Genomic DNA, 72,089 nt, shown 5'->3' with positions numbered 1-72,089 from the left:
CTGTGTGTGTTATAGGGTTTCCTATAGTGTCTCTCTGCTTCTCTACCTCAGGAATGTCTCTGAAGCCTGAGGATGACCTTGGGTGACCTCCATGCAATGGGGCAGAAGGATTGAATAACAGTCTTGTCCTTCAGGGACTGAGACTGAGTTCTAGTTTCCAGGGTGTAAATCAGCTAAGTTATTTGCCCTTTCCTTACTTCTGTTTTTCTATATCTCATGCTTCCTGCTCTCTGTTGTTTGGGATAACTCCCACCCAAAAGGTTAGCAAATTGCACAGTGTGGGAAAACTGTTCCCATTGGACTGATGTCACTTCAGACACCAGTCAAAAGTCCAGGGGTCCTTAGGACCACCCCCATTTGCAGCTGGTTACAAATGTGGGGGCTTTTCCACAGTCACCCTCAGGCTTGGCAATTCATTAGAATGACACACTGAACTCTGGTGATTTGGACTGAATGTTTGTGTCCCTCCAAATCCTTCTGTCAAAATCCTAATCTTCAATGTGATGGTATCAGTTGGTGAAGATTTTGGAGGAGGCACATCTCGAGGGTGTAGTCTGATGAGTGGGATTCATGCTTTTATAGAAGAGACCCCAGAGAGCTCTCTAGATCTTTTTCTATCATTGAGGACACAGCAGAGATTGGCAGTCTGCCATCCAGAAGGCGGTTCTCTGACCATGTTGACACCTTGATCTCAGACTTCTAACTTCCAGAACCAAATTTCTGTTTTTTAGAAGCCACTCAGTCTATGGTAATTTGTAAAAGAGTCCAAACTGGCTAACACATCAGGAAAGAACTCTACATATAATTTTAGTTTAACTATAATAAAAAGATACAAGTTAAAAGTAGCCAAAGGAAGAAATGCATAGGGCAAATTTTGTGAGGATCCAAACACAAAAATTCCATCATCCTCAGAACATCAACATGTAGCAACACACATGGAGTACTGCTGACCTGGGAGACTCACCTTTAATATGCAGATTCTTTGTGGTTATAGGTATGACATATTTTTCATGTGGCTGATCTCTCCTTCTCAGCTTTAGCCCCCAAGTCTCTGAATGTTAGAACTAATGAGGCGTGTCTCAAAGCTTCTATGATAAATCACAATGTTAGGTTGTTCAGTGGCCAAATTCTCCAGGAAAACAAAGACGCCCCTGTCAGGAATGATATTCCAGGGGCTTACAGATCACCCCAGTAGCTGAAGACATAGACTAGACTGCTCTTTAGGTTATGGTTAATTCTTCACACCTCCTGCATATGTTATCTTTACCCAAGTACGTATCCCAGGAAAACAAACTAAGACATATGCCATCCTAGCTACAAAGAAAGCTGAGAAGTGTAATATCTTCTTACCTGACTGCATCATCTTCCACACAAAGCAGGAGTAAAAGGAGAATGGACAACCAGCTACATTTTGCAGCAGGAGATGAGTAGACAATTTGTCTTTCAGCTTCTGTAGGTATTCTTTTTCTTTGTGTCTTTCTTGTTCCAAATTTTTGTGTGTGATGCTATATTTTCTTCCATCTTGGTCTAGACTAATATTTTCTGTAAAGCTAGTCATCTGGATCATCATCAACTTCAAATTTTGGTTGACTAATTGAGTTTCTATCATAATGTTTTAGAGACAGTTGCCAGACCTGAAACACCCTTTAAATCATGGGCTGTTGATGATTTATGAAACAATAAGGTATAGCTGGCGACTGATGAAACAATGTATGATTATGCATCAGACCATTACTACTCTATATGGGGAAAGGGAAGTTTTTCTTTTGGATAAGTGCTAACAATCCCTGACCATTCCCTGTCACAGCCCAGATCAACCATTTCTTTCTTCATATAAATTTCACAGATTTCATTGCTTATGTCCATGTGTCACAGAACTTATTTCCTTTTGGGATTTCTTTCACCTTGGTAATTGAATGCAGAGTACTCTGTGACTCTCCATTTTGCACCCTATTTCCAACTTGGCCATTTAGACTTCCCAAAATGTACCAAGTTTTTGTTTCATCATCTTTCCCCTCCAGCTTTACTGAGGTATACATGGCAAAGTTTATATATATTTGAAATGTACATCTTGATATTTTGACACAAGTATTCATTGTAAAATGATCACCACAATCAAACTCATTGACATATCCGTCACTTTATATGATTACAATTTTCCTTTTTCTGCCTCCTTAGCAAATTTCTAATATACAATATAGTATTTTAACAATAGACACCATATTGTACATTAGTCTCTGATTTTCCAGGGTCTCAGGGCACCCTTTGTCTAATTTGCTAATAACTCTTTAGCAACTGATCCTGATCCTGGTTTCTGAAGGTACTCGGACCTTCCCTTTATAGAAGGTCTCCTCCTTTACGTGGAGTCTTTGCTGGGAAGACTCGGGTCATCCCACATCGACTCCAGGTTAATTTTTTCTCTTCTTTCAGGATGGATGTAAAATATCATATTTGAAAAATATTTCTTCTTCTCTTTTTGTTTTCCGTTTCTTTCTGCTTTACTTAACAATACATTTTCTGACAGATCATTAGTCTGTCTGGTGTAATTTTCATGTGAAACTTGTTTTCTCATGTAACTAGCATGGCCTATTTAGATTCATGTGGTGGTTCCCATCATTTGTCCTCAATCTACTTACTTAAACACTTCTGGTAACAGCTTATCTTCCTGATTCAAAGGGCTCTTGGACTCCCTTCAACTTCTCATTGAATTCCTATGGTTTAAAGTTATTTTTCTAGATTAAAATGATTGATGCCCTTTCATAAGTGAATTGTTTAGGTTTTTGGATCAATCTACATTCTAGTTTTTCTATCTTAAGTAGGGAGAGATATAGAAAATATTTCTGGAAGTTTCCTTACCTTATGCAAGAAAGAGATGGATTTGGAATGAAGAGGGTAACTAATGTTACAAACATAAGTCATAATCACATAAGAAATAAGTGTTTTCAAATACTAGAGAATGTAACTAATATGGAACTATTAAGTAGGAAGTATAGCCAGAGTCACAAGGGATTTTACAAAATAGTGCATTTATTTTACATTCATGCTTATACAGTAATTGGAACAGAACATATGAAAAGTTTCTTTGTAAATAATTTAGGGAAGTCATTTAAGTGAAAGGAAAATAATGAACTTCAATTTTAATATTGATTATCTACAAAACGGAGGTTTTCTAGTCTTTAAGAACACATCTGAAATATATTTCAAGCAACTAAATACTTTATGAAGTCTGTACATACTTTTTAATATTTTAAATAATCTCAATAAAATATGGAAAGTCTGAGACATATTTCTCAAACTCTATTCAGGAGGAAATTAGTTCCAAGAGATGTTACCATATTCCTTGCATCTTAAGAACTTACCTATTGAAAAGCATTGGCCTAAGACGTGAATGTGTTCCCAACTTTAGAAACATTACACAATGGTCAAATATCCCTACCTGATGCTCTGATGTGCTGATTTTAAAAACTTGGGTCCAGCCTAGAAGAACTTTTTCTTCATCACTTTTAGAGCTTATTTTATTTTATTTTTAATTTATTTTTTATTTTCAGCATAACAGTATTCATCATTTTTGCACCACACCCAGTGCTCCATGTAATCTGTGCCCTCTATAATACCCACCACCTGGTACCCTGACCTCCCACCCCCCGCCCCTTCAAAACCCTCAGATTGTTTTTCAGAGTCCATAGTCTCTCATGGTTCACCTCCCCTTCCAATTTCCCTCAACTCCCTTCTCCTCTCTAACTCCCCATGTCCTCTAGGCTATTTGTTATGCTCCACAAATAAGTGAAACCACCTCCTTGTTTCTCAGGCTATAGATCAGGGGGTTCAAAATGGGTATCACAATGCCATAAAAGAGAGGACACTTTCATATTCCCCTAGGTATTGTTAGCCTGAGGCTGCAAGTACATGTGTGATAGGGTTTTACAGGAACTAATTACTGCTATCAGGTGGGAGGCACATGTGGTGAAGGCTTTTTTCTTTCCTGCAGCAGAAGACATCTTCAGGATGGCAGCCATGATATACATGTAAGAAAAGATGACAACCAACACAGTGAACATCAAGTTAAATCCTACAAAGACAAGGAGCATGATGTTGATGTCAATGTTAGAGTATGAAAAAGCGAGAATTGGGGGGGGACTTCAAAGAAAAAGTAATTGATGGTATTGGATTTGCAGAAGTACAGTGAAAATGTAAAACCTGTATGCACAGAAGTATTTATTGAACCCATGACATATGAACCAGCTACCAATTGGGGGCAGGCTCTTTGGGACATGATTGTGAGATAGTGAAGTGGGTTACAGAAGGCTACATAATGGTCCACTGCCATAGCAACCAGGACATAGCAGTCACTGAGTGCAAATGTTGCATAAAACAATCATTGTATTACACAGCCCTCAAATGATATAGACTTATTTTCTAATACGAAGTTTTGCAGCTTCTTGGAAGTGGTAACAGAGGAATAACAAATATCAACAAAGGCCAAATGTTGTAGGAAAAAGTACATAGATGTTTGAAATCTGGAATCTGTCTTGATGAGTAGGATCATTCCACAGTAGTCACACAGATGACCAGAAATACAATGAAGAGGATGTATCAAAACTTGTATAGGGCACCAAATCCCAGAAGAAAGAATTCAGTCACTTCAGTGCTATTTTCTTTTGTCATGGCTACTGAAGTCTAGAAAGGACCAAGAAGAAGATGACCAAGAACAGAAAGAGAATCTTTGCAACTTCTTAAAATAAGTTTCTTATATTTCAGCCACCTGTTTTTAAGTTCACTTCTTATGGCAAACACTCACAAAAAAGATATATTGTTTTCTATATTTCTACTACTGCCCTGATAAGTAATCACCACATAAAAAGTGATATGTGAGCCATGGATTCATTTTCAAAGATGAAGATCTCATAGAAGATACACTTCTAATATGTGTGATTTTAAGAAACATATATTAACACATGTTTCCACTGTATTAAACAGGTATCCCTATTTGCTGGCAACAATATTCAAATATGATTTAACCTTTTCTTTACTTGCAGGTTTTTCTCAGCCATTTATCCATCTAATCCTGGTCAAGCTCCTGAAATTAGAAGCATGAATTAGAGAAATTTTCTGAGGTCTGGTCATGGTTTACACATGTTTGACTTCAGAATGTCTTTCTACAACTATCCTTAGCATACAACTCCCATCTTTTCATGCCAGAAAGTCCTCTCATTTTATATATGTACACACATGCATATACATGTGCATATATAGAAGGAAGGACAACAGAATCACTCATGTTTTAATGCCAAAAATGGTTCCCTTGGATCTAATCATCATGGAGCAACTTGAAAAAATCTGGATGATAGGAAATTCTACAAATTAACTGTCTTAGACACTTAAAAAATATCAATTTCATAAAAAGCAGACAAATATAATACAAAGCAGGAGACGGTTCTAGATTTAATAAGAGTGGGAAGACATTGCAACTAAATTCAATATACAATCCTTAACTGGCTCCTGGATCTGCAAATACAACATCTGCTAAAGATATTGCGAGGAAAGTGGGGGAAATTATAATAGTGAATATATATAATGTAATTTCATCAATATCAAATTTCTTTGGTGGGAACAGGTGGTTATAATAGAGATTTTCTTTGTTTGCAAAAGGGACATGCCAGATATCTCTCATCTGTCCATTTGTCTGAGTAGAGATAAAGCAAAAGGGAAAGAAAAATAATTGGTTAATGTAGGTGAAGTGCATCCCAGTGCTCACTGAACCATCATTTTAACTATTATGAAGGTTTTACATCTATATGTAAGAAGTTAATGAAAAACATCGATAAAACACTGTCGTACAAAAACAAATGGAGAGAGTTTACCACCAAATGTTGCGCACTAAATATGCTTGTAAGGACTGTTGCTCAGAAGAGGGTTATATGATCCTTAAAAAAGTTTCAGAAACAAGAAGAAATGGGGAGCTTAGAAATTGGTAAACAGGTCAAAAAATAAGAGTAAATAGAGGTAGCATAAAATATTAATAATATTTTCCATTGAGAAAAGGTCAAGAAACTGAAAAATCTTCTGATACTGATAGATTAGAGGGTTCATTAGATGTACGCTCTAAAATTCTTAAAACTTTTTTTAAAAAAAATATTTAATTTATTTATTTGACAGAGAGAGAGATCACAAGTAGGCAGAGAGGCAGGCAGAGAGAAAGGGGAAGCAGGCTCCTTCCTCACTGCCCAGAGATCCCGATGTGGGGCTCCAGCCCAGGGCTCCATGACCCTGAGATCATGACCTGAGCCGAAGGCAGAGACAACCTATTGAGCCACTCACGTGTCCTAGGCCTACATTTCTCTACCCGAATTTTAAAATCATAATGCTGAGGAAAGTGCTTCTTGACTAATTACAGTAAGATATAATACTGGTGCTTCTATGGTATTGGTGATATTTTATATTCATAGATATCTGGTGATTACCTGTGTTTGTTGTATATTCTGTATGTCTTGTTTTAATTATTAAGTATGTCTTGTATATGTTTTACACACCCTAAGTTGCCTTTCAAGTGCAGTTTATAGGAATACTGAACTAACTCTCAGCAAGTCAAAATGCTGCCAGTTTTTTTTTTTTTAATTAAAGCCACACTTCCTTTACACGACATTAGAGAAATGAGACTATTACCATTTTAAGGGTTAAAAGAGGTCAGTCCAAAGGAAAAATCCAACATCTCAGGTGTTGAAAACAATGGTCAGAGATTTTGGATCTAAATTGGTAAGCAAATTACATCCAGTCCTCAAGTTCAATTTTTATGTTGGTTCTCTGTGACAAAAGTTAAAGTTAATAGTGTTCAAAGGAGATACAAACCATATGCTGTTTGACTTTAGTTCAGCAAACTAATCTCATTGTATCACAGGATATAGAAAACTTCCCTAAAATAAGTGGCTTTACAATTGGTTCTAGAACTGTATTTGGGATTATATAAGAAAGAGACATGTATGGCCAGGGAAAGCAGCTCCAAGCAGAGGAAGTATTTGAACAAATGCATGGTGATGTTGGCCCACAAGCTAAAGGAAAGACACAATAGGGAGTCCATTATATACAAATAAGGAGTGTTGCTCTAATTAGGAATAATTTCTATATTAAATGACTATGGAATTTTTATGTGCATCTTTCAAAGATATTTTCCCTCCCAATATTATTGACATAAAATTGAATGTAATATTGTAGATGTTTAAGATGTCATTGTGAGGATTTGATACACATGTATATTGCAAAATAATAGTTAACATATCCTTCACCTCACATTATTATCATGTTGTTGTTATGGTGAGAATATTTAAAATCTACTCTTACAACAACTCTCACAATACAGTATTGTTAACTAGAATCACCACACTGTACATCAGATCCCTGGAACTTATTCCTTTTCTAACTGAAAATTTGTTCCCTTTGACCAACATGTCCCCATTCCCTCCATCCTCTGGCCCCCAGCAACTACTGCTCTACTCGAAGATATTCTTAAATAAAGTTAAGTTGTATGTAGATCCAACTTGTTCCATTCCCACAGTGTTAGCTGGTAACCAAGACGAACTCTTTTAGCTTCAAAACTTTTACTGTGCATTGACAGTATTCAAGTGTTTTAGGAACTGAATGTCAAAAATGCTCCCAGCTCACTCCATCAGTACATCTTGCTACTCTGTTTCAACTTTTGATCTTCCGGAGTCTGCAAAGAACCAGAGATAAAATTCCTGGTATATTCCTCTGACTTCTCGGCTTGGATTTTCCTTCGGGATACTGGGTCCAAGGGTCTGCTTAGAAAAACACTTGCTATAAGGTGATATTTTTGCTTTTGCTACAAATGGGGGAGGGCAGTTTTTTTGAGGGCTGTTGGATTAAGATCTATTCCCATAAGAATCTCAAACACTGGGGGCTGAGTTGAGGGCATAGTGTTGAACTTCTCAGCTGAGACCATTAAAGTTTTTCTTTTTTCAAGTTTCTGTCCTTTAGGGAATTTGCATCTTGTTTACTCCTATGAGTTTGGGGACCATCTGTTCCAACCTGGGGCCAATCTTGGTTTTGGAAATCCGCTTTTGCCTGCTGGATCTTTCTACTCTAAACTTTAGTTTCTCTGTGTATAAAATAGGAAGATGTGGTTCCCTCAGAGGGAGCCACATCTGTGTTGTGTTGGAAGAGCAAGTAAGGGAATGCATATGCATATATCTTGAACAACAAAGGACTTGGCCACGAGAGAGGTTATCAGGATTATCATTGCTAGAAGTCTTCTCCTAATCAAAGTGCCCCTTCTTCTCATTGCAGTGCCTGTTATCATTGTCATTTACCTTGCTGACTCTCTGGGATGTTGCACAGACAGGCAAGTTCCTCAGTGGAAGCTCTGTCTGCAACCTCAGTGAAGCCATTCACATGCCCTTCTAACTTGATTATCTCCATGCCTCATTTCATTAGTCCCGTGGCATCATTAAAAGAAAGTTCACAGGCGTTATCCTATAGTTCTAGACCATCACTTCAGAGAGCTCTTTAGGACTCTTCCCTGAGTGCAAGTGCCTAATGAGTGATTCTGCAGAGTTGAAATTCTTCTCTTCCAGAGATAGAGGTCCTGGCAGGAACTGTGACTGAAGAGCAATAGGTTGTTCTAAATTCCTGCTTTTTTTGCCTCTTCTTCTCATATTTGGTGTCCAGTGGTTATCATGCCATATTAAGAGTCTGTCTCTCCAAACCACAAGAGACTCTTAATCTCACAAAACAAACTGAGGGTTGCTGGAGTGCAGGGAGGTGGATAGGGAGAGGGTGGATGGGTTATGGACACTGGAGAGGGTATGTGCTATAGTGAGTTCTGTGAAGTGTCTAAGCCTAATGGTTTGCAGACCTGTACCCCTGGGGCAAATAATACATTATATGTTAATTAAAAAAAAGAGGCTGTCTCTCTTGGTCTTCTTCCTAGGAAAATGGATGAAGTGATAGGGCTGGCTGGCATAGGGATTTAAAGCATGAACTCTCAGAGTCAGTTGGCCTGGGTCCAAATCCTGACTTTCTCCCTAACTGGGTAAACATGAGCAAATTACCTAACCTCTTGGAGAATTTGGACTTCAGGTTTCATGGATTTAAGGATGGAATCATGCATTCAGTAATTTAATCCGTGTTTATTGAAGTGCTCAATAAATTTGAATCTGTTGCCTGGTTACCTACTAAGTAACAGACCTTGTTCTAGTCGTCCTTTGATGGAACAAATGCCGACTGGGCTAGAAGGATAATCCAGAATAACACATGAATGGGTGTGAATGAAAGAGGCATACTCTCTGGTGGGGAAATCTGCCCCTTCTACTTTATGGTGGTGACTACTGAGAGCACCAAACCAACACTGGTAATACTAATAAAACGTATTTAGTGTTGGCCATTAGGAAACATTGGGCTCAAAGATTTTACACGGATTGTCTTGTTGAGTCTGTGCACAACCTTATGGCATAAGCACTGTTATTATCTGCATTTTATAGATAAAGGAACTACCTCTCAGAGATGGGAAGTGAGTCAGCCATGACTGCAGGGGTAGTACAATATGCATATGGAATTCAAGTAAGTCACTTTGAATCCAGAATTTAAGATCTAAGTCACCAGGTCTGAGCCAGAACCAAAGTTGAAAAAGAAACCGAATAGCAAAATCCTGTCTTTTTGAGGAAAAACATAAATTCAGTGATTTTATGTGAAATGTGCAATGTCGATGCAATAGATATTATTACACTTGTCATATGGGAGGCCTTGCACTAGGCACCAGGATCACATAGGAAATAGGAACATATGGATATGATTTTCATGGAAGTTGCATCCTAGTGTGTGTGCAGAGCAGAGTAAGCACAGAGAAACCCATTAAAGGGCAAGACAATTTCCAACATGGGTAAGTGCTTTAAGCAAAATAAAATGCTGGATAATCCATGGAATAAACACATGAATGGGTGTGGAGTGATGGTGTCTGATAAGAGGTCCCACCTTAGTCTGGAGAGGCCTCCTTATAGAGATGAAAGGGAAAACCAAAACCACCTGTGGGAAAGTATAGTGCACAATCCTTAAAGTGGGAACTGGAATGAACCTGGTCTATTGGTGTGTTCCAAGGGCAAGAAAGTGAGCTGGAAGGACTGAAGGGGACATGTTACACATGGGGTCAGAAACCTGGGCAAATGCCTTATGACACAGAGCCTTCAGGAGTTTGAATGTTATCCTGGTGTGATAAGGAGTCATCATAGTAGAGTTTCATTGTGGGAGAAGTGACATTAGACATATTGCTTTGGACAGATTATTCCTGCTGTTGATTAGACTTAGATAAGAGCAAGAATAGAAGTTGGAAGATCTTTGATGAGGCTCATGCCATCTTTCTTTTGAAAGATAACAGGGGCTTGAATTAGAATAGTATAAGGGATATGGAGACAATGATATTTAGTTGCATTGTTTTGAAGAGGTAGTTTACAGGAAAATTGCTTTTGGTTTGAATTTAGGTAGGGAAAGAGAGAGAAAACCAAGTTGGGCTTTTAGATGCTTGTTCTGATCAACTGTGTGAATGATGGGGCCATTTAACTGGGAAGGAGAAGACAGAAGAAGTAGGTCAAAATAAAGTACAGATAAAGCAGATAAGACATTGCCACAAAACAAACCCTCAGTTTAACTGACACATAAAATGGAGTTCAAAAAGCTTTGTGAGAGGCTTGGTCAAAACTGAAAATGGTGAAAAGCTAACAGCAATCCAGAGGGGTCTAAGGAGATAAAGGCTGGATTCCTTCTGCCTCATTATAGAACTTCTCACAGAGTAAATGATCCCTGGAGCACTCCTTAGGGGCAGAGGCAAGGGGTCATCCAGCAGTTTGGTGCAAAAGCAAACAGAATCCAAACAACCAGGGTTCCCCTACCTGCTGATCCTTGAGTTGTTTAAACTAAGGAAGGCCAGTTAGAGTCCATTACGTTGAGGTCAGCTGAGTCCTTCCTAGCCTCCTGCAGACATGAACAGGTACCCCACAATGAGTCTAGCAGCTTTGAGAGAAGAGTAGCTCTTGGGATTAAGATCTATTCCCATAAGAATCTCAAACAGTGGGGGCTGAGTTGAGTGCATGGCATTGAACTTCTCAGCTGGCACCATTAAAATTTATTTTTCCCCCAAGTTTCTATCCTTTAGGGGAATTTACATCTTGTTTACTCTGATGAGTTTGAGGACCATCTCCAAATATCTTTCTTTCTGACAGTCTAGCTTGTTATTAAGGCTGCATAAGTAAGGCACATTGATACTTGTCACTTGAAACACTTACCTGTTTCTCATAGCTCCATCCAGCTCCATGTACAAAGAATGTGAGGCTCACCTGGACGGAGACCTGGCTCTGATTAATTCTGGTCACCTTCTTTGTGTCAGCTGGTAGTAGGCTTTGGCCCTCAATTCCATAAATACCTTTGGATAGGGGCATTTCCTAGGCTTATAATATCATCATGATCATTTAAGATGTTCTATGAACAGGGAAAGGTAAGATTTAGAATGATACCAGCTTTATGGGGTTGAAAAATTTCCAAAATGATTGATGCCTCATGGTTCCTATATGGCTAAGGGATTTTGTTACAAAAGATGGAAGAACTCAATTTATTCAATCATTCAACAGATATTCACTGAGTACCTGATTTGATTCTGGTACATTCTGGGCTCTGATGGTCTCACAGTGAGCAAGAGATAAGTTTTGGACTCTTGCTTGTCAGGAAGTTTACATTCTGGTAGGTGAAAGATATGAAATACTATTGAAAATTATTAGTAAAAATTTTGAGGGCATGTGAGGACCTGCAGGTACATGATAATCCCTCTGGGTATGAAAATTACTAGAACCAGATGAGAATTTAGCTACCTTCCTGTCTCCCTCCCTAGCTTAATTTAGCATGCGAGAAATCCAAGGCAGAGAGGTCAGAGCACAGTAGACATTGTTGCCAGTGCAGTGGGAATGTGTTCTTAGTCCAGTGCCTAGCAGTACTTGGCTATGGAGATAGGCATCCTGGGTTCAAGTTCTGCCTCCACTACCTATCACCTGTGTGGCCATGGGCAATTTACTCAACTTCTCTGTGCTTCTGTTTCCTCTCCTATAAAATGAGGATAATAGCATCAATATTTTGGTGAGGATATTTGTAAGTGACTGACACAGAGTAAGTGCTAAGTACCTGTTAGCTGGTATTAGAATAATTAATATTGCCTGAGCTTCCCAATAATCTACAGCAAAGTGCCTGTGGGGGAGGACAGTGGGGACTGCTTTCCTTCCAGCTCAGCCACAGGAGCAGCACGTTCAGGGCCAGGTAGCGGGGGCTGGTGGGGATGCCATTCTCCAGCAGGAGTCGTCCAAGTCTGCATATGTACTCTGGATAGAAAGACGAGCCCTCAAATGGGAAGGTAAGATTCCTAGATGTGGGGAAAAGGGAGGCCGATTCTGCTGCCTAGACTCCGTTTGCCTCCAGCTTTTCCAACCTCTTTTCCCTGTGGAGGCCCTCCTGCGAGGTCTTCTGGAGCCTGGCAGCCCCTTCCCACACTGCTCACCCCCTAACACCTCTGCCCCGTTCTCTGCAATCCCCGAATTCCCTTCTCCCTCTCGCCTCCTCCCTTCCCTCAGGGGCCTTTTCCCCCACAAGGCTGCACCCCTCCAGCCAGTTTCTCTCCCTGCTGTTGTCATCTATCCCGGCTTCTCCTTGCTCCCCCTCCACATTACCTGCCTTGACTCCTCAACCTGTAGCGTGACAAAGGCAGCTCCTGCATAGATACCCAGCGACACCCTTGTAACCCCTCGCTCCTGCTATTTTTGACAGCCCTGGACTGTCTTAATTTTATCCTTCTTTTTAATTCATATGACTCTTGGCTTCTTTATAAAATTGTCAACTCCTTGAGGGCAGAACAATGGCGTGCCCGCATTCTATGTGCCTGCAGCCTGCCTTAACCACAGCACAGGGTCTCCATAGTTCCTTGCTGGGTCCTCTGAAGTGGGCATCAGAATCCTTTTGCAAAAAGTGCTGTCCTGGATAGTGTTGGTGGCTTGGCACCAGGAAATTGCATCCTCTGCAGGACCACTGGGAGATGTGGTGGATGGCTTGAGGTGGAGAAAAGGAGTCCCCAAAAGGAATCCCCAAAGAAGGACTATCTACTGAGTACCCCCTCTGGGCCCGCACCAGAAGACACATAGGCCCAAATCACTGCTCTCAAGGAACTCATGTTATTTCCCCATTCTCCTTCCACTTTATAAATGACAAAGACACACTTAAATTCATTTACTCATTTAGGATGCACTCTTCCAGGTTTCTGTATTAAAAGCTATATTCTAGGGGCGCCTGGGTGGCTCAGTGGGTTAAGGCCTCTGCCTTCAGCTCAGGTCATGATCTCAGGGTCCTGGGATCGAGCCCCACATCGGGCTCTCTGCTCAGCAGGGAGCCTGCTTCCTCCTCTCTCTCTGCCTTCCTCTGTGCCTACCTGTGATCTCTGTCAAATAAATAAAATCTTAAAAAACAAAACAAACAAAACAAAACACCCCCCTATATTCTAGTGAGATGAGGTGACCAAGAAAGAAGACAATTTCAGATGGCATACATGTTATAAAGGAAAGAAAACAGGTTAGTTTAGGGAATGATAGGCAATGGTGGTAGGGGAGGGCACATGGATTAGGGGAGATTCCAGGGAGGTAGGACATCAAGTTCAAGGTCGCTGCTGAGAGAGAGAGGAGGAGAGGAGGCAAGGAGAACACTCAGGAGGCTAGTACCATGGCTCCTGCAAGGTGACCAGTGACAGGCCTGGTTCTGATACTTTAACATACGTTGTATTTTTAAAGCCCCAATACACGGGTCATTTGTGAATAAAAGAGGTAATCCTAGGAAGGGGCAAACTCATGATCACATGGTTAATTAGTAGGTGTGCAACTTCTATTTTATTTTATTTTTTAATGATTTCGCTTATTTATTTGAGAGAGAGAGAGTGAGAGAGAGCGAGCAGGGGGGAGAGGGAGAAGGAGAAGCAGGCTCCCCATTGAGCAGGACACCCGATGCCTGGCTCAATCCTATCCCATGACCCTCGGATCATGACTGGAGCCAAAGGCAGATCCTCAACAAACTGAGCCACCCAGGTGCCCCTAGAATGCATAATTTTTAAGAGAACCTTCTTTTGGGGGCTGTGGCCATGCACCACTCTAGCTAAAAACTCCCCGTTGGGCTTAGACAGCCTCAAACACTCTCTCTTTAGCTCTGCCTAGTCCTGCCCCCAATAAATCATGCATCGTAACACGAATTCTTTTAATGTAAATCAGTGTTTGCATTTACAGTGAGAAGGAGACCCAAACTGCTCTTGTGCCACCTTTTCCAGTTGTTTGAACAGAGTTCCAAGTTACAGGTGTTAATAATTTCAGCTACTTGTTTTTTGGGTCACGCTGGATAGGCAGCACTAGTGCAGTGACAGGTGGATTCTGGGCAGCAGTTACCAGGAATGTTTTGAATGCTTGTCTGAAGCATAAAGATTATTGACTGTTTTCATCACCAGGTAGGGACGTTTTGTGGATTTGATGGTTGTTCTTAATTGGGAGATTTTTTGTCGGTCACATGGAAATGGTGAAGCTCAATTCACCTGAAGCCTAGAGTTTAAACCCTATTTTGGGTAGAATATTTGTCTTTGGCAAATAAACTACTTCCTCAGCACATCGGAAAGGGCTTAAGAGGTATGGAAAATTACTACCCACCCACCGGCTCACCCACTTCCATTCTGGGACAAATGGAGGTGTGTGTCTTGGTAGAAGGAGTGGGGCATCAGGGAGGGGGAGTTGGTAGGACTTCGGGTAGAGGGGAGTGGCTATTTCCTGACTGATACAGAAGTGTCTCTATCTTTTAATACATGATACACCTGCGGGGACTGTTTCCTGTTTCTTTCTGCAGAACTAGTAGTGAAATTCAGACATCTTCCTTGAAGTGGTGTAGACAAGAATTCTGGTGTAAACCAGAACTGATATGCTGGGACACCCTGATAGTCTGTGACCTTGATCCCTTCATCTCTCAGTTTAGCTGTGTGGGACCTGGAGCACAGAGTTTCCTGATGGGTTCTCCTACACGATGAGCGTCCTATACCATTCACCCTTGTGTTTCATATAAACATTGCAATTTTATGTCTGTGCCATTATAGAAAAATTTTTGGGTGGTATGCAAATATAAAATCCTTATCTGTGCTTTTTATGAATGATGGCAAACTTGCAAACATTAGCCAAGCCTTCCTTTTAGAATATAGTGCAACATATTTAGGGCACATTCTTCAAGCTGGATATTTTATGTTTTTCTAGAGATGAACCGAACTCAGCTTTGCAAATGGAAAAAATGTCAATGAAATACAATGGGCTTTCCTCTCTGATGCCTTCTCTCAGTATTAGACTTCTTTTCTAGCCTCTGACATTCCCTTATATATCCTGCAAGGACTGAGCTAATACTTTCTTTTCTTTTTTCTTTTTTCTTTTTTTCTTTAGGCTGGTCCATTCCCCACCCCCCCACCGCCCCATCTTGACTGAAAGTGTCCTTAAAATGCTCTATCACAGCAAGTCTCTCCCTCTACTCTCTTTTTCGGTGAGCTCTCTGGGGAGTGTGCTTAAGTCAGTATCTTTTGCCCTTACTTCCCTTCCAGGTTTTGCAAGGGCGTTTTCTCCAATGACCTGCTAGCCAACCCCACTCCGATTTTCTTTCAGTACCGTAAGCTCAAGGTGTTTAAGAGCAACCCTTCCCTTTTGCTCCATCTTCTACTTTTTGCCCCTTGGTTAATCTCACCACGTACAATGTGAACTTTGGATTGTCTTTGGGCTTCCCTAATGTATAATAATGTGCCATATTCCATGGTTTTGGGTCTCTACAACCTGTCTTATTTATTCCTTTCCATTTCATTATTTATCCCACCAGCCAAATTTAGGTTCTCATGATCTCTCACCCAGTTATTGAATTAGTCATCTTGCTGGTCTCCCCTCCTCCATGCCACTCATCTTCCAGTCTTCTCTTTATGTGGTTCCAGAAGGGTCCTTCAAGATCCCAGTTCCAATTACACTGCTCTTCAGCTCAAAGATTCCCTGTGGATCCATGTAGTGTACTAAACCAAGCAGAGGTTTTCCAACCTGGCATTTTAGATTTTTTTTTTTTCAGTGAGGACTCAGTGTAACTTTCCAGGCTTATGCACCATAGCTCTAACGAACTAATTTATTAAGACACTTACTGAGCACCCACGCAATGCCAAACAGTGGGCTGGATTGGTAATAAAATGATGAGTGATAGCTCCCATGGCATTTTCAGTGTGGTGGATATACAGACAGGGATAAGTTTTATCAGTGTGGTGAACAGGGCGTTGGAGCTTATCAAGGGAGACTTAATCTGGTTAGTGAAGCCTAGAAAGATGTCCCAGAGAAAACAATGTTTGTACAAATAATAGAAAATTATGTTTGAATGCTGCTGAAAAGCCAACGCGAAATAGACTTATGAAGAAATGAAGTTGAAATGGAAGTGAAGAGAGAACTTGGCACACTATTCTATAATCTCACTGGGCTCCCATTCTATTCTTTGGGCAGTAGCTTGTTCCTGCTGTTAGGGCCAATTTAATGTTAAAACCTGTTTAACTATTAGGGCCTGCTTAGCCAGAGTGACTCCATATTGCCTAGGTAGTCATATCGCTGTTTACATCCACAGACTTCATTCCGGGAATAAACGCCCTAGTAGTTCCTGGTATCGGTTCCGGGTATCAATTCCGGGAGTAAACGCCTTAACAATAGAAGCCACATACCTTGGGTCTGTGGCTATGCCCTATAAAACCAGGCTGTGAGATCGGGATGGGGTTGCTCTCTTCGGAGGGAGCCCTGGACGGTCAGTCTGACTTCTAATGCTTGTCATAGAATAAGGCTTTGCATAACTTTCACTTTGTCTCAGTCTCATTCCTTTGATAACGGACCCTAACACCTGCCTCAGGGCCCTTGTACTTACTTCTGATTATCCTGCTTATCAGGATCTCATGGCAGGCTCCTTCACATTCTTCTCACACTCAATTTCCCCTGACATCCTGTTTATCATTCTCTTACATAACACCCAGTTTATATTCATACATAATCTTGCTTTTTCTTCCACTTACTTGTTTATTGACATTCTTCTCCAGCAGAATGTAAAGTCCAAGAGACCAGGGTCCAGCCTCTCTCATTCACATCACCTGCCCAATGCCTGACACATGGTAGGGGTTTAATAACTGTTGCTAAATGAAAGAGGATGATGTAGATAAATGTGTAACTAAGTGAAAAACAGTGAAAGATAAATGTATGTCCAATGTTTATTCTGTTTTGGCTTAATTTTCCAGAAAGTTAACAATGTTATTTTTCTCTTATAGCAAAATTCCCTTAAAATTCCTTGCAAGATGAAGCTGCTCCACAATTTTCACCAATTCTTTATGGAAGAAGAGAAATATACTTTTGTGGTGTGCCTAATCTGGGCTTATTTTTAAAAGTAAGGGCCATCTGTACCCCAATGTTTATAGCAGCAATGGCCACGGTCGCCAAACTATGGAAAGAACCAAGATGCCCTTCAACAGACGAATGGATGAGGAAGATGTGGTCCATATACACTATGGAGTATTATGCCTCCATCAGAAAGGATGAATACCCAACTTTTGTAGCAACATGGACGGGACTGGAAGAGAGTATGCTGAGTGAAATCAGTGAAGCAGAGAGAGTCAATTATCATATGGTTTCACTTATTTGTGGATCATAACAAATATCATGGAGGACAAGGGGTGTTAGAGAGGAGAAGGGAGTTGGGGTAAATTGGAAGGGGAGGTGAATTTCGAGAGACTATGGACTCTAAAAAACAATCTGAGGGGGTTGAAGTGGCGGGGGCTGGGAGGTTGGGGTACCAGGTGGTGGGTATTATAGAGGGCACAGATTGCATGAAGCACTGGGTGTGGTGAAAAAATAATGAATACTGTTTTTCTGAAAATAAATAAATTGAAAAAAAAATAAAAAAGTTTAAAAAAAAGTAAGCTTCTTTAGATTTACTTTGGAGCACATACAAAAATCAGATGGATTAAATGGACAGATAGGTGGATGGATAGGTGTGAAATGAAATGAGTTTTCTAAAGTGTTACTGTTCAATTTAGGTGATGGCTACTCAGATGTTCACTGTAAAATTCTCTCAACATTGATGTCTGCTTGCAAACTTCCACAAATCCTGCAAGGAGAGAAAAAGTCCCTGAGTATATTCTTGTCATCAAAAGGGTTTAAATTCAATGCCCTATACCTCCTGCATCTTTAAGGTTGATGACTAGCATGGGAATAGTCAAGAAAGTCCTTTATAATATACTGATGAAGTAACAAACGGTACACTTGTATTGGGTATGATTTCCAACAATGACAGTTGTGCCTTCACATGGTTAACCAGGAGTCTGGATAAATAGAACCCCTGGCTCTCTTCTATCTCACCAGCCTGAGATCTGGATGCTGGTCCCAGGAGATTTAAGATTAAGGGCCAGAGGTGGAAGGTGACTCATGGGTGTTACTTGTTGCCACAAGAGAAATCATTTTCTCACTTGTGACTCATAAGCTTATTTGGAGAAAGGTGTTCCTGTCATTATGAAAACAATTTAGTGTCTTTCGATCCTGTGGGTCTGTGTGACTCTATGGCCTCTCTTGCTTTTGGTAGGTCTCTGATGGGAGGAACCTCCTTATAACAAAATAACAATAATGAGCATGTGAATGGGTGTTCTCAGCTTATGAAACTATTACCTTACTCGTTTGTCCCAACCATACTATGATGCATGTAGACCAGGTAACAGTAGGAACCACACCTATTTCACAGACTGAGGTATGAAGTGTATAAATGACCTGGCCAATTTATTGTAGGGTGTTACAGAGCTGTAATTAGAATCTAGGTTCTGTTATAGGGGACTTCTATTCCAGTCACCCTTACTTAATGCGCAATGGAAAAGGCACGCAGGTTCTTACTGCATCATTTTACCAAGAGGAATGAGGCTTTAGAGGAAATACGGTTTCGGGGAAGGCCACATGAAAATAGCCACAGGGAAGATGAATTTTTTTTGACTGAATTCATGTTATATCACCACAAAACCTCAAATACATTTCTTCATCCTGTTCCTATAGGTTAAAGCAGTGCCTGTCATTTCTGAAAACTTAGATCTTAGCTTGACTACTCCCAAGTGATATTTCTCTGAGCAGGATACCCTTTTAGGATTGGTGAGTAGCTGTCAGTCAACAGGAATCCTTTCTGAGCTGGTGCTTTGCCTGTCATGCTGCTCTAGCCTTCCCTTGCCTGGGGTGCCTGTTCCTGCGGAGGTGAAAAGCTAACTCCCTTGATGCTTATTCCATCAGCTCCTGGCAAGCTATTGGAGATATTCCAGAAATGCCAACTGCTCATATCTATTAATGTCACATAATTCTCCTTTGAATTTCTTGGCATGGAAATTAATGAGCGTTGAGTATGGAGTCAGATATCGCTGAGTCTGAAACTGCTCCACCACTTCCTAACTGTGACATCAGGCAAGTTGTTTGGCCTACTTAAGCCCCAAGTTTTTCACCTATAAAATGGGATTAATTATAGGACTTGTGCCATGGTGCTATTATGAGAATTAAATGGAATAATGCCATGAAGGGTGTAGCTCAGTACTTATTACTTGGTAGATGTTCTCCAGTTTTGATAAGCATTCTAATAATTCAGAATTGGATATAGAAGTGCCTTTCATATATTTGACAAAATTTACCCTTTGATCTAAGCTACATTCACGTACTTTTTTTTCTTCCTTCCCTCCTCTCTCCCTACCTCCCCTCCTTCCACACATCTTTATTGTGGGTCTCTAACATGTCAGGAAGTTCTGACTCATGGATATTGCAAGCATGGGTAGAAGAGAAAAAAATTAAGATATCACACAAAAGAATGTAAAATTTTACCTGTAGTGATGGCTACAGAGCATATCACAATAGGCATTGACTTTGTGGGGAGGTTGCCCTGAGATCAGCAGTTTAGTGGCACATAACCAGGTGAGAAGGGAGGGCAGGAGGGTGATAGAGATGTTCAGACACTGTGTTCAGGAGCAAAAACCCTGTGGCAGAGGGAAAGTGATTACTAGAAGAAACCATGGGGTCTGAAGCAGAGGGAGCAAAGACCAGAGTGGCATAAGGTTGGGTAGGGTGCATGGGGATGGCTAATGTAAGCAAAGTCTTTTGGAAGTCCTGGGGTTTGGTCTTTATTTCAAGAGCAATGAGAATCCACTGAAGAGTTTTAAGTAGGGCTGTGACTTAATTCTCAGGATTGATTGATTGATTTATATTTATTTTTTTCTTTTTAAAATTTAAATTGAATTAGCCAACAATATTGCATCATTAGGTTCAGATGTAGAGTTCAGTAATTCATCAGTTGTGTATAATACCAAGTGCTCATCACATCATGTGCCCTCCATCATGCCCATCACCCAATTACCCATCCCCCCTCCTAGCACCCCCTCCAGTTACCCTCATTTGTTTCCTATAGTTAAGATTCTCTCATGGTTTTTCTCCCTCTCTGATGACTTCCCAATCAGTTTTCCAACCTTTTCCCTATCATCCTCTGTGCTTTTTCTTGTGTTCCACATATGAGTGAAACCATATGATAATTGTCTTTCTCTGACTTGTTTTGCTCAGCATAATACCCTCCAGTTCTACCCACATCAAATTAAATGTTAAATATTCATCCTTTCTGATGGCTGAGTAATATTCCATTTTATATATGAATTGCATCTTCCTTTTTTTTAAAAAAATTATTTGACAGAGAGAATTTAACTTCTTTGCCAATTTGAATGTCTTTTGCTTCTTTTTGTTGTCTGATTGCTGAGACTAGGACTTCTAGCACTATGTTGAGCAACAGCAATGCAAATGGGCATCCCTGTCACATTCCTGACCTTAGGGGAAAAGCTCTCAGTTTTTCCCAGTTGAGAATGATATTTGCTGTGGGCTTTTTCATATATTGCTTTTTTTCATATATGGCTTTTATGATATTGGAATATGTTCCCTCTATCCCTACACTGTGAGAAGTTTTAATCAAGAAAGGATGCTGTCTTTTGTCAAATGGTTTCTATGCATCAATTGAGGGGATCATATGGTTTTTGTTCTTTCTATTATTAATGTGATGAATCATGTTGATTAATTTGTGAAGTTGAACCAACCTTGCATCCCAGGAATACACCCCACTTTGTCATTGTGAATAATCTTTTCAATGTACTGTTGGATCCTATTGGCTAGTATCTTGGTGAGAATTTTTGCATCCATGTTCCTGAGACATATTCATCTGCAATTTTCCTTTTTGTTGGAGTCTTTGTATGGCTTTGGGATCAAGGTAATGTGGATTCATAGAACGAGTTTGGAAATCTTCCTTCTAGTTCTGTTTTTTTAAACAGCTTCAGAAGACAAGGTATTAGTTATTTAAATGTTTGGTAGAATTCTCCTGGGAAGCCATCGGGCCCTGGACTCTTGTTTCTTGGGAGGTTTTTGATTACTGCTTCAATTTCTTTGTCTATTATGTATTTGTTCAGGTTTTCAATTTCTTCCTGTTTCTGTTTTGATAGTTTATAAGTTTCTAGGAATGCATCCATTTCTTCCAGATCACCTAAGTTGTTGGCATATAGTTTCTCATAATATAATCTTATAATTGTATTTTCTTAGTGTTGGATGTGATCTCTTCTCTTTCATTCACAATTTTATTAATTTGGGTCCTTTCTCTTCTTTTTGATAAGTCTAGCTATGGGTTTATTGATCTTATTAATTCTTTCAAAGAGCCAACTTCAAGTTTCATTGATCTGTTCCACTGTTCTTTTGGTTTCTATTTCATTGATTTCTTCTCTAATCTTTATTATTTCTCTTCTCCTGCTTGGTTTGGGCTTTGTTTGCTGTTCTTTCTTCAGTTCCTTTAGGTATAAGGTTAGCTTGTGTATTTGAGACTTTTCTAATTTCTTGAGAAAGGTTTGAACTGCTATGCACTTCCCTCTTAAGACTGATTTTGCTGCACCCCAAGGGTTTTGAATAGTTGTGTCTTTATTTTCATCTGTTTCCATGAATTTTTAAAACTTTAATTTCCTGGTTGACCCATTCATCCTTTTAGTAGGATGCTCTTTAACCTCCAAAGACTTGAGTTCCTTCCAAATTTCTTCTTGTGATTGATTTCAAGTTTCAGTGTATAGTGGTCTGAAAATATGCAGAGAATGGTGTCAATCTTTGGTACCAGTCAAGACCTGATTTGTGACCCAGTATGTGATCTATTCTGGAGAAAGTTCCATGTGCACTGGAGAAGAATATGTATTCTGTTGCTTTAGGATGGAATGCTCTATATATCTCTGTGAAGTCCATCTGGTCCATTGGGTCATTCACAGCCCTGTTGCTCTTCTGCTATGTCCATTGCTGGTGAATGGGGTGTTAAATCCCCTACTATAACTGTATTATTATAATGTGATACTTTAACTTTGCTATTAATTATTTTATATAATTGGCTACTCCCAACTTAGGAGCATAAATAGTTATAGTTGTTAGATTTTCTTGTTGGATAATCCCTTTAAGTATGATATAGTGTCCCTCTTTATCCCTTACTACAGTCTTTGCTTTAAAAGCTGATTTTTCTGGTATAAGGGTTGCTACCTCAGCTTTCTTTTGATGTCCATTACCATGGTAAATTGTCCTTCACCCCTCACTTCCAATCTGGGTGTGTCTTTGGGTCTAAAGTGTGTCTCTTGTAGACAGCATATGGATGGGTCTTGCTTTTTTGTTCAATATATTACCCTGTGTCTTCTGATTGTAACATTTAGCCTATTTACATTCAGAGTAACTATTGAAATATATGAATTTGGTGCCATTGTAATATTCCTTGTGTGTCTCTTTGCTTATAGGATCCATGTTAATATTTCTTGCAGGGCTGGTTTAGTGATCACAAATTCTTTTAGTTTCTGTTTCTCCTGGAAGTGCTTTATCTTTCCTTCCATTCTGAATGATGGCCTTGATTGATAAAGTTTTGTTAGTTGCAATTTTTCTCATTTAATACTCTGAATATGTCATGCCAGCACTTTCTGGCCTACCAGGTCTCTGTGGATAGGTCTGGTTGCCAGTCTAATGTACCTGTCCTTGTACATTAAGAACCTCTTGTCTTGAGCTGCTTTCAGGATTTTCTCTTTATCTGTGAAATTTGCAAGCTTCACTATTATACGTTCGATGTTGATCTATTTTCATTGATTTTTGAGGGGGGTTATTTGTGTCTCTTGGACTTGAATGACTGTTTCCTTCCCCAGTTCTTAGTTTTGATTTGCTCAAATATTCCTTCTGTCCTGCTCTTTTTTTTTCTTCCTAGGGGACCCCAATAATTTAAATAGATTTTGCTTTATGGTATTGCTGATTTCTCAAAGCCTCCCCCATGGTATTAATTGTTTTCCTCTCTTTTTCCTTGGCTTCCTTTCTTTCCGTCCTTGTGTGTTCTACACTGTGGACTCTCTTCTGCCTCATTTATCCTTGTTGTTAAAGCATCCATTTTGGACTTCATCTCAGTTAAAGAATTTTTAATTTTAGCCTGATTAGATTTTATTTCTGCACTGAGATTCTCTAGTGTCATTTATCCTTTTTTATCCCCCAAGCTCAGCTAGTAGCATTATAATCCTCATTCTGCATTTATATATTATATATATAGCATATATATAATAAGACCTATTCTAGATCTTATATTTTACTTATGTTTATATTGATTAGGTCTATGGCAGGAAAGTATTACTCCTGGTTCTTTCTTTTGTTGTGACTTTCTCCTTCTAGTCATTTTGTTCAGAGAAGAATAGATGATGAGAGAGCAAAATAAAAAAGTATCAACCACGGGGTGCCTGAATGGCTCAGAGGGTTAAAGCCTCTGCCTTTGGCTCAGGTCATGGTCCCATGGTCCTGGGATTCAGCCCTGCATCAGGCTCTCTGCCCTATAGGTAGTCTGCTTTCCTTCCTCTATCTGCCTGCATCTCTGCCTACTTCTGATCTCTGTCTGTCAAATAAATAAATAAAATTTTAAAAAAAGAAAGTATCAACCACAACCCTAGCAAAATACACACTAGGGAAATCTGAAGAGGTTGGAAACCAAAAAAGAAAAGAAAAAAAAAAAGGGAAAATAGAGAAAATATAATCTCCCAGGTGGACAAAACAGGTCAATCCACTTGGTCCTGGGTGTATTTTGGTACGTTTGTTAGAAGACATTAAGTTCCAAAATTATATCATTGATTCTTCTCCTACCCACTTAAGCCCCCCGAAAAAAGATATCTATACAAAAATAAAATTGAGTACCATGACAGAAAGCCAAAAATGAAGAATATATCTATAAAATGTAAGTGTAAAAATGAAAATTAAAAAAAAGACCTAAAAACAAAGAGTTGGTAAAATAAGAAATTAGTTGAAAAGGAGAAAGAAGAAAACAGAAACAGAAACAGAAAATTTGAAACTGAAAGAATAAAATCTCAGGAGAATAAAACCTCCAATTCTATATATTATTTTCCCTAGCACAGGAGTTTTTCAGTTCTGTGTGTTCCCTAGAGTTGGTATTTGCCTGAGATCCTGGGGTCTTCTGGGGGAGGAGCCTGTTGCACTGATTCTCAGGTGTCTTTGCCTTGGTGGAGTTTCACCACCCTTTGCCAGGAGGCAGGGCTCAGTGTAAGCTCCTTTACGTAGCTTTTGTCCCCTGAAACATTTTCCCACTGGTTTAGAGGATGAAGATAAAAGTAAAAATGGGAGTACCTGGGGGCTCAGTCAGTTGAGTGTCTGCCTTTGGCTCAGATTGTGATCTTGGGGTCCTGGGATTGAACCCCATGTTAGGCTCTGCGCTCAATGGGGAGACTGCTTCTCCCTCTCCCTCTGTGATTTCTTTCACTCTTGTTCTCTCTTAAATGAATAAAATCTTTAAAAATAAATGAAATCTTTCAAAAAAGAAAAAGTAAAAATAACAGGGCCCTGCTCTCCAATCCTGGAGCTGAATGATCTCTGCCCTTATTCTATGGTGCTCCTTCAGGGAAAAGCAGTCAATCTCTTTTGTGTGTGCCAGACTCTGTAGACTCCTTTGGTGCACACCCACACCAGTCCTCCCAGGGAAAGGCAGTGGGGTCTCACCACAGCCCAGCCACTTCCTGTGCCCCTGCTTGGGGAGCGGTTGCTGCATCTCAAACAACCTATAATGGTTGTTTCTTGCTGGACCCCTGCTTAGAGAGCCATTCATGGTTTATGGCAACACCTGGTTGAGAGGCCATTCCAGGGCTTGCTAACTGTAGCTGGCTTCCCTGCTCCAATGCTTGGGAGCTCTGTTGCACTCAGGCACTCCTGTTCTTTCTGTGACCCTGGGAATCCTGAGATCCCCACCACACTATCCTACCTGGTATTCTGCCCCACTTTGCCACCTGAGCACCTTTCAGATAAGGACACCCTCGGTAGAACAGATTTTTAAGTTCTGATTTTGTGCTTTGCTGCTGTATCACTTTCCAGGGCTGGCTTATGGAGGTTCCTTCTCCCTTGAGGTTTACCTTCCAATATATCCCTTCAGATTCATGTCTCTGTATCTCCTACCTTGCAAAAAGTGGTCGTTTTTCTATTTATAGAATTGCAGCATGTTTTCCTTAGATCACAGATTGAATTCATAGGTGTTCAGAATGATTTGATAGATATCTAGCTCAATTCAAGGGACCAGATGAAATGTGGGTCCCCTAATCTTCTGTCATTTTCCCTCCTCTTATTATATTTATTATTATTATTATTTTTTTTTTTGAGAGAGAGAGGGGGGGTTAGGGTCAGAGGGTGAGAGTGTGAAGCTTGATGCAGACTCAATCTCAGGACCCTGAGATCATGACCTGAGCCTAAACTGAGAGTTGGCTGTTCAACTGATTGCTCCTCCCAGAGCCACTTTCAAGAGTCATTTGGTTTAAAGAGACAGAAGTCTGGTCCATCTTCATTCATGTCGCCATGGAGTAGAGCCCTACATTCTGGAGAACAGCAATAAAATGCCCTGAGTACTTCCATCTAGATTCTAACCCAGTGCTAAGTGGTCTGGGAAGATGTGAACATTATAGGGCTTGGTTCTCCTTCTCTAGGAGGCTTATGATAGAAGTAATACAATAAAAGAAGTAATAAAATGCCTCCTCAAGTAAAAATACCAGTCATCACAGGGTGAGGGAGAGAAATCAGTTGAGATAGTTTGTTCAAGAAAATGACTGTTACACTGAGATAATATCCACAAAGCAGGTTAAAATTGACTCCATCATAAATTTGTATTCTTTAGCAAATTTCTTGAACTGATTTCATGTGTTTCCCCTAGATAATGTGTCTCAATCTCCCAGATTTGTCCAGGCCCATAATAACCAACTTCATTTGGGCAACTGCCAAGTGAACTAGTTTCAACATTGATGGAGGGATGTCTCTGAGGTAGTGAGTCTGTTTAGAAAGAGGTCTGGTTGCTATTTCAAGAGACAAGGAGAAGAAAGAGTACTGGAGCATCTCTGGGAGTTGGGCCAGATACAGCAGAGAAAACCAACCACTGTACCCCAGAACCACTTACAACCCTGACTTCAGGCAGGAGAAATCATGTGTAGTTCCACTAGCATGTGCAATGTGGGTTCTTGCCACATCAATTCAGGGCTTATATCAAAAAGAATCATGAAGTCAGCAAAGCCTTTCTTCCTTTCTATCCTCTGTCCAACTTCCCTGTTTGCTATCATTAGCATCTCTATGTTTCTTCCACCTGAGTAGTTCTTGCTTTCTGAGCTTTGACATACATGAGTAACTCCTGTGGACCTTTGAGTAACCTCATGTATTGTTCTTCATTGTCCTTCTTGTACCACTCTGGCTTCTGCTCCTAATGCTTTAGCACCAGGGGCTTCTTTCAAGTCATCACACTTCCTTTTGCCTTAGGGTCTTTGCTCTGGAACCCAGGAACTTAATTAAGATACAAAGAAAAAGAGTGTTTTATAGGGTTTGAAGAAGGGGAATGGAATACTTACTGGTAGCATTTCAGACAACAGATAACCCATAATGCTGACTTGCTTGGAGCTTCAGGTCGAAATTTATGCTGTTTGTTTTCCCTCCCCACAGCTAGGGTCATCTCTAACATGACCCCACCAATGAATGAGCAAAAGCCCAGATGCTCGACATCAGTATGGTGCTGAGAGTGTCCCCTACCCTAATCCTTCTAGCATTGAAACTTTCTTGTCCTAACATGTGCTTAATTTAATGCTCAGCTTGAAAAATGCTTTGACACAGCCTGATGTCTATAGTACACAAAACAAGTCTCTTTTCTTCATCAGAGTTACCTAATAACAAGGTGTAGTAATTCTTCTTTGGTGGGTAGGGATTAGATAAATCAATCAAATGATCAGGGACAGTTTATACTTTAGCATAAGACCAATAGTTTTCAAACATGGAATCTTAACCTCCTTAATCAATGGCTATTGGGCCTTGATGTAGGGAACTCCTTTAAGAGATTTTATAATTTAGAAGCAAAATTTATATACATAACAATTACACCTATGTAGGTACAATAATGAAAAACCAAAGTGAAGATGAAAACATTTAAGGAGGCTTTAATATTAATTAGACTTATTTTTTAAAGGAAAAGAGGCTCTGGGTCACCTGAGTGGCTCAGTGGGTTAAAGCCTCTGCCTTCAGCTCAGGTTATGATCTCAGGGTCCTGGGATCGAGCCCCACATCAGGCTCTCTGCTCAGCAGGGAGCCAGCTTCCCGCTCTCTCTCTGCCTGCATCTCTGCCTACTTGTGATCTCTGTCAAATAAATAAATAAAATCTTAAAAAAAAAAAAGAAAAAGAGACTCACACATTTAAGTAAGGAATAAGCAAAGATTTGTATTCTGGCAGAAATTTCCTAAATACACCATTCTCTTCTAGGAACAACTGAAGTGTTTCCTGAAGTGCCCATCAGAGGTCTCTCCTTTGGCCCATTTCTTCCTATACCCACCTCATCAGTAAAATTTTCTCTGATTCTTGTGCTTATGCCCCAATGATGGAGATGATCCAATCGGTAGGACCAAGTTCAAGATTCTATTGAAGAAATAAAAGAATTTGACTCCCATTTCCCTTTTGTCACCTTAACCACCTTGTGTTTCCATTGCTTTGCATTTGCAGAGAAAATCTTCAGGGAAGGGGTTATCATGTATCCTTGGAATTCACTCTCCTGGCACCCTCAGTTATGCCAGAGGCACCAGCAGGTAAGCAGGAAAGATCTCTTGTACATTCATTAACCTCCTTCAGAGATACCCCTACATGTGTATTAAGGCTGATGCTCTTCTTCATGTTTCATAGTAAGCATCCCTCCAGAGGGCTGCAGATTTCTTCAATGCCCTGCAGGAGAAACAGACAAAATCATCAGTAGGTGAGACTTTAATGGAAAAAGAGCTGCTCCATATAACATATGCTCTTTCATTTGATTCACAGCAATGTTGTCACTTCCAGCAATATCTGATGGATGTTTTTTTCTGTTGCCCAGAAAAAGGAGTCAAATACACTGCATTGTTTTTTTAGCAGATGAGTTCACCTTTCCTCTAAGGAGGAAATTGAGTTTATATTTCATTTTATTCTCCTTTGTACCCCAAAAATCAATTGCTCTTTTTTCTAGTATTCAAAATAAAGTCTCTGAGTCTCTATAAGTTAAAGCATATCCCTTTATATGAACCCATCCTATATCTACCCACCTATCGTATTTTACAACGTGAAAGATACTTTTTTAGGCTTGGGGAATGTAGCAATGAGTAGGAGAGACATGAGTCCCATCTACATGGGATTCCTGGTCTAGGTTGGGAGACATACATTAAATAATATATTAGCCACGATGTTATTTAGTCACGATTGTGATAAAAGTCACAAGTGAAGAGAAGCAGGTGCTGTAAGTGCAGATGAAGGGTTTGGTCCTGGAGGTGAGAGGAGATTGAGATGAAGAAAAAGCATTTATAAGCCTTGGAAAGTGGATGGAAATTGAGAAGGTGATGTGAGGGGGAGGTGGTGGGCTGGAAGAACATTCTTTTTTTTTGTTTTTAAAGATTTTATTTATTTATTTGACAGACAGAGATCACAAGTAGGCAGAGAGGCAGGCAGAGAGAGAGAGAGGGAAGCAGGCTCCCTGCCAAGCAGAGAGCCCGATTCAGGGCTCGATCCCAGGACCCTGAGATCATGACCTGAGCCGAAGGCAGCGGCTTAACCCACTGAGCCACCCAGGCGCCCCTGGAAGAACATTCTAAGCAAAGAAAAGGTGGGAAAGGACAGGAAATGGTAAGGGGCAGGGAGTTTTGTAGCAACTGAAGAGAAGCCAGATATCCGGAAGGCAGAAGAGAGAAATGGGAATGGTAGGGAGTCTGAAACGGGAGCACTGTCCAGAGGTCAGATCAGGCCAGGCCTGGCCTTGTTGGCTTAATTCAAAACACCGGTATTTTCTTTTTCTTCTAATTGTAAAAGTAAGAGAAACTTATTACATCCAGATCATGGGCTTTTAGTGTTTTGTAGGAGGATGTGAATATACCAAGATGAGTACAGATGTTCAGTTCCAGCAGACATCTCTGCTCTTGGTCAGTTACCGTTCTCCGATCCACACATTTATGTTCTTGGACCCTGTAGGCATCTAAGTTCATAACTCTGGGCAAGATGATTGGAGAGTCCCCCACACCCCCGGCATATAAATTATAAAGCATGATAAGGCTCTTGAAGAAATACAGGGGCCAATAACACACAATTCTGGTCTTAAGAACCTTGAAATTTAGGAGGGCAGCAAGGCATTTTCACAAAGAATTAATTACCTAGAAGGAAGTAGGTACACAGTAAGAATTATTTACTATCATTGCATTGTTGACGTTGTTCCCTGAAGGTTCTCATGTCCCTTTAATAAATAGTTGTTGAATAAATGATTCACAAGGCAGTGACAGTCTGGAGACCAGCAGTGATAGGAACTGTGAGCTGAAAGACTCTGTAATTACCTGATAATATCTCCAAATGCTTCCAGCATGGGCTTACTCACATATGGCAATCCATGTTTGGCACACAGTGACCTCACCAGGGGTGCCACCTTGTGATAATTATGGCGTGGCATTGTGGGAAACAGACTAGAGATACAGAGACAGGAGATATAAAACTTAGATCAAAAGAGCAACCTGAAGAAGTTTCCTTCCTCCTATTACTAGATAAAACTCTATTAGCAAGGCAGACACAACCTTGACATTGCATAGTACTCCTGTTCCAGGAAGTTCAAAACTCTTGTCAAAACACTTTAATCTAGGGGGTGCCTGGGCCTTCGGCTCAGGTCATGATCTCAGGGTCCTGGGATCGAGCCCCACATCAGGCTCTCTGCTTGGCGGGGAGCCTGCTTCCCCCTCTCTCTTTGCCTGCCTCTCTGCCTACTTGTGGATCTCTGTGAAATAAATAAATAAAATCTTTAAAAACAACAACAACAACAACAACAACAACAACAACAACAACAAAAAACTCGAATCTTATCTCTTAATCTTCTGCAAACCCTGTGGGTGCAAATGTTTGGGAAGACCTAAGAGAACTACCTCTACCAAATATATTTATTTTTAGCCAGGTCAAATGAAAGTAGAGGGCTTTCTACCATCTTGAAATACCTACAGAGTTGGAGATAACCACCCCTCCACCATTCTGTCTCTCTCTATATATACGTTTAACTCCTGCACAATTAATATGTTGAGTATTCAGTAAGTTGTAGTCAAGGTATGTGGAAAAAATTTCTAGGATAGGAATAAGAAGTGAGGAGAAATGGATTTTATCCAAGGCTTTCACTAATCAATCAGGTGAAATTCTTGGCTTTTAACCTTTTCTTGGATAAAATATGAATAATAATCTTTGCTGTTTTGATGAGATTTTAAAGATTTTATTTATTTATTTATTTGAGAATGAGAGAGAGAGAGAGAGAGAGAGAGAGCATGGGAGGGCAGAGGCAGAGAGAGAGAGAGAGAGAGAGAGAGAGAGGAGGAGAGAATCTGCCCCTGACTCTGGGCTGAGAGTGGAGCCCAGTGTGGCACTTGATCCCATGACACTGAGATCATGACCTGAGCCAAATCAGGAGTCAGATGCCTAAGTGACTGAGCCATCCAGGTGCCCCTTGCTGAGAATTTTTTATTTTATTTTATTTTTTAAAAAGATTTTATTTATTGTTTGACAGAGAGAGAGAGAGAGAGAGAGAGAGAGAGCACACACAGCAGGGGGAGAAGCAGGCAGAGGGGTGGGAGAAGCAGGCTCACAAAGCAGGGAGCCCAATGTGGAGCTCAATTCTGGGACTCTGGGATCATGACCCGAACCAAAGGCAGACACATAATGACTGAGCCACCCAGGTGTCCCCCTTGCTGAGATTGTAAGGGACTAACAGGAGAAGAAGGATGAGAAAATTCCACGAGTACATATTTTTCCTTCCTCTGATTATCAGATACAGCTTAGGGAAAAAGGGTGTGGAAAGTCTCTTCTTTGAATATTCTGGAGAGACTGACTTTCAAAGTACTCTCATTTTCTCTTTCTTTAGTGTACATCCTCCTAACTGCCTGTTGGTAAAGTATTTCCAGATATCATTTGGAAATTGCAGCAGGAATTGGATTTCATTGTTGATTATTTTGTAACCTCAGCTCTAATGATATAGATTGATATTAATATGAAATCTTAATTAAGTTTCAACACAACTTGGTTACACAAGTATTATGATTTTTTCTTGGGTATTGCCAACAAACCACATGCAAGACAAAACAAAACCAATCACCAATTCCTAAGTCTTTGGGAATCTAGAAACTGAGTCTTTGGTATTTTTTTCAAGAACTTCAATTTCTCACAATTGTTACACTTTGTTTTCTTTTTTTCCCTTCCTTACCATTCATGTTTTAGAAAGAAAGCAGCCTTTAAAGAATTCTGGTTCATTTTTTTCTCTCTGAAATCTTGACTGTAGGGCTCTGCTCTGGAATGTTTGCAGGGGGCTATTCGAAGTGACAGCCCTTGCCTTTTACCATGGATTGTTTTTATTACTCACTGGTGTTCGATTTGGAAGTTCAGGTGCCCAGTGAACCAGTCATTGAAAAAGGACTGTTCAGTATTACAGGTGGCCAAGACCTGCAAAGAAAAATCTTACATTAGATGTAAAGTGAGCCCAAGTGTCAAATAAAATACTTATTCCTTTAATAATTCAATTGTTCAACAAGTACCTATTTAGTGTAAGAAACTATGAGGAATGAAAAGGATACACAGTGTGTTGTTTCAAAGAACTTATGATTTTAAAAAGTAATAAAACATTTTGCTAAGAAGTTTATACAAGGCAATAGATACAAAGAAGTATGTGGGGCCTGAGGGGCTAAATCATCATCAGCTTTTGGATATAGATGACTAAGTTGTCATGAATGAAGACTCTGGCAGAGGGAAATGGGACTGTAGGAATTTGGTAGAGATTATAGGTGTTAGAATACCTTTTCTATAGGGCACACTTGGAGGACTTCTAGATGGGGAGTAAGGCATTCAATTGTTTTAACCATAGGTTCTGGGCATAGAAGTGCATTTCAGTGTAAGTAGTTTCCTTTGTAATCTATGTATTCTATGAACTTAAAACCTTTATCCTAGGAAGGATTCAAGGGGTTCTCTAGACTGCCAAGATTAAGAACTCTTATAAATGTCATTTTATTCAATGTCTTTCTAAGGTTTAATTCTAGTTGGGGTTGTTGCCATTTTGAGTGTTATTTTTGTGGTTCGATGTCAGTATTTCTCAAAGTATGCGTTTAGCACACCTTGGGATTCTCTAGGATCCTTTCAGGCGATCTGTAAAGTCAAAACCATTTCCAGAATACTTCTAAGATAGAATTTGCCTTTTTCATTTTCAAAGTCTCATTCTTGTACTGTGGAGTTTTTTTTCCCCCCAGAAGCTTCTAAATATGGGATGACATCATCAGTCTGATGTTTAACGTGTATTGATGAGTTTTATTTTCATTATTTTAAAGTTAATTAATAAATAAATGTTTTAAAATTATGTTTTAATTTTAAATATAGTAAATATCAGTGGATATAACCTACATAAACAAAAGTTCTTTGACGTTCTCAGTAACTCCTGAGTATAAGATGGTTTTGTGGCTGGGGCGCCTGGGTGGCTCAGTGGGTTAAGATGGTTTTGTGGCCAAAAAGTTTGAGAATCAATACTCTATGCTCTAATTGAAGGTCCACTTAATTTGGAAATGAGCTTGGGGACCAAAGTGTTATAATGACAGAATTCTCCAGTTAATCATGGCATAGAGAGTGGAAAGCTTAGGAGGTTGAGATATTCTGCACTGATCATAGCCCTGTTAATCATTAACAGCGTGCTCAGAGATCATGCCAGGTCTCCTCTCTGGACCCTTCTATTTATACACTGAAATGAGGTGAATTCCAGGGTCCTTCTAGGTGTAAAAATTCATTTTGTAATTCTAGGAATGCAGATTCTTTTGAAAGACTGTGTCATCTGGGGGAGGGGTCAGTAAACTTTCTATAAGATGCAAGACAAATATTTTAATTCTCTGTCACACTCAGTTTCACTATTGTAGCATGAAGGCAGGCATAGATCATATGTAAATGTATAAGCATGGCTGTATTCCAATAAAATTTTTTTTATAAAAATAGGCCATGGGCTGTATTTGGCCCTTAGACTATAGTTTCCTGACCCTTGGTTTAGAGAAAAGGCTTTGAAATCAGACTGCCTAATGTTTAAAACTTGCTTTCTACCACGGACTAGTTGTGTGATCTTATACAGTTACTCAGTTTCTTCATGCCTTAATTTTATCATCTGTGGAGTAGTAATAATCATAGCATCTGTGTCATGTAGTTACATGCAAAGCAGTGGACAGTGCCTGGCCCCTAGTAAGCATTCCATAAATATAAATTATTATTATTTGAGGAAACCAGACTCTAAATCATGGCCTCAAGGATCTTCTCCTAGGAACTTCACATTACCTGGGTGCTGAACCAGTCCCGGTTCTCCTCTCTGCTCATTTTCATTGGTATATGGCTCATTTGGGTAACATATGTCATCCAGGCACTTTCAAGAAACCTTTCAGAGAATAAAAGGAGGAGGTGATGACTCCTTGGGGTGTTTCAGTTCCTATCACTGGGCTCGTACAACTGCTGGCAGATCTGGTTGAGCATTAGAGGAAATGAAAGGGAAGGAGAGATTCCAATAAAATGGTGGTCCTTTGTTTCCCTCTTTGGAAGCTCTTTGTATATAGAGATGACACACTAGGCTATGATCACTTGACCAGACTTGCAGCCCAATGTATGGGAGCAGTGACCCCAAAGTTCACTGCAGCATTGGCCCAAGGATCAAAAGATACCTAGGATATGCAAAGTGAGTGAAATTTTGGCTTTGTCATCAGAGAGAACTGGATTCAAGTTCTGGTTTGGCACTGCCACTGGCCCTTACCTGCTCTGTAACCTTGACAAATGATTTAATCTCCCTGAGCTTCAGCTCTCTTAGCAGAAAAATGATGGTGCTCTCTACATTACAGGAATGTGCAAGGATTACATCAAATAGGATAATGCAGATAAATCCTTTATCCAAGTGCCTGATGCATAGTAGCTGTCAATATCCTCATTATTATGTAGGGTTTAGAATAATAATGTAAAAGAATGGGTGAGGAATAAATTGTAAAGTTGAAGAGAACTCTTTAGTCATTTTGGTTTTGGGAAAATCTCTTGTCTTAAAATAACTATTAAAAATTCCTGTCCTTCCATTATGGAAGGATTTTGGTGTCCAGCTGGATTGCAATTCAAAAGAACTTGGGGGTCAGATGGAACTCTGTAATTGGGAATTAAACATGTGGAAAGAAAAGGGCAAGATTAGGTAAATCTTTTTCTAAGGAACTTTTCTTATTCAATCAATTCAACTTCAAAAAAAATATTTTCATGGAAATATGTCAGTTACAGAGAATGGGGCCTGTTGTCCCAATCTTCTGATAATCCCAAACAGCTCAGATAAGGAACATAAGAGGATCATTTAGGTTGCAGGAATAAAATATTCTTGCTTTCTTACTTGACCCCATATATGAGCAGTATGGTTCCGAAGATTCCATAGAAAGGGCCTAACATAATGAAATGGCGGATGTAAAAGCTGCTGATCCAGGCAATGTCCTGCAGAGAGAATGACTGACAGTTAAATGCCCTGGAAACAATTTCATTTCCCCTTCACCGGGCTAAGGCTAAGTCTTATGCCTTTTTAGTCAAGGAAGCCACATCTGAAGGGACTAAGCATTTTCATATCCCCCTTTCTATCTTATCTAGCTTTAGAGGATAAGTCAAGTTACTCACTTCCCAACACCTTTGGAAGTACATCAATTGTATGGATTTTATGTTGAAATACAGAGGCACGAAGAGGGGGATCCCAACTGAAAAAGAACAACAGCAAAAAAATATGGTAAGTAAATGAGTAGAATATGACCCCAGTGCAAGACAGCAGGAGTCTACCTTCTTAACATGTCACTTCTGGAACCTTGCCCCTGAGAAGCAATGCAAAGTGGAGAACCACAGCCACATCCTGGGCTCCATGGGGCTCTTTGAGTCTCTGAGGCTGAAACAAGGATTTAGTTCAAGCTCTCTCAAGAAGACTAAGGAAGCTTTGAAGATTTGCATCATTCTTGATAGAGACATCCTAGAAAATCTTCTATTCTGAACTCTCATGCTTTCTCAAGGTACATGGAATCCTTCAGTTTACCACAATCATTGGGATTGGGCCCTGTCACAATATGTCAAGGTGGTAGAAATAAAGAAGCAATATTCATTTTCTGACCAGATGGTTATTTACCTTCTTCTCCCCCAGGAGCAGTGAGGCTGCCTAGAGTACAGTCTGATGGAGTCTCTCTGAGTTTTGACAACTCTGTCTTTGATCAGACTTTAGTTAAAGCCTTCTTTGTTGACTAGATCTCACCATTGGCTTCTAGACTCTCAAATACAAACGTTTAGTACAAATGATTTTTTAAAAAAATTTTAAAATTTATTTATTTTCAGCATAACAGTATCATTATTTTTTCACCACACCCAGTGCTCCATGCAATCCGTGCCCTCTATAATACCGACCACCTGGTACCCCGACCTCCCACCCCCTCGCCACTTCAAACCCCTCAGATTATTTTTCAGAGTCCATAGTCTCTCACGATTCACCTCCCCTTCCAATTTACCCCAACCCTCTCTAACTCCCCATGTACAAATGATTTTGTCTATACCTCACACTGAGAGACTTGAACATCAGGAGCAGAGTTTCTTACTTTTTTTTTTTTTTTTTGGAGCAGAGTTTCTAACAGTGCAAGGCCACACCTTTGGGATGATCCCAGACCCTTATGGTTATGGTTCTGCCTGAGAAAGTTCAGTACCACCAAAAGAATTTACTGTTTGTTCAAGCCAAAGCTGATTATAGGCATCAGACCTTCCTTTTCTTAGAGTATATCTGTTAGAAAACTTACAATTATAAAATCCTTTCTCTGTCTCTTTGAAACAGATTTCCTACAACCCAGAAAAGTCTTTCTCAAGGACCTGGGAGTCATACCTTTAAATATAATTGTCCAGGATAGGCCCTGTCTCCCAGTATCTCTGTAGGGAGGGGGAAGTGGGACCCTAAGCACCAGGACCCTAAGCAGATACAGATGGCCTAATCACACTGACCAACTTTCTCTCCTCTCAATTCCTCTTGGTAATTTCCTTTAGCACACATTTCCCAGTGGTGGAAGGGGGCAGCAGTGGGAATTGACATTTTTGGTTAATATTGGTTGACCAAAAAGCCAATAGACATTTTTGTCTATGTCCTATTGGGGAAACATTACTTCTGGTAGAGAACCACTGATCTACAGGAAATGTTTGGAACCTTCCATGATTTTGTCTTATTTCTCAAATGTGTAATGAGCATATTTTGGGGTTCTATGAAAACTTTCTTTGTTAACTGCCATGAATTTGATTTTGGTTAAGAACAAATAATTTTTAATTCTCTCAAAGAACAAGCTCCCAGTTTTGTTATCTGTTTTTTTTTTTAATTTCTATATCATTGATTTCTGGTTTAATCTTTATTATTTCTCTTCTCCGGCTGAATTTAGGTTTTATTTGATGTTCTTTTTCCAGTTCCTTCAGATGTAAGGTTAGGTTGTGTATTTGAGATCTTTCTTGTTTGTTGAAAAAGGCTTGTATTGCTATATACTTCCATCTTAGGACCATCTTTGCTGTATCCCAAAGGTTCTGAACTGTTACATTTTCATTTTTATTTGTTTCCATGTATTTTTTAAAATTCATCTTTAATTTTCTGTTTGACCCCTTCATTCTTTAGTAAGATGCTCTTTAACTTCCATGTATTTGTGTTCCTTCTAATTTTTTTCTGGTGATTGAAATCAAGAAATCGATCCCCTTTACAATTGCACCAAAACACATAAGATACCTAGGAATAAACCTAACCGAAGAAACAAAGAATATGTACTCTGAAAACTACAGAACACCTATGAAAGAAATTGAAGAAGACACAAAGAAATGGAAAAAACATCCCATGCTCATGGATTGGAAGAACAAATATTATTAAAATGTCCGTGCTTCCCAGAGAAATCTGTACATTCAACACAATCCCTACGAAACACCATTGACATTTTTCACAGAGTTGGAATGAATAGTCCTAAAGTTTGTATGGAATCAGAAAAGATCCTGAGTCACTAGGGGAATGTTGGAATAGAAAACCAAAGCTGAAGACATCACAATTCTGGACTTCAAGCTCTATTACAAAGCTATAATTAAGAAAGTATGGTACTGGCACAAAAACAGACAAATAGATCATAGAACAGAATAGAGAACCCTGAAGTGGACCTCACCTCTATGGTCAACTAATCTTTGACAAAGCAGGAAAGAATATCCAATGGAAAAAGGACAGCCTCTCCAATAAATGGTGTTGGGAAAATTGGACAGCCATATACTATGCAGAAGAATGAAACTAGATGACTTTCTTACAGCAAACACAAGAATAAACTGAAAATGGGTGAAATATCTAAATATGAGACAGGAATCCATCAAAATCTTAGAAAAGAACATAGGTAGCAACTTCTTCGACCTTGGCTATAGCAGCTTCTTGCTAGACATGTCTCCAAAGGAAAGGAAACAAGACAAAAATGAACTATTGGGACTTAATCGAAATAAAATATTTTGGCATATCAAAGGAAGTAGTCAACAAAACTAGAAAGCAACGTACAGAATGGGAGAAGATATTTGCAAATGACATATCAGATAAAGGGCTAGCATCAAAGATCCATAAAGAACTTATCAAACTCAATGCCCAAAAAACCAAACAATCCAATTAAGAAATTGGCAGAAAACATGAACAGATATTTCTCCAAAGAAGACATCCAAATGGCCAACAGACCCATGAAAAAATGCTCCATATTCCTTGGCATCAGGGAAATACAAATCAAAACTGCAATGAGATACCACCTCACACTAGTCAGAATGGCTAAAATTAACAAGACAGGAAACAGCAGATGTTGGCAAGGATGTGGAGAAAGGGTAACCCTATTATACTGTTGGTGGGAATGCAAGCTGATACAGCCACTCTGGAAAACAGTATGAAGTTTCCCCAAGAAATTAGAAATAGATCTAGTTATGACCCAGCAATTGCACTACTATGTATTTACCTCAAAGATAAAAATGTAGTGATCCAAAGGGGCACCTGTACCCCAATGTTTACAGCAGCAATGTCCACAATGGCCAAATTATGGAAAAAGCCCAGATGTCCATCAACAGATAAATGGACAAAGAAGATATGATATAGATGAGAATATTACTCAGCTATCAAAAAGAATGAACTCCTGCAATTTACAATGACATTGGTGGAACTAGAAGTATTGTGCTAAGTTAAATAAGTCAGTCAGAGAAAGACAACTACTATATGATTTCATTTATATGTAGAATTGAATAAACAAAACAGATGAACATAGGGGAAGGGAAGAAAAAATACAATAAAATGAAAATTGGGAGGGAAGCAAACCAGAAGAGACACTGAACTCTAGGAAAAAAACTGAAGGTTGCTGGAGGGGAGGTGGTGGGTGGAAGGGATATTTGGGTGATGGGCATTAAGGAAGGTACTTGATGTAATAAGAATTGGGTCTTATATGCAACTGATGAATCACTAAATTCTAACTCTGAGACTTAAAAAAAATTCAAAGCATTTTGCTTATGATTTTTTATTAGTATCAGAATTATTTAGTTATTGTCTTTCAAGCCTGAATCCACATTCATATCTAATAATATATATATGCATATACACATATGTATGTATATATATATATATATATTTGTATGTACCTGTGATTTTTGCTTATATTGGGTGCAGCTATCATAAAGGATTTCCAGTGACTTGTGTTTATAAAGTGGGAGTTCAAACATTTGCAGGATTAGTGAGCTTCAAAAGTTGAATAGACATGCCAACCATTCTCCACTGAGAAACTGGACAAAGTACTATGTCTTCAGAGTTATGCTTTTCTTGAATGCTTTTTGATGTTGATGACACTAGCTTAGAAATTAAAAACCCTTTATCTTACAAAATACACTTTGAATGAGGGAAGGTTTTAAGCATCTTTACAGTTGATTGTTTCAAATATTGGCTTTATGTAAAAAAATAAGCATACTAATTTTAGGCTGTTTCTAGTAGAATAGTTTAAATATTCTACTACTAAATAAATTTTGTTGCTTGGACCATTTTAAGTACTACTTTAACAATAAAATAGATACTGACATATATCTACATGTCTCTGTCCACCAAAATATCTTCTATAGCTGTAAGTAGGTCATGGGAATAACCATCTCTCTTTTACACAGAAGTTTAACAGGTGCCTTTTATTCCAGAGATTCTATATTTTCTGGCTGCACTCTGTCAGTCCTTTGGTATTCTTTTCCTATCTCTTTTTCTTCCCTATCCAAATACCACTATTCTTTTCTTCTTGAAAGATGTTTAGTCTTTCAAGGATGAGAGTACCAGATGCAAAATCTCTTGGTTGGTATCCTGAGTTCCATCTCTCTTGAAGCATCCCCTGAGATGCACAAAAAAAATGTCTATTTGCTTTTCCATTTTCCTTTTCAGAGTTTTGCCCCAGGAAACCCTAGATAAGACATGCTGTTCTTCCCAGTCATAAGAGGACATGAGCTTGTCTGTGAGAGTGCAACAGTCAAGCTGTCTGGCTTGACCTGATGGGATGGTAAAGAAAGTGGCTTCAAGGAAACTCACCCATGTGGAAACTCACCCATGTAGAAATACAGGTGCTGCTTTTCATAGTCAATGAATTTGATTTTCTTCTTGCCATACTGAATGGAGAGAGAATAAAACTAAAATAAGAGACAAGACTTCTGGTCATTACACTCAAGGACAATGCCCTCTGTGTGTGTGTATGTGTGTGTGTGTGTGTGTGTCTAAAATCTCTGTAGAAAGAACCATCTGGTCAGTTTTTTGGCTATCAAACTTAAAGTACTAGAAGATCCAGAACTGTAATAAGAGGAAATATTGAGGCAAATTTTTGCTTTAATTAAATATGGGCAATTCTTGCATTTGACTACAGGGATTGTGATTAACAAAAATTTCCAGGTGATGGATATCGGGGAGGTTATGTGCTATGGCAAATGCTGTGAGTTGTGTAAGACTGATGAATCACAGACCTGTACCCCTGAAACAGATAATTCCTCATATGTTAATAAAAAAACCCACAACAATTAATGTTAAAAAATTTCCCAAGGAAGTCATTTTGAAACTTTTTGTCCTTAAATGGAGTGGAGTGGTGATCAGAAGGAATATTTCTGATGAATTTTCCTAGCTCATCTTAACTATGGTGTTTAGAATTTTGCTTGAAGCCAGTCTCTATCTCCATCCATTCATCCAACAGATATTTATCAAGTGGTCATGTGATAAAAGATATAGTCATGGCACCTCTTATCTGTTCCATCTTTCCTCCTTTATGTTCTCATCATGGATTTAAAACTGTAATTTACTATTTCTAAAGCATAATGATATTATGTACATCTTTTTGGGGGGGGTGGGGGTAATGAGAGGAAGAGGGAAAATCTTAATCAGGGACCATGCCCACTGAAGAGCCTGAAGTGGGGCTTGATCTCACAACTCTGAGATCACGATCCAAAATCAAGAGTCAGATGCTTAACTGAGTGAGCTACCCAGGTGTCCCTACATACAATTTTTAAAAAAAGATTTTATTTATTTATTTGACAGAGAGATCACATGTAGGCAGAGAGACAGGCAGAGAGAGAGGGGGAAGGAAGCAGGCTTCCTGCTGAGCAGAGAGCCTGATGCGGGGCTCAATCCCAGGATCCTGAGATCATGACCTTAGCTGAAGACAGAGGCTTTAATCCACTGAGCCACCCAGGTGCCCCCCCACATATAATCTTAATACTGTAAATTTTATTCATTTTCTAGTAGTTTCCTTAATTTAGCCTGTGCTCAGCACACAAGGACAGCAAATACCCTGAGGGGAAGTGTAGAGGTAATGGTTTTGTCTCCAATACCTAGTAAACATACAATATATCTTTAGTTGAAAAAATGAATGAATGAATAAATGAATAAATGAAAATTTACATCTCTATATTTTTTTCTATAGTTCACTTTGTCACAACACTTTGGGCAACATTTGATTCTCCCCCCCTTTCTGTTGATATCTTTCCTCCTACATATAAACTTTTTTTTGTATTTGGATAGCAGGGTTGACTCTTGCTTCTTTACTGTCATAGATAAGAAATATCATGGTGATAATGTTATAAGAGCTATTTGAAGTTACTCCCAAACCTCCAGATATTTAAGTAGTGAGCAGGTGGAAAATTCCTGGGAGATGGCACACCTAGATGGAGACTGATTTTGAGTATCACTCCAAAAGAGGGCTCTATGTCTTTCAGAACATGAACATATGTAGAAAGTTTGGCAGTAAAATGAGAAGGAAGGGAAAGTTCAAAGCTCTTCAGAACCATTTTTTATGTAAGACAACTGAATTTTAGAGTTTAAATAATTTTAAGCAATGCCTTAGGCAGTAGCTTTGAAATTATATCACATAGAACTATAAGGTCTAGGGACATGTCCCAAGAGCAGCTGTAAATCTTGGAGTGGTGAGCTCCATCATTTGTAAAGAGGTAGCATGTGTATTGAAAAGAGGTAGCATGTGTATTGAACACATAGTCCTAAGGAAGGTACTTCTGGAGAGGGTCATCATGCTTCATAAAATTCAGTAAGACAAATCCTTGCTCTGTGGGGATGATTAGAGAAATCAGTGTCAAAAAACTAATGATGTGTTTTATGGTGACTAACATAACACAATTAAAAAAAAGAGAGAAATAAGTGTCACTTTTTTTTTTTTTTTTGCTGTGAAGTGTGTAAACCAGGTGATTCACAGACCTGTACCCCTGGGGATAAAAATATATGTTTATAAAAAATAAAAAAATTAATAAAAAAAATAATAAGTGTCACATTTTTGATGATGAGTATAGGAGTCCACAACCATCACAGAAGTCCAGCTTGGTTGTAGCCATTGTCAAAAGCAACTGATTCATGATCACACTCAGAGACCTTTTTTTTTTTTTTTTTTTTTTTTTTTTTAAAATCTAGTCAAAAATCTGGTTCTTAATGCACTTGGAGAAGGTTGGGTCTTCCAAAGCTGGGAAAACTCACTTTCAAAAAGTTGCACGATTTTTCTTTAGATACTGCCAAGTGTAGGCAACTTACAGAGCTATAAACTCCTAAATTCTTTTAAGCAATAGAAGCCTCTTTCTAAGTACCTGGCTCTCAGGATGTATCATTTCCCTTGGAGGAGAAATACCTTTCTTTGATTATCCTTGTACCTTTTCTTTCTTTCTTTCTTTCTTTATTTGTTTTTTTTCTAAAAATTTTTTTTCCTAAAAATTTTGGTAGAAGTCCTTCACATGATGATTTTAAGTTGAGGTTAAGAAAAAAAAAACACAAAAAACCAGCAACTGAGAAATTCTGGAATTGACGTTTCCCCTCCTTTTCCTTGTTTAAGAAGTCCAAATTAGTGGTGAGATCTCTCAGTGTCTTACAAAGCATTTGGGCTGTTCATGTATAAATGAACCAAATAAATACAAACTAAAAATACCAGCATAACCTTTTCTAACTGAGCTAGAATTAGTTGAGATATCTAGTTATTCAGGTATTTGTGATTTAATGCTTACTGAATGTACCAACATGTTTTCTCTAAATGAATGTCTCCATATCCTTATTAAACTTTAGAGTCATTGTCAACCTTAGTCACCTGGTTTCATTATCTAACATTATCTTGTGTCACCTCAGAGGTAATGATGGCCATTGGGCAGGGATCTGTCTGTCACCAGGATTGCTCAAGCAGGGTGATGAGTTATCATTTTTCCTGTTATAGGAGGTTGGTTGGATGTCTTCCCGGTCATAGAATCACATGCTCTACATCTCTCTCTATTCATACAACCCCAGTTTCATTATTTCATGTCTCTGTCCTGGGCTTAAAAGAAGGAGACATGCTCTGAGAATGTGCTTGAAGTGGGAACCTCCCACTTGATTTTTCCTGGACAAGATCATAGCTGTTTCCAGGAACCACTTCCAGGAACATTTCTCATATGCTTGGGAATTCTAAACCTACCTTGACAGGTTGTAAATCTCCAACCAGGAAAAGTGGGCCCACATCAATATCTGGGTCTTTGGGGTAGATGTTTGTTTTTACATGATGTTGGAAGTGTTGGTTATTCCACCATTTTGCTGAGAGGCCCTGAGGAGAAGAGACAGTTTATTAGTGGTGAGATTTCTCTTCTGAAATGTCCTTTGTCAGAGTTTCCTGAATGCATCTCTAAAGTCAAAGACATCTGCGCTTCTTGACTTGCCTCAGGCCATAGAATGACTCATTGGACAAAAGCTTTCAAAACCTACAAACAAATAACTATGTGGTCCAGGAGCACAAGTTCAGACTAACACAATTCCTGATTATGAAATTTCATAAAAACCTGTGGCAATGAAATTTTTTTCCATCCCTCTTTCTTTAGGGGGGGCTCCTCATTTGAAAAAATTCTAAAGGTGGGTGGGGCAGAGAGTATTCTTATTTTAGAAATAAAGAAAACTCAGCTGTAAAATTTTAATTAGTTTTGGGGAAGCACAATGGTGCTGGGAATCCTGCTTTAATGAGTATTTCAAAGAACCATGGATCTGTAATGTTTTCTTAGGGGGGCTTGACTCAGAAGATTGATGTTCAGGCTTCAGTGCTCTCATATAAAAATAAAGAATTGATGTCAAGTTCAAATAATCTCTGATTAAGTTGTTTGTGATTTTCTCTCAATTACAGTCTGAACGTTTTTACAGAGCTAAGATTTGGAAGTTCATCGATGTGGTTTCATGTCCTGGATGTATAAATACTGTTGTGCGGTTTGGGTAATTTTCATTCTCTTTGAGGCTCTAGTCCATCTTCAGTAAATGTAATATAATGACATTTACCTCCATTAGTTTTTTTGGGGAGATATGAGATGATATATGTAAATTGTTGGTACATTGAGATCTTCAATTTCTCTTCTTTCCATTACATTAATCACTACAGAAGAATAAAGAGCATTTGTTTTTTTATTGAATTTTTGACCTCTTTCAGTAACTGGCTTATATGTATTTTATATCTTTACTATTCAATATAGTAGCCAGGACCACATGCTGGTCAAATTAAGATTTGACCGGTCAAATTAAGATTTGCTGTATGTGTATAATATTAGATTTTGAGGCTCAGGATGAAAAAAGGAGTCTAAATACCATATTAATGATTTTTCTATTGATTACATATTGAATGATAATGTTTTGAATACATATAAGTGGGGTAATATAGGTACCTTTTAAAATTTGGCTATTAGAAAATTTAAAGTGATTGGTGTCATTTTAATGTGGCTTACATTATATTTCTGTTGGACTATGCTGGTCTAGACACTGACATACCATGTAGAAGGGGAGGGGTATGCTTGAAAATCTGCAAGTGTTAACATTGTCTTTCCATAGTCCTTGGAGAAGAGCCCTCTCTTAGCAAACTTTTCCTGACCCCATCAATCAGGAGAGATACTCTCTTTTCACCTCTAACACCCCCTACCATTCTTAGAGTAAAATCTCTCTTCTTTCATCCCCGTATCTCTCCCCTGAATCTCACGCTTGAAAGGGCAGTCACTTTCCAAACATTTCCTTTTTTCTGGCTCATGATATGTCAAACTCAATGTGTACTCATCAATTTTTATTCCCTCTTCTGGGGCTCCATTGAACTCTGCATTATCCCATCAAACTGATGTGGGAAACAGAGGCAGAAGAAAAATTATTAAATTTCCTTACCCACTGACAAACCCTTGGAAAAGGCAGAGTGACATTCCTCTAGGGACTCAATTACCTCCACCTGGAGGATTTGCTAAGGGCAAATGGCAATCCTAGCCTGACCCACCCCAACCTCTACCAGGCTCCTGAAGTCTACTTTAACAATTCTTTTGAAAACTTTATCTCTAAACACTCCAAGATAGTCTTGACAATCATTCCCAAGCATATGGCCCATTGAAACACATCTAAAGGGTCTCATGACAAAGGTTTTATTACCAATAATGAACAACCTTTTTCCCAATAATAGCCCCTAAAGGTCCTGGAAACCTTGCTTCCAAAATTCCTTAAAGACTTACGCTATCCCTGAACCCCTCCCAACTTACAAGTATATAATGGACCACTGCTCACAGTCCCAGGGCTTTAATAAACCACCATTTTGCACCAAAAGTGTCTCAAGAATTCTTTCTTGCATTGACTCCGGACCCCACCCCACCAAACTTCACTTATATTCTAAAACTCCATCAAAACAGCATACCACTCACTCACTCTTAGAGCTGTGCATTTTTACTGACCCATTCATTATCCATTTTGAAGTAGATCCTATGCACCAGACACTGAGTCAAACATTGGAATACAAAGTCAGACATGATAAAATGGGGTTCCCTCATTTATGAAACATACAACCTTAATAGGAGCAATAAACACACAAGGACACTGTAATAAGCAGTGATTCACTTTCTTAATTAAGTCTTCTGAGAGCCAACATTTTGGACTTTTCCATCAGCTGACTGTAACTTTACAGTCAATGACTATATGTGGAAACTGATAATAGGAGAGACAAGTTTTGATTCATGATAGGTTGGGTAGTAGATCTTGACAGCTCAAGTTTCTGTAGCTTAGAACAATGGTCAGAATAATTGTGAGTGGAATCTAAAGTAGCTAGCTCTACCCTTACCCCTGGGTCTGGAAGTCACAGTTACTGATCCATGGGGATGTGAAGATTATTAGCTGCATGCAAATAGGCTGCCCCATACCAAATGTCATCTAGAAACTACCCTAAAAGTCATTTCTCATTTCCAAGTGAGGTCCTTTCTCCGTGCAGTATAAGGAATCCAAGCCTTGGCCTGAAGCCATTTTTTGGCTTGAATTCAAATCCCTGCTACTGGATGTGTGTGGCCTTGGGCAAAATCCTCATCTGTGAAATAGGTAAGAAGAGGATTACAGGAAATAGCATGCTTGACTCCTCCCTCCCAAATTATTTTCAGATGTAGTCATAGAAACAGGATAGGCCAGTTTCAAGGTAAGTCTTAGTATCAAATATTTTGTCTCTTTGTTCTTATAATATACTTGATTCTTATAGTTTTCAAACTGTGCATACTGGGTGTTGGGGGAGGGGAGTTGAAAGATACACCACAGGGGGTCGATTTGGATTTTGGCATTGCACAAAAATCCAAAATGTGTTTTGGAAAAAGATATTTTGCAGTGTGTTTTCACAAGGGTTTTTTTATTGCTATGAAGACCAGGCATACACATTTGCTTAGTGCAGTAAGTGAAAAAAAAATCCCTCCCCCCACCAAAAAAAACCCAAAACAAAACCCAACTAAGTGTCTGTGCTTTTCCAGGAGGAGGGTAAATTGACATGAAATCAAGTTTTAAAAAACTTAAAGTTGTGATGTATGTAAAGGCCTATTTAGCCAAAGCGGTCCCACCTCAGTTGAACAGCCATTTTGTTGTTTCTGCAGTAAAACTTAAATTGACACTGCCCCCCACCACCCAGGGGAATTTACTTAAAAGCAAGTCCGGGAAACCAATCCCAGGTAACAAAGCCCAAATACAAGGGTGGGTCAGGTCAGGTAGAGATAACAGCCCTAATGCAGAGTTGAGTCCGGTCAGGTGGAGACATCCAATCAGTAAAGTGGGCATACTGTCTCCCAAGCTACCAAGGAGTGTGGGCCTCGCCTTTTGGGTGCCAATTCTTTTTTGTTGTTGTTGTTGTTGTTGTTTTTTTTTGGGTGCCAATTCTCACTAAGGTGTTAGGCTAGTTCAAATGTTTACTATGGGGTGAATTGTAGTTCAATTGGCCACCGGTCTGTGACCTAGCATGACTGTACTGCTTTCTCTGTGTATTGGCTACCTGTGTGTGGCCAGGCTCAACCACATGGCCTTTGTTCTATAAACGTTAGTCTGTGAGGCAGGGCGGGGTCATGCTCTCTGTAAGAGGCATGGCGCTGGCTGGTCGGTTTGATTCTCGATGCTTGGCGCGAAATAAAGCTTTGCTTGACCTTCGCTTTGTATCAGTCTTGCTCCTTTAATCACGGACCCATTATGGGGGGACCCAACATTGGGAACCCAACAATGTACGTAGAAGGTGAAGTTGTTGCTGCTTATATTATAATTTTCTTTGTTATCTCCCTCCTGCCTGCCTATCCTTCCTGTATAGTTTTCTCTCCTGCACAGAGTGAAGCCTATATTTATTTTTCTCAAAATTCACTTCCTGGTTTTGTGGGCAAAACAGCAGAGTATACTCGATTTGCTTTTTAGAGCATTTCCCATTTACTTACTTCGCTCATGAGTCATCAAGGTTATATTCACTTAAACTAGTGCAAACTTGTTCCTGGCAACACAATTTACAGAGAGAGAGTAGTGTAAGAATTTGGACCAATGGGAAAGCAGTGACTTTTTAAAAGCACCAGAGAGGATGGAGCTTGAAATATTGCATATACTAGCACTGAGTCAACTGTCAATTATCTTCAGGCTACATGAGTCCCTCTTTTCCTCTGACTTCCTCAAAACAGAGAGAGTTGGAGAGCCCATTACTTAGTTCTCACAAGGACAGAAGAAATGATCTTTGCTTTTATTCTGTGGTAAAGATTCTGAATGGATGCAGAAATATTTTGTCAATCCAGCACTGGTGGATAGAAGGCAGAGCAGTGTATCTGTAGGAATTTTCCAGTTAAATGAGACTTGGCACATAAAATGACAGTATATTTTTCATTCTAACCAATTTGAGTAACAGACATAATTCTAATATGAATCTAGATCCAAGTCTGTGCTATTTAATCTACTTAAACTTAGTTTGCTCAACCATAAAGAGGGTTGATAAGGCTGTGATTTTAAGTGTCTTCCCATTCAATATAAAACCATTGTGTTAAAGCAAAACACATAGACTCTGAGTCAGTGCTTATGAGTTTTTCCTAAAATGACCTGGCTCAAACGCAAGATTTGGCTTAGTGGAAGGCTCAGAGGCACTTCCTCCCTTCTGGGCCAGAGTACATAGTCAATAAATCCTAGAATGTCATAGAAAAGCACAGATTCAGTTTAAGTCCTAATCTTAGAGATGAGAACACTGAAAACCAGAGATGGAATATGACTCCGTCCAGATCACACAAGGAGCCTTATCATAGCCAGGCTAAAACCCATTCCTAGCAGTTCTGTACTGCTACCTTGGTTCACAAAACCATCCAATCATCCATCCATCCATCCATCCATCCACTCAACAAATGCTATTGAAATTGAAGGCCTACTAGGTGCCAGGAACTCTGCTAGGTGCTGCATTGCAGTGGCACATAGGACAATGTGCCTGCCCTCCTGGAGCTTATGTTTGAATTGGGAAGGGAGACAAGGTCAACTGTCACCATCACCACTGCTTTTTCTAGCAGTCTGGGGTTTGTAGTCCTTGACTCAAATGGTGCCATCTGACCTTTCTGGTCCATTCTCTTTCTCTTCACTTTTTTCTATTCTGCTGCCTTTCCTTTATTTCTTCATACCCTATTCTTCCAAAACTAATCAGTCTTGCTGGATTCCTGTAGCTTTCTTGCAGTAAATGTTCAGACCCCTTCTCTGAATGCTCCCATTCATGATTTTACAAGGCACATCTTCATTTATAAAGGCACAATCCTTGTCCTGTGAGGTGGTTTCTTAATGGGGCTCCAGGGATTGGGCCAAAGAGTTTATTAGGGTAAGAAAAGATGTCGGAACTTCCTAAATAAAAATAAACTTATCTCCATAAAAATTTAACATCCCAATCTTAGCATATTATATACATATTAGCATATACATAGTATCTACATTATTAGTATATTTACACTTATTTATAAATCTATTTGTGCACAAACATTTTTTACTGAGCTCACGAACTTGGAAACCACTGCATTAGGAAATGATGTCTGAGAATCCCATCACATTCCCCTAACATCCTGTACCTTGAGATGACTCATCAGAAATTTCTGCATCAGGTGGTTCCACTTGGAGTTTGTAAACATGGAAAGGTGTCCTGAATCATGCTGCAGGAAAAAACTCTGCATCTAGAAGAGAGAAGTTGTTGTTAGAGAAATTAGGGGAGTGTCAAGAAGAAATTAATAACTAAGTCTGCTTGTAGACTCAGGAGACCTCTGGAGAGGAATTGTGGGGGATCTCAGCTGACCCCAAGCTATGTTCACTTTCTATTTCCCACATGTTGGATTCTTTCCCAATTGTGTGCCTTTGTCCATGGGGTTCTCACAACCTAGAACATTTTCCTTGCCACTGTCAAAATCTTCGTGTGAGAAATAGAAAGAGTATGGCCTTTGGAGTCATGCAGATTTGGGTTCTTAACTGTTCTTTACCATGTAATTTTTGCATGGATTGTGGCAAGATACTCAGTAGCTCTGAACCTTAACTCTTCTTCTGATAAGTACAGATAATAATACCTTACTCATGGACCATTTGGTATCTTAAATACCAGTAAAGTGCCTGGCTTATGCTAAGCACCAAGAAATGTTTGTTTCCTTTCTTAAAAGCAAGTTGACTTTTCAAGAAAAAATTAGCATAAAATTCTGGAGTTAACATGGACAACTTTCCCAGATATACCAAGGAGAAATAAATGTCTTTTTCTGCTTTAACAGCACATACTTTTCCCCCTCCTTAGCATTAATGTCATTCTGTTATGTAGTATGTTTAGCAATTTGGAGCATCAATCTCCTGCACTTGAAAACTCTTTTCCCAAAGGCAAGAACCGGGTGCATTTCTTTTCATGTCCACAACACAGTGTTGTGCTCACAGAAGGCCATGTTCAGAGATTCATACTTCGTTCAACAAAGATTTATCAAATATTCTGCTATGTGCCAGTTGTTGATTATAATTTATGGTAGAATCCATATGTTCTTCTTTAAAAATTTAAATTCCAGTTAGTTAACATACAATATAATATTAGTTTCAGGTGTATAATATAGTGGCTCAACACTTGCATACAACCTCCAGAGTGCTCATCACAAGTGCCCTCCTTAGTCCTCATGACCTATTTTACCCACCCCCAACTCCCTCCCCTCTGATAACTATCAGTGTGTTCTCTATAGTTGAGATTCTGCAATTGCAGGGTCATAGGGAAGTTCTATTTTTAATTTCTTGAGGAATCTCCACACTGTTCTCCAAAGAGGCTGCACCAACTTGCATTCCCACCAACAGTGGAAGAGGGTTCCCTTTTCTCCACATCCCCTCCAACACATGTTGTTTCCTGTCTTGCTAATTTTGGCCATTCTAACTGGTGTAAGGTGATATCTCAATGTAGTTTTAATTTGAATCTCCCTGATGGCTAGTGATAATGAACATTTTTTTTTGAGTTTGAGGAGTTCTTTATAGATCCTGGATATCAACCTTTTGTCTGTACTGTCAATTGCAAATATCTTCTCCCATTCCGTGGGTTGCCTCTTTGTTTTCTTGACCATTTCCTTTGCTGTGCAGAAGCTTTTGATTTTGATGAAGTCCCAAAAGTTCATTTTCACTTTTGTTTCCTTTGCCTTTGGAGACATATCTTGAAAGAAGTTGCTGTGGCTGATATCGAAGAGATGACTGCCTATGTTCTCCTCTAGGATTCTGATGGATTCCTGTCTCACGTTGAGGTCTTTTATCCATTTTGAGTTTATCTTTGTGTACGGTGTAAGAGAATGGTCGAGTTTCATTCTTCTACATATAGCTGTTCAGTTTTCCCAGCACCATTTATTGAATAGACTGTCTTTTTCCCACTGTATATTTTTTCCTGTTTTGTTGAAGATTATTTGTCCATAGAGTTGAGGGTCCATATCTGGGCTCTCTACTCTGTTCCACTGGTCTATGTGTTTGTTTTTATGCCAGAACCATGCTGTCTTGGTGATCACAGCTTTGAGATTCTGTTTCTTGGTTTGCCTCTCTCTCTCTATTTGTTGATTGGAAGACGAACACAAGATAAAGGTGAGTGTTACATGGCTGAGAAAGGACTCCAGTTACTGAACTGGTATGTAGAGAATTAGGTGAAATGTAGCACATGTCATAAATTAAATATTTCCTATGTGCCAGTCACTGTCACTGCTAGGCATTTTATATGTTAGCTTGTTTAGTCTGGAATATTTCCATAAGCAATTATTATTCCACTTTTACAGAAAAAAGAACTGGGGTCTGGCAAGTTGTGTCAGACGCTGACTAGTAGCTTGACAGGAAGTGGCAGGCAGCAGCTGATGCCAGTCTAGAGAGAGAAGGAAACCTTCTGAACCTTCCACCTAAGCCACTGCCTGAGCTTAGGCTACCTGCTTACCTGGGAAATTAAGAGAAGGAAGGAAATGAATATTGTCATAAGCCAGCCATTGCCAAAATGCCACACCATTAGCCAAGCCAGGGTCTCCAAAATCAAGATCTGGGCCAGGTGAAGGAAGAAGAACACCCAGTTGGCCTTGAACATGTTCATGGCCTCCAATGTTCTTCGCAGTTCTTGGAAATCTTCCACCAACTGGGGCTGAGAAATAAATATTCATGGAAGGAATTAATTCGCTCAGGGAACACAAGTGAACACAATGAATAATCCATTCTATAAGCTTATTAATACCTTAATTTTAATGCATAGAAATTTATTGATATTAATATGTTTAATTGGGTGAAATTAAAAACATAAAACCATGGACAAAAAAAAAAACCATGGACAAACAAAACCTTTTAAAAGGTTATTACATATATATGTATATTATAAAAATAATATTTTTTTTCTGGAGAAGAGAAAGATGAGTAGTGATTTGTAAACTGTCCTGAGACTGTTTTGGAAATCAGAATTGGGTTTCTTTTGGGGGGTGGATGTGGTTATTGTGTCTAACAGTTGCCATTTATCTATCTATCTATTTATTTATTTTTCTTTAAGATTTTTATTTATTTATTTGAGAAATAGAGAGAGAGAGTGCATGAGGGAGAGGGAAAAGCAGATTCCCTGCTGAGCAGGGAGCCCAATATGGGGGTCAATCCCAAACCAGGGACTCTGGGATCATGACCTGAACTGAAGGTAGATGCTTAACTGACTGAGCCACTCAGGGACCCCTAATGGTTGCCTTTTAAACCATCAGTTTTATTTCAGATGTTAATTGATCTCTGATAACATTGTCTATATGGGTACCCCATACTTAGGGGTACAGTTTACACAACATTTTCTTTGTCATCAGCAGTTTAGTATGTGTGAAGGGCTCTTTCATTAAAGGTGTTGAGCAGAAAAATACTGTTCACTTAGTGTAGCTCACTCAGGATGACTTTCCCGTGAGCTGCGTGATGGAGCCCCAGAAACAAGGCAGGATCTCTGGTGATGTTAGTGTGTATCTGCTGCCATGTGTGGGGGCCTTGGTCCTCTGTCTGTGTAAGAGGTATACATGCATGTGTGTGTATGCACAAGGCTAGTTTTGGTTTGCCAGCTTGCCGGTCAGACTGGATAATCAGTGCGAGGGCTGAGAATAGATAGCCCTTAGCTTAATGATGAATGGGTTTGAAATCGGGGCAGTTTACACAGTGACCAGGGTATAAGGAAGAGAGCAGGATTATTCAGATACATGAAGAGAGAGACACTTGCAGTATCAAAAGAAAGAGCCATGAACAAAATTCTAGAAGCAACCATTTTCACTTCAAAATTCACTGATTGAACTTTTAGAAGATCTGCATTTATCTTTCAAGCCGCCATCAACTTTGGAATTCTGGTAGCCATGGATGACCTTAAGAGGCCATCTCTTAGACTGCCTTCCATCCTGGTCATCTTTTCCAACCCATTTATTTTGCTTAGTAGGGGGTCAGCAAGCCCAGTAGAGTAACTGCTCGGAAATCATCATCAAGTCAGCAACAGATACAGGACTCCAAACTATGCTACCTGACACAAGTGTTGTACTCAAACTAATTGTCTATATGCATGTATCTGAGTATATATGTATTATTTTACACATACACATGAATATGTATATCTGTGTATCCATGTAGATGTACTGGAACAAACAGCTTAGAAACCACGAAAACAGAATCAGGGAAATAAATGATGCCATGAAGTGTTCCAACGTCAGAATTATTGGAATCCCTGAAGGGGAGGAGAAAGAAAGAAGTCTAGAAGATATAGTGGAACAAGTCCTTCAAGAAAAATTTCCCAATCTCGCAAATGGAACCAGCATTCATGTACAGGAGGCTGAACGGTCTCCACCCATGATTATACATTCCAAAAAAACCATCACGACACCTGATAGTCAAATTGAGGAATTATAATTGTAGGTATAATCTCTTGAAAGCCGCCAGGGCAAAGAGGCTCCTTACTTACAGAGGGAAGCCCATCAGAATAACGTCAGACATGTCCACAGAGACCTGGCAAGCCAGAAGAGGCTGGCAAGATATATTCAGGGCACTAAATGAGAAGAACATGCAGCCAAGAATACTTTATCCAGCAAGACTGACATTCAAAATGGAAGGAGAGATAAAGAGTTTTCAAGACCGGCAAGGCTTAAAAGATTATGCAACCACCAAGCCAACACTGCAGGATATATTAAGGGGGGCTCTATAAAAGAGGAAAAATCCCAAGAATAGCATTGAACAAAATATAGAGACAGTCTACAGAAAGAAAGACTTCAAAGGTAACTCGATGTCAATAAAAACGTATCTATCAATAATCACTCTCAATGTGAATGGCCTAAATGCACCCATAAAATGGCACAGGGTTGCAGATTCGATAAAATGACAGGACCCATCCATATGTTGTCTACAAGAGACCCATTTTGAACCTAAAGATACACCCAGACTGAAAGTGAAGGGATGGAGAAGCATCTTTCATGCCAATGGGCCTCAAAAGAAGGCTGGGGTAGCGATTCTCATATCAGATAAATTAGACTTCAAACTAAAGACTAGTCAGAGATACAGAAGGACACTACATAATCCTTAAAGGGACTATCCACCAAGATGATCTAACAATTGTAAATATCTATGCTCCCAATATGGGAGCAGCCAATTACTTAAGAAAATTGTTAAGATAAAGAGTCATATTGATATGAATACACTAATCGTAGGAGATCTTAACACACCTCTCTCAGAAATAGACAGATCATCGAAGCAGAAAATCAATAAAGGAACAAGAGCATTGAATGACACATTGGACCAGATGGACCTCATAGATATATACAGAACATTCCACCCTAAAACAACAGAATACTCATTCTTCTCAAGTGCACACAGAACCTTCTCCAGAATAGACCACATACTGGGTCACAAATCAGGACTCAACCAATACCAGAAGACTGCATATTCTCAGATCACAATGCTTTGAAACTGGAGCTCAATCACAAGGAAAAGTTCAGAAGGAACTCAAACACCTGGAAGCTAAAGACCACCTTGCTTAAGAGTGCTTGGATCATGGGGGTCCCTGGGTGGCTCAGTGGGTTGGGCCTCTCGGGTAGTGATCTCAGGGTCCTGGGATCGAGCCCCACGTCGGGCTCTCTGCTCAGCAGGGAGCCTGCTTCCCCCTTCTCTCTATGCCTGTCTCTCTGCCTATCTGTGATCTCTGTCTGTCAAATAAATAAATAAAATATTAAAAAAAAAGATGCTTGGATCAACCAGGAGATCAAAGAAGAACTGAAACAATTCATGGAAACCAATGAGAATGAAGACACTTTGGTCCAAAACCTATGGGATACAGCAAAGGCTGTCCTAAGGGGGAAATACATAGCCATCCAAGCCTCCCTTAAAAAAATTGAAAAATCCAGAATACACCAGCTATCTCTACACTTTAAAGAACTGGAGGATCAACAACAAATCAAACCATGTAGATGTACTAAAGACAATTTAGAGCAGACCTTTCCCTGCAGAGACCAATATACTTCTAGATAATGAATGATTGTCTTACAGCTCTTAACCATTAGTGGACTTTCTTTTCCTTTTAGAAATATTTAGGAAAAACAATTAAGCTTTTCATCACTTTCTCTTTTTAAACCAAGAGCCTCCTGCTCTAAATAGTGGGGGCATATCTAGAGGTTTGTCAATTGCTAGTGTCACCACTGGGTTCATGATAATGATAGTATCTAAAATGTATGGAGTATTTACTACATTCCAGACACTGTGCTAACTCGAAATGCCTCTAACTCTTTCCATAATCCCCCAATGTCTCCTAGGAAAGCTGGTGCTACTACTGTACTGCTTGAGAGAGAAAGAGAGAAACTGAGTCATGGAGAGGTTTTGTAACTGGTCTGAACCCATAAAACCTATGGTAGGGCTGGGCTGTGAGTACCAGTGTGCAGCCTCAGAGCCCTTGCTGCGAAATGCAGGGCTGTGCCTCCTGACACATAGCTGTGTGGGATGCATGTGGACCTGAGGGGTAAGCATAAGTGTTCATTTGAGGTCTGCCCCAAACCTGCTGTGTGTCCTCTTCTTGGCAAGTTTGTATCATTTCTTCAGGCAGAAATATAATGCTTATTCTATCTTCCTCACAGTGACGTATGGATCAGCACTCAGTAAAAATTATTTCTTAACAATTAAACAGAACGTAAACAGGTTTTAACAAAACAACTTGCCGAAAAAGAAAAAGAAAAATAAATGCTCGATGTTAGTTAAAATCTCTGTAAGCTTTCTGTAAAATCATCCGAGGGAATGTTTGATCTTACCGAGACTCTGTCTTTTGGAAGACAGTACTCAGATAGCCAAAGTATTAGAGAAAGAAAGAGTGGCACCTTTCTTTGGGAATACCTAAGGGCTGGGACCAGAAAGAAGACACTTGGAGTCCCAGTTCTTTGACCCACCAACTGTGGGACTTCCAGAAAGTAATTTATTCTCCCAGGACTATAATTTCACCAAATTTAAAAGGTGCTGCTGTTAGGATGTACCCATATCTTTCATTCAATAGCATTTTAGAAGTCTCTACTACATGTCTGATCTTGGGTATGTGGGTGCTTGAGGACAGATGGATAAGCAAAATACACATATTTACTGCTCTCATGGAATTTACTTTAGCAGGAAACACAGATATAGACATCAAACAGCTATAAGTAACCACTGAAAAAAATTGTATGTGTACATTGCCTGGGACGAAGCAGGTACTTAGAGATGTGGAATTATTGTTTGGTGCAGGACCAAAAGTTTCATTCTTTTCTCACACAGAAGTTTAAGAGTTTGAGGGTCCAAGGAGGATAACATTGTTTTGAAGTATGCAGAATCTACTCATTCATGGTATGGCAGGATCACCCAGGCATAATGGCTGGTGGCTCACAGAAAATGATCAGTTCTTGGATATATCAGGAAAAAGTCAACTGGCTCTTATCTCCATCCCTCCACATGCACCTGGGTCCCAGGACCTCACTCACATTTTTGTTTCTTTCCTGGCTGGGCTCTTCTGGGGAAAGCTCTCCGATAAGCAGTGGCTCAAGGTACAGTTTTACAATGTCAAGCTTCAGGTGCATGGCTCTGAAGACATCCTGTAAATCAGAGAGAACTGTTGGATGCTTAAGAGATACACACTTACCTACAGAATACTTCCCTTCCTTACCTGATCCTGCACCCATCTTGGGAATCAGTAGAATCTATTCTGGAGGATTTCTTCTATCTCCAGGTGGATGTTTCAAGTTGAAAAATCAAAATTACCATAATCCCATTACTCTTGGAAATCCTCTATGAAAGCCTATTGCTAGAGACCCACCTACTTAGCACATTGCTTCACTAGCCAAGCCCAATACAGCCAGGACATTCCTAAGCATTGAAAGAGATTACTATTTTGTTGAGCACCAGAAGAAGTAGTCAGCTTGAGTTAATGAGCCTTGGTACCTCTTTAAAGCCCAATGTCAGGCTTGGTGGAATTTGATCACACTGTGTGGGGAAACAGATAAAAATCCCATCTCCCATCAAATCTCCCTCTTGGTTCTTGGCCAAAGCCAAGAAGACTGAAGCATTTGAATTACATTATTTCTAAACAAGGATGGGTTAAAGTTGGCAATGGTAGTGTAGGACAAGTGCACAAGAGAGCATGGGAGCACAGCTCTGAGGTCTGTGTCATCTAAAGTATTACACTCTTGGCATAGTTTGACACCGAAGGGGTCTCGTCGCTTTTTCTAAAAAATTCTAAGACAATCTCTGCAAAGGATTGTGACAGCTAGGCATAGAAGAGAGGTGACCAACTGTATGTGTGTGTGTGTGTTTTTTTTCCTCCGCCTCATCTCCATGTTAAGTAGCACTTTGTAGAGGCTATGAGAAACAGTGGTGGTTTGTATGTCCTGCTTATATTTGGAAGTAAGAAATGTTCTCTTCCACCCCAGGGATTTAAGCAGTTTTTGGGAAAGGAGAATTTTCCAAGAGCTAGATGCTAGACTTTCTGCTAGTGTGGCTTTGGGGACAGGAGTGATTAAAAATGAGGAAATATTACCAAGATTGTAACTTGAATACATGGAAGTCTTACATATGACTCTGAAGCGCTGGTGTTCCATAGTATTCACTAAGAAAGTGGACCCTGGAGCAGCATTCCTACATCTAAGTTCTGGTTTCTATTTACTATCTGTGTAATTATGGACAAGTCCTGTTACCTGTTTGTACTTCCATTTCTCTAATATATAAGGGTGGTGATCATAGCCAACCAATTCATAAAGTTATTGTAGGGATTAAGTGAATCAACTAGAATCCTGTTGGCATATAGTAAATCCTCAATACATATCAGACATCTTTTTTTAAAAAAGATTTTTATTTATTTGACAGAGATTATAAGTAGGCAAAGAGGCAGGCAGAGAGAGAGAGGAGGAAGCAGGCTTCCTGCTGAGCAGAGAGCCCGATGCTATGCAGGGCTCCATCCCAGGACCCTGAGATCATGACCTGAGCCAAAGGCAGAGGCTTAGCCCACTGAGCCACCCAGGTGCCCGTCAGCCATCTTTCTTGTATGTATACTTCTTTTTTTTAAAATATATTTATTTATTTATTTATTTGAGAGAGAGAGTGAGAGAGAGCATGAGAGGGGAGAAGGTTAGAGGGAGAAGCAGACTCCCCGTGGAGCTGGGAGCCCGATGCAGGACTCGATCCTGGGACTCCAGGGTCATGACCTGATCTGAAGGCAGTCGCTTAACCAACTGAGCCACCCAGGTGCCCCTTCTATGTATACTTCTAGTTCTAAGAACTTACTACCCACCTTCTCTTCAATACAGCAATTCGTAGATTTTCTTCATATATTCCAATGCCTAATGTAATACGAGCTCTCACTTATTTTAGTGAATATAATGAACCCTCCATCTTCAAAGTATAAAGCAACTTTAGATACATCTATGAACTACATACAAGCCTACTTAGAAGGTGTTTATATAACAAATAACATTAATTAGAGGGGTACAATATCAACTCTTTAGACTTCCGTCACCTAAGGGTCTCTAGATTCAATGATGTAAAAAGGGCTTTGTATTTGCTAGAACCAGTCCAGGCTCAACTGTCCATTCTGCTTCTGTATGCTTCCTCTGACCCCCTTGGGAAAGGCTACACTGTATTATTTCAAATGTGTTTCTTAGCTGTTATGTTCTACAAGTCTAAAACTTAGTTCCCCAAACCAGGAAGAGAGCCATTCAATGATTAAGAGCCTCATAGAACTAAGGTGTTGATTATGAGTTGGCCCATAGGGTACCTTGTACATAGGATACATTCAACAGTTGTTGGCACTACCTCCTTTCCCCTTTTTATCCCTTGTTCCTCAGCAGGATTATATTATTACCCTTATATCTTTTTTTTTCAGCGTAAAAGTATTCATTATTTTTGCACCACACCCAGTGCTCCATGCAATCCGTGCCCTCTCCAATACCCACCACCTGGTTCCCCCAACCTCCCAACCACCCCCCGCCACTTCAAACCCCTCAGATTGTTATTCAGAGTCCATAGTCTCTCATGGTTCACCTCCCCTTCCAAATTCCCCCAACTCCCTTCTCCTCTCCATCTCCCCTTGTCCTCCATGCTATTTGTCATGCTCCACAAATAAGTGAAATCATATGATAATTGTTTCATTCTTTTTTAATGGCTGACTAATCTATCATTTATCTATCACTTTTTATTTATCCATTCATCTGTTGGTGGACACTTAAGTTGTTCCTATGTCTTGGCTATTGTATATAATACTGTTATGAGCTTAGGGGAGCAAATATCTTTTTGAGTTAGTGTTTTTGTTTTCTTCAGACAAATATCCACAAATGGAACTTCTGGATCATGGGGTAGTTCTATTTTTAACTTTTTGAGGAGCTTACATGCTGTTTTCTATAGCAGCTGCAGAAATTACATTCCCATCAATAGAGTACAAGAGTGAGTTCCTTTTTCTTCACATCTTCATCAACTCTTGCTATTTCTTATGTTTTGATAATAACCATTCTAACAAGTGTGAGGTGATCCTTCACTGTGGTTTTGATTTGCATTTTTTTGGTGATTCAGGTCTTGTGCTCAAGTCTTCAATCTATTTTTAATTCTAGTGTATGGTGCAAGATAGTGGTTCAGTTTCCTTCATTGGCATGTAACTGTCCATGTCCAGTTATTCTAATACCATTTTATTGAAGAGACTGTCTTTTCCCATATTCTTGGATCATTTGTCATAAATTAATTGTTCATGTATGTGTGAGTTTATTTCTGGGTTCTCTATTTTGTTTCATTGATCTGTGTGTCTGCTTTTTATGCCAATAGCATACAGTTTTTATTATTATAGCTTTGTGGTATGTATTGAAATCAGGGAGTGTGATGCCTCTAGATTTGTTCTTCCTCAAGATTGCCCCCCTACCAGAGAAGATGCAATTATGATTACTGATTATTACTTTCTTTTCATCAACAGCTTAGAAATCCTGGCTGCTTTTGTGGTGGCTGGGGGTGGGGAGGGATGACGTGCTAGGGCAGTGTCACTATGTTTAATGGAAGAAGAAGAGGAGGAAGACATGGCTCAGCACTCTAAGACCCCTTCCTTTCCTCCCCTTTCTCTTTTCTCTTTCTCTACCTTTCCTCTCCAACCTCTCCTCCTCATGCCATGACAGTCACTGATGCTAATTGAGCATATACTATGTGCCAATATTGTGCTAAGCAGAGGAAGTGGCTAAACTGGGATGTCCATTCTGGCTGGGTATTTAGTCCTGATGTGAATCCTATTTTCACTCCACTTCTGTGCACATCCTCTCCATCTCCTACCCTAGCCTCACCTCTCTTGGCTCCATACCACCCTTTTGGAGTTGCACACAACGCTCCTGTCTTCTACATGGTAGTCCTCTAAATAGATGAAATGGACTTTTCTATATTTCCTCTAAGTTTTTGTCATCCCTTCTCTATCAAATTGACCTTTGACCCACACAAGAAAGCACTCGAGTTTCTCAGTGTCCTTCTTAAGAGTGTGGCTGTCCAGGGGCACCTGGGTGGCTCAGTGGGTTAAGCCTCTGTCTCCAACTGAGGTCATGATCCCAAGGTCCTGGGATCTAGCTCTGCATTGGGCTCTCTGCTCAGCGGGGAGCCTGCTTCCTCCTCTCTCCCTGCCTGCCTCTCTGCCTACTTGTGGTCTCTCTCTGTCAAATAAATAATTAAAATCTTAAAAAAAAGAGTGTGGCCTCCAGAGATAAGGAGAATACTTAACCTACTTTGTTTGTTCTGGACATGTTGCTGATGTGCATGCACCACAATATTGCATTTGTTCCTTTCCTACTGTTGCCTTACAAAAAATTTGTGACCAAGTAGGGTTTCATGTCATGTCCTCCAATGCTTTGTAAACCTCATTTCAATAATTGCAAAAGCAGCCCATCATATAAATATATACTTAATTATATAATCAATTCTACTTGGACTTTTCCTGTAAGCTCTTCTCTGGTAAGAAGACTAGGCCTACACTGTAATTATTAGCATCATGTCATTATTATTTTTTAAGAAGATTTATTTATCCATTTTGGAGGGCGGGGAAGGGCAGAGGGAGAGGAAGAGAGAGTCCTAAGCAGACTCCTTGCTGAGTATGGAGCCCAACAGGGGGCTGGATCCCATGATCCTGAGATTATAACCTGAGCCGAAACTGAGAGTCAGACACTCAACCAACTGTACCACCCAGGTGTCCCATCGTGTCATTAGTTTTAGATCACATAGTTCAAAAACAGTAAGATAACCTGTATCTGCAGTAATAGGAGCTGATGTACCCCCTTTGTTTTATAGAATTATTTGTCTTGTTTGTTCTTTGGAGAAGATTACAACCCATATCAGAATAAAGTAATAAAAAGGCCCAGGAACTGTCATTTTTTCAGTGTTTAATCTGTGTCAAACACCACAGGCACTGTTGACTTTCACAAGGCTAAGATGAAGGTATTATTATCCCCACTTTCTAGGTAAAGGACCTGAGGCTCCAAGAGCTTCTGTAGTCTTCCCTCAAGGCATTCTCAGTAAGAACTCAGATACAAGCCAGGCCTGTTTCGTTCCTAAGTCTGTACTCATACTTATTAGGCTGGACCCTTAACAAAGGTTTTAGAATGGCTGGCTACATGAAGGAATGAATTAATCAATTTATGGGAAAGGCTATCATTAGTCACCTTTTGTAAGGAGGATGGAAGCTTGGAGAAGAGTTTCCATGTAAATATAAGAAAGGTGTCCCCCTCTGGGCACTTTTGGGTCCAGGACCAGCACACAGAGAGACCACACTTTCTTTGGTCCACAGTTGCCTTTCAAGGTACAACCTCCAAACACCTCTTAAGTTGTGGAGTAAACATCTGACTGCAGGTCCTATATACATTTTGCTCTTCTTCACTAGGGAGCATGATCCTTCCCCACCATGGGCTCCATCTTTCCCCAATCACGTGACATCAAATACAACCAGATTTCTAACCTGGTGCTAAACAGGAAATAATAATTACACCTCTGAGGCTAGGAGTAGCCTAGCCAGTGAGATAAATAATAATATTTATTATTAATAATAAATGAGATAAATAATAATAGGTACAATTTAATGAAACTTTCTTAAGTATCTGGCATTGTGCTAAGCACTTTATAAACATTAGTCCAATTTACCATAAACCTGTCTGATAGGTAAGGTCATTCCTGTTTCACAAATCATGAAGTAGAGGCTGAGAGAATTGCAATAACTTCCCCATGTTCACACAATCACTTCCAAAGTTCAGGCTCCCTGAATTCTGAGTAGCTATGGAACATTACATTTGTCAGAATTCTTTCAGAACCTCCCGTTCTTCTCAAGACATCTTCCTTTGGAAGAACCTTTTCTCTGAATATTTTTGGGCTTATTTACCTTACTTCTAAGGTACACGGTTGACCATGCTCAGGATTTTCGTTCTTAAGATAGGAATCCTTAGATGGCATGGGTATTTTCCCCTGAAGTTCTCTGATGGTTTCTTTTTTCTTTTTTTTTTATTACTCAGTTCCTCCTTGTTGGCTAGAATTGAATGCAGAATCATGGAGTTTTCTTAATTTCTGGGAGATAAACATTATCAGCAAGTTACACATTTATCAGCCCAGCTGTCTCCAGCTGAGTGAGTTTATCAGTGATTTATTTCTAAGGTGGTAGAAAGCCCACATCTTTGGCAACAGATCATCTGAGCTGATTCTGTGACTTGAACTAGAAAAGCACCATCCTTATTTGTAGGTTTGCATTATCGTTATTAACATTTTATACCTATCAGATGAATCACTATCTGTCTTTTACACACTCCATTTATAAGAGTCTGAGAAATCTCTCCTTGGGCACAGATATTTTTTTCCCTAGATTTTACTCACCCATTTGTTACTTTCTTCTTAAAAGACAATGACAGATGGTAGCCACACTTCTGGTGAACATAGCATAATATATAGAATTGTTGAACCACTATGGTGTATATCTGAAACTAATTTTAACACTGCTGTGTCAACTATTCTCAAAAAACAAAGCAAAATAGACAGTGGCTTTAATTCAAATCAAAACAAAACACCAAGAGCAGAACAAAATTCAAAAGACACAAACAGTATCCACTGTCAACATCTGAGCTCATCCTCAAGTAAGAGTTAAACCTCAAGGCTTAATGTGCTTTCAGGTTCTTGCTGGATAGGAATCCTATAAAATTGGTTTAGGAGGAGATGAGCAATTGTGGAGTTTGAGCACACACTCAAAATACTTTTGGGAAGAGAGCCACGTCTCAGTCCCCCATTAGCTGGAAGAGAAAGGGCAGAGATTTGAGTTCCTTACCGTGGCATCTTCACCAGCATAGTGGTTTAGGACCTGGTGCCCACCTGGATGCCTCTTGGCCCAGTCAGTAACATCGTAGACCTTGCGATTGATCACCAGCCACTGATCAGCCTCCTGATTGTGTCTCTGGATCTCCTGCCAGCTGTACATCGTGAGGATTTTTCTGGACATGTCACATTTCCCATTTGCCTCCTGTTTTACAGAGTCTTTCCCATTTGTTACTGGTTTCCCATTTGCTTGTTGCTTCTCACCTAGATACTGCTGACTCTTTCCCACGAGGCTCCCATTACCTTCATGCTCGTCTTCAAGCATCATTGTCAACACCCCTGAGATTTCTGGGTTGACTCCTGAAATTCTAATCCTTGCCTATGATTGGATCACAAAATGACCTTTTCCTTCTTTCTTATTCCACTACAATGTGATGTCTTCCCGGAGCACTTCTTTTTAGCCTAGTTACCTCTTCGCAAACCTGACAGTGTGTACGTCCCCAGCTTCTCACGTCTCTGTCTGTTCTGAATCTTTTCTGCACTGATAGAGGCAGGATCACATTTTTTTTCCTGGGGGATGAGACCAACTGTCTCTCCTCACTTCTCCTTTCTCTGCTGGCAGGTGTCTTAGCAACGTCTTCCTTCAGCATTAAATCTTCCTTAGGAAGGAACTTGAGCCAATCAGTTGGTCTGAAAGTTGTAGCCTGCCCCAGGTTGGAGGGAAAAGCCTCAGGTTACTGGGCTGTCCTACACTGTTACCCCATGGGGTTGGGTTCACTAGGTCTCTGGCATGCTTGTGGTTGGAGGCATTTAGGTTTGTTAATTCCGCATGAAAGCAAAACCTTTCAAAACCTCCAGGATGACATGAACGCTTGATAGACTTGGGAAGTGTTCTTTGTGGACAGCTGTTATTTCTCCCTGGGTTTTGCTAACTTTTTTAAAAAAACAACATTTTAAAAAAATGATTTAGATTTACCAAAAGAGCCAATGAGCAGAAAACTAGTTTTTCTCTCTTATCATTGAAGGCTGTCTAAATCTGTCGTACTACTAAAGGGAACAGCAACTGATGTTTGCTAGAAGACGTGATGGTTTACAAAGCCTTTATCACATGTTATATTTGATTTAATCCTCACCTTAACTTTTGAGGGAGGTGCTCTTAGTGTCCCATATTCCCGGTGAGAAAACATGAACTGAAGACCCCAGGTAACGTGCCAGAATCACTTATTCATAAGTAAATTGCTGAGGAATTCAGAATTTACAGATCTCCAACTTTTCCCCTGGCGTTCTTCAAACCTAGGGTCTAGACATATATGATAGTAACTTAACTCAGTGGTTTAGAAATGAGGCAGAAGGAGAGCTTCTGGGATAATATAGTGGTGGTGGTGGTGGGGAAGGGTCTTAATTTCAAGAAAAGAAGAGGCATGAAATAATAGAAAACATCCATTCTTCTATTTGGGAATCAGTCCTAAGTAAATCATCAATAATTCAGCCCAAGATTTATATGCTAAGGGCTTATTCTAGTACTAGTTTACAATTGCTATTGTCACACAGCTCACATTGCTTGCAAGTTTGCTGAGCTGAAGGAGAAGCTAGATCATCGTTCTGGAAAAAAGCTGGAAGATGGTCCCAGGTTTTTGAAATCTGGTGACGCTGCCATTGTTGATATGGTTCCTGGCAAGCCTATGTGTGTTGAGAGCTTCTCTGGCTCTCCTCCTCTGGGCCGTTTTGCTGTTCGTGACATGAGACAGACGGTTGCTGTGGGTCATCAAAGCCGTGGACAAGAAGGCAGCTGGGGCTGGCAAGGTCACCAAGTCTGCTGAGAAAGCTCAGAAGCCTAAATGAATATTATCCCCAATACCTGCCACCCGAGTCTTAATCAGTGATGGAAGAACGGTCTCAGAACTGTTTGTGTCAATTGGCCATTTAAGTTTAATAGTAAAAGACTGGTTAATGATAACAATGCATCATAAAACCTTCAGAAGGAAAGGAGAATGTTTGGTGGACCATTTGTTATTTTTTTTTGTGTGTGGCAGTTTTAATTTATTAGTTTTTAAAATCAGTACTTTTTAATGGAAACAACTTGACCAAAAATCTGTCACAGAATTTTGAGACCCATTAAAACAAAAGTTTAATGAGAAAAAAAAAAAATCAGGGATGGCCTAAATGTCCAGCAATTAAAAGAAGGTGAATGAACTATATATATGTTGAATATTTTATAGATATAATATCATTATATTATAATATTATATTATTTATATATTATATATTGTATTATTATATTATAATATAAATATATCGATATTTGTTTATTATATAGATATTTATTTATGTTGAATATTATATAGATATATAGATATTTTAAAAGTAATTTTTATAGAATTTTTAAATTCATGGGCTTATGTATACAATATAATGAAAATAATCAGTTGATGAAATTCTATTTACTGAGTAGTATATGATTGGAAGGGAAAATGTTAAAATGTTGCCATTAGTTTGGATTATAGTGTTATTGAAGCATGTTTTTAATCTTTATTTTTAATAGCATTTCCCACATTCCTACCAATGAATACATATTACTTTTATAATTTAGAAAAAGCAGATTTTTACAAAATAAGGATCCAATAAAAAATACATAAAGCATGAATTTTGGAGGTAGTTGAACCTGGTATCATATTTCTGTTTGCCATTTATTAGCTGTAGAGCATCATGCAAATCACTTATTTTTCTGGGCTTTAGTTTTCCCATCTGTAAAATGAAAGAAGCACTCTTCTCAGTATTACAGTGAGTTAACATAAACGCTGTGGTATTTACAGAAACTCTCAACAGTTTCCATGACTTTTGTATGGAAATTTCATGAATCCAACATATATATACATAGTATTTGTACGCTCTACACATACATTCAGGCATCTTGCAGAATTTCAGTATAATTGAGGTTTGAGGGCAACAATCTGGTTGGAAATTTGTTGGGGAGCTGGTAGATGGCTTGCCTAAGGAAGTAGGCTGGCCCTTTATGTATGCTTGAGATAATGTCATTTTGCTATACTATAGAATGCAAACACACTGATGGGAAGTGTGGCTGTGTGTTGGGGGAGATAATCAAGGACTTTCCCATCCCTCCAATGGTGATGCTTTGGAAACACTTGGCACATAGCAGACTTCTGTAATTTTTAGTTTCTTGTCTGTACTTGCATGGATATTCAGTGTAGCAACTCATTCTTTCAAGGCTTTTGTATTTGTTTGTTTTGGAGGAAGAGAGCCTTCTTGTAAATTGGAAACAAACTCTGGATTCAGAAATACCTAAGCTGAGTATTCTTGCACAAGATTCTTATGATCTATGTGTGTACGTTTTCTTATTCTACAAAGTGGGGTGAGCGAAAACCATACTTATGAATTTATGAAGACGATTATATGATGTATTGGAAGAAGCTAGTGTAGTGCCTAACACCTGGACAAACAATAAATGTTACATTTGCTATTGCTGTTATCGTATGTGTTTTATTTTTGCTTTGGAACATCGTCACCTGTGTTTTGGTGCTCACTTCATATTATTATTATTGTTTTTAATGTTGTCATTAAAATGACCATCGTTATTAAGGTCCAGGAGAAGAGACCAAAGGTGTTTGACTACCGAAGTTGGGGCTTTCTGGATTCTACCTCTTTCCACTCCAAAACAAAGGGCCCTACATCTGGCACTTTCTAGGCTAGGAGTTCTGTTCTATCTTCTTTTAGGAGAGAGAGAGTCCAGTGGACTCCATTTTTGTTTAACTCAATTCTGTGGAAGAAAGAGAGAGGGAAAGTGAGAATGGGAGACAAGGAAAGTGACAGAAGAAATGATAAATGTGAGTGAAACGAGAGCAAAACCCCAGAGGAAGTAGATAAGAAAGGAGGAAGTGGTATGGAGTAGAAAAAGGAAGTACATACCACAGTGGGGACTGGGATGCACGTCCCAGCTTCGTCCCCAATTACTGCCAGCCTGGCCCCTTCACTGGCACTGTTTGTTCATTTCTAACATGAGATGTTAAAATTGATGGCCTCCAGCAGCCGTTCAAGTTTAACAGCATATAAAAAGAGAGAGAAAATGTCCTTACTTCATTTCATAGGAAAATGTAACGATGGGCTTCTGAGTAGTTTTGAGTAGTTCTCAGTAGTGTTAGGATTGTTGCTGGCCTTTCTGGAAGGACCTCTTGTGGTTTAGGGGACAGTTTAGAATGATTTCTTATACTGGCCTTGTCACAGAGGGAGAGCACATGAGCCTTTGCTAACTGGGGACCAGAACCTCTTTAAATAAGGTAATTGGGCATGGTTTGGTTCTTGCTTTATGTGCAAGGTGTCTTGAAGGCTCAGAAAGTGTTGGTGATGGAGGTTTTCCTAGCAAAGTCCTCAGTACACTTGGTTCCTGCCACACATGCCTTTCCAGAATGGATGCAAGTCTGTAGAAATATGAGTGTATGTGGCTGTGTTCAATTCTTTCCCAGACTTCGAGGGTCTTGTCCCAGCCTCATAGAGAGCAATCTCCCCTCAGTAACTGTCTTACTCATCATGTTCTCTCTTTTTAAATTACGTTTAGTTAGCCAATGTATATTACATCATTAGTTTTTGATGTAATATTCAATGATTCATTACTTGAGTAAAACACCCACTGCTCTAACTCTTACTTGGGGAGGGGAATGAAGTAAATGCCTTACCTCAGAGGTAATGCTCAAGATTGTTCTGATTACAAAAAGGTGTGTGTAACCCCAAATATCGTTGAAGGATATGATTCTGATATGTGAAGTCCACAATAAGCTTTTTTTTAAAAAAATTTATTTTCAGCATAACAGTATTCATTATTTTTTCACCACACCCAGTGCTCCATACAATCCGTGCCCTCTATAATACCCACCACCTGGTACCCCAACCTCCCACCCCATCCCCTATTCAAACCCCTCAGATTATTTTTCAGAGTCCATAGTCTCTCATGATCCATAATAAGCTTTTTACAATTTTTTAAAATTTTGTTTTTTAAAAGATTTTATTTATTTAATTGACAGAGATCATAAGTAGGCAGAGAGGCAGGCAGAAAGAGAGAAGGGGAAGCAGGCTCCGTGCTGAGCAGAGAGCCCGATGCGGGTCTTCATCTCAGGACCCTGGGATCATGACCTGAGCTGAAGGCAGAGGCTTTAACCTACTGAGCCACCCAGGTGCCCCCCATAATGAGCTTTTTGAAAAGCTAGCATCTCTTACCAGGGCAAGGGGAATCATTCATGTATTTACGGATTCATCCACCAAGCCTGTAATGAGGAGATTCTGTGGGCTGGCATTGTGCCTCCAGGCCTCTCTGCCATCTTTAAAAACAACACGAGTCTTCTTGACATCATTACTCCCCAGAAGGTCAGAGTATGGATTAACTATGACTTGAATGTATCCATTAAATTGCTCGGGGGACTCAAGGCAGCATCCTGGGTCAGGCAGGTTAGACCAATATAAGACCTTCTGAATCCAGGTGCCCCCGCATCTCAGCCTAGAGCTTGTCAGAAGCTTATAGCAGTTCTTTCTGCCATCAAGGATTTTCTCACCTTTACATAATTCACTGAAGATTTACAGATAATTTAATTATTTTCTAGTTGACATGCTAGATAACCTGGAAATAAGGAATGGATAGAGCTTCCTTTTCTCCATATGGACAGCTGCTAAAAACAAAACAAGTGGACAAAATGCATTTCCTCTCCCCTCCCCAAGCATTTAATATCTTTGAGAGGTCAGACACCTAGGGTTCAAAATCCAGTACTAATGCTTCTAGCACCATGCACTTGGATAAATACCTTCACTTTCCTGTGGCTTGGTTTCCCCGTTTGTAACATAGGTATGATGCTAATAGATGATGCTAATAAATGCTAATATGATGCTGAAAACCTTATGTATTTTCTTTTGTGAAGATTAAATGTGCTAGTTCATGTAAAGTGCTTAAGACAATGCCTGGCATATATTAAGTTCATTATAAATATTAGCCTCTGGGATTCTCTAATCTCTGAGTCAGCATGTTATCCAACCACAACAAATATTTGCCAAATATGGTGTCTTCACAAGAATTCTGTTCTTTTAAAGGAAGTGGGAAGGTAGTTAAATAGGCAAGAAAAAGAGACAAAGATGTATCAGTACAGCAACTGAAGTAGTGACAGAAAATATCAAAGCATAAATTAAAATTACAGACTGAGGAAGCAGGCTGAGGGTTCCTCCTTACTCTATCACCAGCTTTCGTCTCTGAAACATCTTCTACCACTTGGAATCTCTTTTCCAGGTTCCTTGTCTCCTTTTAAGTCAATCAGTGAACATTCTTCAGCTCTGTAATGTCATAAACTAATACAAAAGTCCACCTTATGCACAGTTTTACAGTGGAATGTCCTCAAAACAAAAGCATGGTCCTTTTAGGTGAAAAACAAGAATCATTTTTAAAAGAAATTCTACAGTAGGTGCTAGTGCCACTTGCTCTCCTGAGGATTCAAACTCTATCACTAAGGGAGAAAGAAACACTTGTTTGAAAACTGCACAGACAGCGCAAAAACTCTGGTCTTAGCAGAACTAATCACACCTCTTTCATGCTACTTCCTTCTAAAAGCTGATCATCTTTATTGAAGTCATTTATCCTCTTTGAACCTCAGTTTCTGCCCTTGTTAAATTGGGTATAATAATACCCATTCTGCCTATTTTTTAAAGTGTTGTGAGGTTCAAAAGAGATAATGAAATTGGTGAGTACAGTGAATTCTGTAAGACTGATGATTTACAGACCTGTACCCCTGAAGCAAATAATACATTATATGTTAATAAAAAAGAGAGAGAAAGAGATAATGAAGCTGGAAATGTTGTTGTAATGCAGAAACTGTGATTATAAATAACCATTGTGATGTTATGGTGAGTGAGAGATTTTCCAGTTTTCCACGAGATCCATTCCAACTGGATCCATCGAGGCACAGAGAAAAATGAAACCATTCTTTTTTTTTTTTTAAAGATTTTATTTATTTATTTGAGAGAGAATGAGTGAGAGAGAGCATGAGAGAGGAGAAGGTCAGAGGGAGAAGCAAACTCCCCAAGGAGCTGGGAGCCCGATGCGGGATGAAATCCCAGAAGTCTGGGATCATGACCTGAGCCCAAGGCAGTTGCTCAACCAACCGAGCCACCCAGGCGCCCAAATGAAACCATTCTTATTAATCACAATATCATGCAGCACGGTGGACTGACTGTAGATGATTCAATTCTTTGAATTGCCAGTATTAGTTGCTATCTAGCTTACCTATCTGTTTATAATGTGCTTAGAGCTCCTGGAGGACTGACATTATATAAATGCTTGTGAGTATCACTGTTAGGATCACCTACGACCTGCTTTCCTCAAGAGTTCATTTGGTTAAGGGCATGCTCTGGTTCTGTGAATGGAGTGACTGTATGAAATGCACACCCATTTTTCCAGGACAACGGTTCCGAAGTTCTTTTCATTTCAAACGTTCAAAAAATATCCTCATTAGCTATTGGTGCTTTGGCTTTAAAGCATCTCATTGCCTCAACGCTGACATTTAGGAAGAACTGCCTGAGTTGCAGACACTTCTAGCACCCATCTGTCCCCCCTATTAGCTGCTGTTTGGCCGGCCCCAGTCCTGAAGGGCTGGGTTATTGTGCGACAACATGGTCTATTCTTCTCCTAGACTCCGTGGTGGTCTCCCCTATCTTATGGGAAGGAAGGAGATGGTTCCTGAGAAGGACAACATGAACACCCATGAATTCACGTTCCACCAGTCAAGGAAGGAATGGGGAAGGACAGAGGACAGAGCGGGGATTAAATTCTACGGTCTAAGGGGGGCACGGCTTTCACCTGTTTGAGTCTCATCCCCCTATTTGTGCAGTCCATCTTGAAATTAGGTTCTCACCCAATATTTGTTAAGCACATGAATGAACACACAAATGAAGGATTAGGAAAATGGACTGAGTTTCAGGATTGCCAGGGGCCTTTAACTGGTCTCTAATCTACATCATTTATAGAGAGAGTGCATGGCAAAACCAGACATTCATTAAGTGTTTGCATGGGTCCATCATCTTTACCTCCCTCATTTTACTTACTTCTTACCATGGAAAGTGCTACAAGCTCTATTTCTCAGGCTGGAGAAAACAGATTCAGAGAGATTGGATATATTCAATACTGTGCCAGGGATTTTGTGGCTCAAAAGTGGTGGAGATCAAGGTGATTTGCTTCTACTCTCTAGTATTAAAAAAAAGATAGATGCGTGCCCTAGTGGTCATGCTTAAGGTGGCTTCACGTCCCTGGTCACCACAATTTTGTTTTAACACCTCCTGGCGACTTTGCTTCCTACTGAGTAATAGTCAATGCAGTCTCATGTTGATG

At 39.5% G+C, this 72,089-nt stretch overlaps 1 protein-coding gene and 1 pseudogene across 1 annotated transcript; both read right to left on the bottom strand.

Annotated features, from left to right (window-relative positions):
* Positions 1-4,665, bottom strand: part of LOC101681251 — a 7,773-nt pseudogene extending 3,108 nt beyond the window's left edge.
* A 23,215-nt stretch (positions 4,666-27,880) lies between these two features.
* LOC101682584 (fatty acid desaturase 2-like protein FADS2B) lies at positions 27,881-64,566 on the bottom strand. Its single transcript, XM_004777565.3, has 12 exons — positions 63,732-64,566; positions 56,908-57,018; positions 51,873-52,070; positions 49,531-49,632; positions 43,644-43,769; positions 40,269-40,329; positions 35,323-35,399; positions 35,048-35,145; positions 33,973-34,069; positions 32,036-32,115; positions 29,985-30,110; positions 27,881-28,362 (listed from the first exon to the last, which is right to left on the bottom strand). The coding sequence occupies exons 1-12, from the start codon at positions 64,044-64,046 to the stop codon at positions 28,311-28,313; spliced, it is 1,443 nt and encodes a 480-aa protein (XP_004777622.1). The 5' UTR covers positions 64,047-64,566; the 3' UTR covers positions 27,881-28,310.
* Positions 64,567-72,089: the final 7,523 nt, after the last annotated feature.

Source organism: Mustela putorius, unplaced genomic scaffold, assembly GCF_011764305.1.
Source record: "Mustela putorius furo isolate JIRA1106 unplaced genomic scaffold, ASM1176430v1.1 tig00000127_pilon_pilon_pilon, whole genome shotgun sequence".
Taxonomy (NCBI): Eukaryota; Metazoa; Chordata; class Mammalia; order Carnivora; family Mustelidae; genus Mustela; species Mustela putorius.
The sequence above is the reverse complement of the archived record's forward strand: the minus strand, read 5'-3'. Positions and strand labels throughout refer to the sequence as shown.

Coding starts and splice junctions, on each gene's coding strand:
- LOC101682584 (XM_004777565.3), bottom strand. CDS start 64,046: ATGATGCTTGAAGACGAGCATGAAGGTAATGGGAGCCTCGTGGGAAAG. Junction 35,400..40,268: donor GCACCTGTATTTCTACATGG/GTGAGTTTCCAC, acceptor GTTCTTTTTCAG/TTGGGATCCCCCTCTTCGTG. Junction 34,070..35,047: donor CTGCTCATATATGGGGTCAA/GTAAGAAAGCAA, acceptor ATTCTCTGAAAG/GTTTCTTGAAAGTGCCTGGA.